The sequence below is a fragment of the Castanea sativa genome, chromosome 2 (genome assembly GCF_040712315.1).
Source record: "Castanea sativa cultivar Marrone di Chiusa Pesio chromosome 2, ASM4071231v1".
NCBI lineage: Eukaryota > Viridiplantae > Streptophyta > Magnoliopsida > Fagales > Fagaceae > Castanea > Castanea sativa.
Window position 1 is genome coordinate 2,629,692 of NC_134014.1, and position 60,948 is coordinate 2,690,639.

General features: G+C 34.4%; 4 protein-coding genes and 1 long non-coding RNA gene across 11 annotated transcripts in view; 4 read left to right on the forward strand and 1 right to left on the reverse strand.

Moving 5' to 3' along the window:
• LOC142624387 (uncharacterized) overlaps nt 1-750 on the forward strand; it is a 7,399-nt gene extending 6,649 nt beyond the window's left edge. Inside the window, exon 5 of the long non-coding RNA XR_012842325.1 lies at nt 528-750. This is a non-coding gene — a long non-coding RNA (uncharacterized LOC142624387). The remainder of the gene's footprint in view (nt 1-527) is intronic.
• A 1,682-nt stretch (nt 751-2,432) lies between these two features.
• On the forward strand, nt 2,433-16,218 carry LOC142623495 (uncharacterized). Of its 6 annotated transcripts, none has more exons than XM_075796927.1 (4): nt 2,433-5,694; nt 6,426-6,480; nt 6,685-6,778; nt 15,890-16,218. In XM_075796927.1, exon 1 carries the CDS (start codon nt 2,801-2,803, stop codon nt 4,301-4,303), a length of 1,503 nt encoding a protein of 500 aa, XP_075653042.1. In that variant the 5' UTR covers nt 2,433-2,800; the 3' UTR covers nt 4,304-5,694; nt 6,426-6,480; nt 6,685-6,778; nt 15,890-16,218. The 6 variants fall into 6 exon arrangements, 5 of the variants coding, with proteins under 5 accessions (XP_075653042.1, XP_075653041.1, XP_075653043.1 ...); XM_075796926.1 differs by lacking the exon at nt 15,890-16,218 and adding an exon at nt 11,975-12,371; XM_075796928.1 differs by lacking the exon at nt 15,890-16,218 and adding an exon at nt 11,282-11,920.
• A 6,483-nt stretch (nt 16,219-22,701) lies between these two features.
• Nucleotides 22,702-23,697, forward strand: LOC142624308 (putative carboxylesterase 18; the record flags this gene model as incomplete). The annotated part of the gene is made up of 1 exon (XM_075797848.1): nt 22,702-23,697. A coding segment is annotated over exon 1 (927 nt), but the record flags the coding sequence as incomplete, so codon positions are not given.
• Nucleotides 23,698-27,463: 3,766 nt separating this feature from the next.
• LOC142624385 (uncharacterized) lies at nt 27,464-34,854 on the reverse strand. 2 transcript variants are annotated; one of them, XM_075797951.1, is made up of 2 exons: nt 33,733-34,854; nt 27,464-27,761 (listed from the first exon to the last, which is right to left on the reverse strand). In XM_075797951.1, the coding sequence occupies exons 1-2, from the start codon at nt 34,704-34,706 to the stop codon at nt 27,683-27,685; spliced, it is 1,053 nt and encodes a 350-aa protein (XP_075654066.1). In that variant the 5' UTR covers nt 34,707-34,854; the 3' UTR covers nt 27,464-27,682. The 2 variants fall into 2 exon arrangements, with proteins under 2 accessions (XP_075654066.1, XP_075654067.1); XM_075797952.1 differs by having other exon boundaries at nt 27,464-32,418.
• A 13,218-nt stretch (nt 34,855-48,072) lies between these two features.
• On the forward strand, nt 48,073-60,530 carry LOC142624309 (uncharacterized). The gene is made up of 3 exons (XM_075797849.1): nt 48,073-48,176; nt 49,400-49,580; nt 56,265-60,530. The coding sequence occupies exon 3, from the start codon at nt 58,785-58,787 to the stop codon at nt 60,528-60,530; it is 1,746 nt and encodes a 581-aa protein (XP_075653964.1). The 5' UTR covers nt 48,073-48,176; nt 49,400-49,580; nt 56,265-58,784.
• The last annotated feature ends 418 nt before the right edge of the window (nt 60,531-60,948 follow it).

The window sequence follows — 60,948 nt, forward strand, 5'->3', positions numbered from 1 at the left end:
CAAAGCTACATCTTGAATTTAGTGAATGCATTCATTCAGTATTCTATTTTTTATTGCCATTATCAATGATTTAACAGGGGAGAAGGGGACATGGACTCTAAATAGAGCTTAATGGAAATATTGGATCAATGTAGCCAGCAAAGTTACTTTGGATAATGGCTTTGTTGAGTTCTGTTGTATTTTCTAATTCTCATTAACCTATCTCAGCATCTTTTCTCTCAAAAAAGTTATTTGACATTGTCTGTTGTTTGGTATATTGCAATCGGATCCTTTGGTACTTTTAATTTTAGGAAACTTGGTTATTTAGTAATTGAAGCTTTAAAATGTTCCTACCAGAGTGAATTCTTCGATGCCTTACTTTGAATGATTTATCCTCCTGAGACCCAAGCCCGTCTATAGGGTTAACTAAGGATGCTAATCAAACCTAAGGATTACAATGTGCTGCTTTGGATTTGATATTGTAAGCTGTTGCACTATTAAATTACTCTAGTATAACTCGATCCATGTGGGTGATTTGATTTTTGTAGGTATGGCAAGATTTTTGGATTACTAGAGATGTTGATGGGTGAGGTGAACTGGTATCAAATCCAAATGGTCCCCTGGATCATAATCCAAATTAGTAACAGTAATTTCAAAAGTTAAATTTTGAGTAAATTCCACTCAAAAGTTATCTTTTTTTTTTTTTTTTTTTTTTTTTGATAATATCAAAAGTTATCATTTAAATGTAACATGAGATAAAATTTCATTTGTGTATAATCTAGAAAGAGATGCATAAATAAATCTTATAAATGAATGAGAAAATTAAATGTTAGTATGGATATGTTTGGAAACACAAAAGCAAAAGAAAAACAGAAAAAGAAAAAAAAGAAAAAAGAAATAGGAAATGTTAATATGAAGTATTGAAGTCTAAGTTGGCAAGTAAGCATATGCCTTGCTTACTTGCCTACTTGCTTCCTCTATTCTTTCTTTCTCTCTCTCTTTCTTTCTTTTGTTTTCTTTGTTTTGGAGCAAGAATTTATCCTTTGACACAATAACATGAAAATCCTCTAAGTTGGACAAGGTATACCTTCTTAGGCACAATGGCATGATAATTCTATATATAGTGAATGTTATAGAGGGGTTTCATATGAAGTTAGCTTTTAAAAAAAATTGAAACTAAGGATAATTTGGAAGCTTCACTAAGTGTGCTTTGAAGCCAAAATTGGATTTTTATTGCTGTAAGTATTGATAGTTGACTTTGTAAATTTGTTCATATGCATGTGTGTTTTTTTATTGGTATTTATAAACAATAAGTTACTTTGCTTTAAATTTGTCATATAAATGTTAAATGTAGTAAGATTTTATTACACTTGCCACTATATTTTTGTGAGATATATTATTGCTAGATGGTTTTGTAACATCTAGATGGTTTGGTTTATGTTACATTTAATGCAATTTGGATAAATGGTATAATTTTAATGTCTAATCACCTTGATATTTAGAAAGAATAATAGATCACCTAAATATTTAATAAGCATGATAGTTGGAGGAAAGAAATTTAGTTCAATAATGGGATTACAAACCATTATTATGGAAAAATGGAATTGAGGAATATAACTTCTATAGAAGTTAAATATCCAAAAAAAGAAAAAAAAATCAGTAATAGTTACTCAAAAGTCAAACTTGCACGTGCCTTATCAAATGTTCATTTTATCCCATATTAATAGTAAGATAGTTTACATTCATTTTCCAACATTATCAAAAAAAAATTTACTTCTTATTTGTCACATGTGGGGAAGAGAGAATTTCAACCCAAATTAAAAAAAAGAAAAAAAAAATAAAAAGAGAGAAGAAGTGATAGACTCAACATTACAAAAAATGTTTTTATTAATAAAAGAATTTTTCTATTGCATTTCTCGTTGTAAAAATGGATTAACATTAAACCAAGCTTGCTTGAGTTTATGTGCTCTTTCATTTTGAATCCCCAAACCACAAGTACGAGTGAACTTCTTTCAGAGGTTTTGTTGGATTAGCTTTGTTGTTTAGACTTTTGAGTTGTATTGGCTAAATTGGGGTAAGGAAGAACTTGCATAAAGAATTGATCATATCAATATAAATGCAAACTTAGTTGCACTCTTTATTTATATATTGAATAAAGGCAAACTTAGACTTTGTGTTAAATTATTTTAAATAAATGATAACGATTGACATGAACAAAAGAAAAAAAAAAGTAAAAAAAAAATTGTATTTTTCTAATCACAAGAATGGAAGATCAATTAAAAACATATTTTGATTTTTTGTTGCAACAAAAAATCAAATATGTTTTTAATTGATCAAAACATATATTCACAAGAATGGAATCAAAACATATATTCATAACTATTTAGGTGCATTCCCTTTCGCTAAAAAAATTACGTTCATTATTAATGAAAATAAATAGAAGATTTTACGCCTTCCACAGTTTTACATTAAAAAATTGAAAATTCCCACAGGCCACACCCAACCCAAGCAAGCCCTTTAAAGCTAAAACATTCACATCTAATATTCATTAACTCCAACGGCCTCCGTTACTTAACAGAACAGGCCTGGGTTTGAATGAATGAATATTTGTTAAAGTAAAACCACACTTTCTTCCAAATCCCTCTTTTTTTACTTTCGCTTTTTACAATTCTAAAATTCAACTCTAAAACCCACCAATTCTCTCTCACTCTCACGCACTCTCTCTTTCTCTCTATTTTTTTTTTTTAAATTTCTCTCTCTAAACAAATTTGATGTTGTCTGTGATTGTCACTGTTACTTTGCATGTGATAGAAAGAAGAAGATGGAGCAGCAGCAGCAGCAGCAGCTTCTACATTTTTGCGATTCAAAGCATCCCTTGGTCTTCGTTCCAAACTTCGTATTTGTACAGACTTGTTGTGGATGTCAAGAATCAATTGATGGTCCTGGCTACTGTTGTAAAGAATCAAGATGCCCTTTGTACATGCATCATAAATCATGTGCGGAAGTACCCCTTGGGTTGCACCATCCCTTGCACCCAATCCATCCTCTTATTCTCTCTCCCTATGAGATAGATTATGGCAAAGACATTCAATTTAGCAATTGCCTACTCTGCAATGAATCTCGCAACCAATACACTTATCGCTGTTTCCGCTGCGACTTCAACCTTCACCTCACATGCGCTTCTTTACCGTTCCCCACCATGGAGGCTGAATTCCACGACCACCCATGGACCCCCATTTTGAAGTCGTGCACATTCACTTGCGACCTTTGTGGCAGAGAAGGCAAAGGTATGCCCTACCTGTGTCATCTATGCAATTTCTGGGTTCATGGAAGATGTGCTTCTTTCCCACGCATGGTCAAAGTTGTGCGTCACAAGCACCTCCTTCATCTCACCCATTCTTCTCTTAAATTCCATCAACCCAACACCCGATTTTGCCAAATCTGTGTTCAAAAGGTGGACGCACGCTATGGGCTTTACTATTGCTCCAGTTGTAATTTCGTTGCCCACCTCAATTGTGCTATCGACAGAAGAAACAAGGAGAACATAAATTTGAAGGAATTTAAAGATGTGGATGAAGTTCCAGAGCTGAATGAATCGGCTGACTCAACAACTTACAAAGTCAAAAAATCCAATATGAAGGACGGAACTCAAATAGTCGAAGAAATTAAACACACCAGTCACGAGCATGACTTAAAGCTCACGAATGCGGTTCCAAACAACCAAATATGTGATGGGTGCGTAAGAGCCATTCTCACTCCGTATTATAGTTGTGTAAAGTGTAGATTCTTTCTTCATGAATCTTGTGCTAAATTACCCCCCAAAAAAAGACATCCACTTCATCAACACCCACTTATCCTCCTCCCAAAATGTAAGTTTTTTCAGTGTAATGCCTGTTCTCGGTATTGCAATGGCTTCACCTATAAGTGTGAGGAATGTGATTTTTATCTAGATGTTCAATGTAGTTTGATCTCAGACATCCTCACCCACAAAGGTCATGAGCATCCACTTATCCTCTCCTACACCACACACAAACAGAAATGCAGTTGCTGTAGTAATGAAGGCGAGCAAGTATTCCGTTGTAGCACTTGTGAATTTGCACTAGACTATAAATGCGCTACACTACCACATTCAGCAAGGTACAACCAACATGAGCATCCCTTCACTTTATGTTATAGACGTGAAGATGACTCTGGTGAATATTATTGTGATATCTGTGAAGAAGAACGAGACTCAAAACAGTGGTTCTACTACTGTGAAGATTGTAGTTATCTTGCTCATTCTAAATGTATTCTTGGTAGATACCCAAATTATAAGGAGAGGTGATTAAACATTTGACTATCACTCACACCCCCTTATTTTCATTGAGGAAGCTAAAGACCACCCTAAATGTGACAAATGTGGTTATCTTTGCGAGGGGTTTATCTATCAATGTGCCCGATGTAATTTCAATAGGCACTGTTACTGTGTATAGAAAGGAAAATTGTGGCTTTCAATTTTTCTTTTCTATACTAGACTTTCCAAATAATTTTCGGTGCATGAAGTTTGTTTAATGATAGTGCAGTAATTCTTTTTAATTCTCATTCATGTCATCATGGTTCAGATGGGACATCAATACATCGAATCAACTCATGGTTGTTTGTGTTTGGTTGTACCCTGCCTTGTCCACATATGTTAGAAACTTGTAGATAATATGATTTTTTTAGTTCTTAATGTTTTATGGTACTTTTTTTTAGCAATGGAAGGCACTAAGTGTGAAACATTGAGTTCAGGGATGATGAACATATATTGGAACTAAAAGGCAAACTGCAGCTATTTCTTATTTGTTATGTATACTTGTTTTTCCTCTCTTTTCCGTTTTTATGCTTTTGCTAAAAAAAGCATGCTTTTGTTTCTTTTCCCTGAATAAATTTTTATGCATTCTACTTTTGTCCAATTGTGTTATTATTATTATTTTTAAACAATGCTGTGGGCATATTATGATCATCCAACTGTGTCCTCTTTTTCCACTACCCGATTCTTATGTAATTTGTTTCAGTCTCCTGATAATTGTGCAATAAACATAGCCAACATTATTTTACCACCATGAGACACAGTACTTGGCATCTCTTCAGCTTCTCTATATCCCTCTTGTTATGGTTAAATGATTAATATTCATTTTTCAAAAGTCCTTCATTGACAGTTATAATTGGTAGCAATCCTTTTCAAACTTGCCAGATACCACTTTCAAGGTACCATTTTCTCCCCTCAAATTTAAACTTAGGTTAGGTTCTTGTTACTTAGGAGTTCTTCTTTAGCACATAGGCTTCTGCATTCCGCTCAAACGAGTTCCCAGCTTCATTCAGAAAATCCACCCTAACATTTTCATTGGTCATCTTTTGCCCACACACTTCCAAAGATTTTGTTGTTAGTAGGATCTAATGGCTTCCTTGGCCATAGCCTTGTGGAATACCCATGGTGTTGAAATCAATCTAAGGGGGGCAGAACCTGCAAGAAATACAGAATGGCAGAGTAAACAGAATGGAATGAAATCAATCAAGGGATTTGTAAATAATATTGACAGCCCAAAAACGGAGACTTGGCTTGAGGTCGTGAATAATAGAGAGCTTAAGAATGGAGGCTCAACTCAAGCTTGTCAAGACTCAAGACTAACAAAGAAGGCCTGAAAATGGAGATTCATTTTGAAAATGAAAGTGTGAGCTTGATTAGATTTAGGGGTTTGTTCCTTTTTGTTTTAAATGGTTTGTTGGATATCAAAGATGAAGTTCTTGAGCTTATTAGTATTGATTGGCTTAATATTAGGTAAAATTTTAAAATTGAATGAAATGGGTATATATATTTTTGTTATTATTAAGCACTTTCGAAAATGATACTACAGTTGTTTGAGACATATAATAGTTGAAATTTTATGCTATTTTGACCCACTTTCAAAATTTTATACTATTGTTGTTAGCACAAGAATGCTATTTGCACACATTTTTGTCACTTGTTTTTCTCACCTGGCCTTTAAACCTTCACTTCAAATCAAAACAGATATAAGATTTTTTCAAAAATGCTATAGTTTTTCCCGTGTTGTTCAAGGTCTGTAATTGAGGCAAGTTGAAGAGCCTTTCATGTTAGCTCCTTTTGTAATGATTTAGACTATATCATAATCCAGCACACATGCTATAAGATGCTACCTTTTCTTCCTCCCTTTTGTTTTCTTCCTAATTGTTTGTATTTACTTGAAGTTCTTCATGTAATGGCTTCCTATGCCATGTCATCTTGTAGGTCACTACTCTGGACATTAGTAGACACAGACTTATCATTATCCATGGCAATTCTAATTTTGGATTTAGTGTTAGTTTGATCTGACTTTGAGTCATAAGTGAATTTTTATGAAATTAATGTTTTTTTTCCTGTGCTGTATCTTTTGAGCCTTTATTTGTTCTTGTGCCATTGTTCATAGTCTTTGAGAGATGAGGAGAGGTTAAGGAACCAATTGGCATTTATTGGAACTCCAGGTATTGGATATGATTATACCACAAACTTTCATTTGCTCATACCTAAGTTACCAAGCTTTAAGGGGTGGTTTTTGAGTGATGCATTTGTAAAAATTTTGAATTTCATTCTACCTCTTTATTGTAATTCACTTTTGGTCATATTCGAATAAAATTTTCCTCTATTTGAGCTACACTCTTCTTTTTTACTCTGATGTGCAAATGCAGATAGTCTTCCATTCTCCAGTGGGGTTCATTAACAGTATTTGAATATAATGGGTGGAAATTTAGAGAAGCAACGTTTTCAACCTCTTATTCTCAGGTATCTTCATTCTTACCCTCCTATGTTCTCTTTAGGAAGCCTTCTTTTTCTTTTATTTATTTATTTATGAATTTTTGGGGGGTTTTCACTTTTGGAGTTAAATGAATCTCTATATTGTGTTATTCAGTTATTGTTTGTTCATTTTCTTGCTTATACACAACCAATACAAGTTCAACTTTTAATGTCATTGTTATAACTTAGGCATAGAGCAGTCATTACAAAATATAATAAGGTCATATTTGTTTTTAATAAATACCCCTCTCTCCCCCTTTAGAAGATCAAATACTCAATTGCTATGATGATCAGTATCATGGTTTGGATCAACCTGTTTGATGAAATGGCTGTCTTCTTTAATATTACTTTGGTCGCACTTAAGATTGTAATCTATTAAAATGTTATTTTGTTTAGAATAATGAAAAATGTGACAAGTGCAGCCTTGTCATTTTGCCTCTGTTTTATAATTTTGCGAAGTGTAGCTTCTTTCTTCCTAAATCATTTGATTTGTTAAATTACCTAGTAAAAAGCCACACTCACTCACTCACCTCCCAAAGACACACTATACAAGACTGATTGTAATAACTGCACTCTGCCTGCAAAGGATAAGTATTAAAATGTCCAGGCAATTTTTCTTCCAAAATCTTGTTATTTTCTCAATTAGGGGCCTGCAATCATGATAGCTCAGCTTACAGGGACTGGAGCCATACCCAGATATCTAACTAGGAGACTACCTTCCTTAGATTGACAAAGCATCCAAAATCTGGTTCTTTAGATCAGTAGATACACCTGCACAATATACTTTATGTTTAGAGCATTAATCACCCAGCCAGAAATCACTTTAAACTCTTCTAAAAAATTTTCACTAAATGGACTGGGAGTAGATCAGCTCTTCTGAAATTTATTCAGTCATTTGCAAAACAAAGATTAATAAGCTTCATATTCTTATGTCTGAGATGGAATTTGAAGTCCTTGCAACCAAGAAATCTCTTCTCTAGCATCTGAGCTAGGAACTCCATTGCTAGCACAAACAAATAAGGGGACAATGGATTCCTTTGTCTCAACTCTGTAGCTTCTCGAAAGTAACCAGCTAGTTCTCAATTTACATCCACAAAGTACTTAGGAGTGGTAATGTACTCTCCCTCACACAATTGACATATTTTGTGGGAAAACCCACAACCTGAAGGCACTGAATAGTAAACCACCATTCCACTGAATCATAAGCTTTCCTAATTTCCACCTTGATGGTACACCTGCCTTGGACATTTTCATGAATTAATAGCACACTCTCCAGGAACAAAGGCAGTTTGATTGGGGCTAATAATATCATTCAACGATGCTTTAAATTTATTAGCCAAGATCTTTGTGATGCACTTATAAATGAAAATTGCAACAAAAAATGGTCTATGATCCCCTATGCTTGAAGGATTGTTTACTTTAGGGACAAGAGTAGTAATGTTGCATTCACATCTCCAAGTAGCCTACCTGAATTGAATTGTGATTGGATAGAATGGACTACATCTGATTGGATTACAGGCCAAGCTTTTTTGAAGACACATAATCTAGTGGATATCCAAACTTAAAACTGGCCTCTGTAATGTTTCTATGTGATCTGCTGCAATATTTTAGTCTTGAACCTGATGAAAATCTCCCCACATTTCTTGAGGCAGATGCCCCTTAAAGGTGCCTAACAGATTCTAATAGTACCCCACGGCTAATTGTTTTACCTTTTGAGGATCCTATTCCCAGGAGACTGCAAAATACACTTCTGCACAACATATAATTTCATTTTAGCATACTCCACTTGTTTATCCAAATTCCCATATATTTATATATTTTTACTCCTTAATACCTGCTTCACAGCGTTTGGCTTAATACAACCTAAACATAGGGACCCCATAAACATCCATTCTCCAAGGCTCCAAGCTTTCTTAATCCAATCTAAGAAATTCTGATTTTTTTCCCAAAAGTTAAAAAAATGTAAAGGCTTTAGGACCAAAATTTCTCCTCTCCCTCAGTTGCCAGCCTACTCTGTTCTGCTCGAAAAAAGCATTCTCCAATCTTGAATTGCAGCATCACAATACTGTTCTCTTTGGGTCCACCTAGTGTAGAGGGCCCTACAATGTCCAGCCCATTCTTTCCCAGTCTAAATCCTGCTCAAAATTGACGATTATGCCGCTCTCACCCACATTCCTAACAACTTTACCTGCCAAATAACTCATCCGTACTCTCCTCACCTAGCACGTGTGCTGCACTATCCATCTTCCTTGCAGAATACCTAGCCATTGATGAACCAGAGAAACTCACATCTTCATACACCATTGACAAGCCAAGTAAATTTACTTCTTCTGTAGCTTTTCCATTCTGAGTCTCAGCCACAACATCAGCACGATTATGAATTGTACTGAGTTTACAATCCTCTAATAACTTGGATAGTTGACTTATCTAGTCTAATTGAATGCACTCTTGGATAATCTTTAAAATTCCAACTTCATTTTTCTGGTAAAATTGCTTATTATTTTGTTGCAACCATAATTATTAGTTATACCTAAATTAAAAATTCTTTGAAGGAATATGAAATTTATTTGAAGTTATTGTAGGTAAAAATGTAAAGCTGGACTTTTCTTCTAAAAGGTGTTTACTATTTTGCTTAATACCCAATATATCAACATTGTAAACTTTGTTGCGTTCTAAGTATGGAGAAATCTTCTTGATTGAAAGGGAAAGTTGTGATGACCAAAATAGCCAATGAAGGCAACCATGCAATCTTAAAGAAGATAAGAATTGAGACAAGCGGACAGTGAAACCACCAAAAACGGAAACTCTGGTTTTCATCTGAATAGATCAATTTCATGACTTGCTTTAATTTTTTTCCCAATGTGATTCATTTTAGAAAAAAGTGTGCATCTTTTGAGTTTGGTAGTGGACCCACTGGAACATTGGAGACATAATGTGACCATCCAGGTAGAAATAGGCTAGCTCCTTCACCCATCTGTTGACTTGAGTAACTTTGTAAGAGTTTCAATATAATTCAAATTCTGAAAATATTCATAAGTTCAGGCCATTTCCTTTAATATGGTGTATACATCTGAAACAAGTGAGATTTATGAATATTCTACTGCATGTCAGTCACTTATGACAAGAATGTACTATTATTCATTTGCATTGCATACAATTTTTATGACAAGAATGTGAAAGCAGCTATTTTCTTTAACCTGAGATGGGGTAAAAAGTTGTGAACAATTCTATAATGGTGAAATTTCCTTATTACCTTTAATAATAGTTTGTTACTTAACTTTCTCAGCATTTCTTTTATTGTTGCAAATGATGATAGCATGTATTTGTGTAATCTTTTAGTTCTCTACTTCAAAATTGGTTAGTGAGCTCCAAAGATGCGAAAGCTGATTAAAGTTGAAATAATAGTGCAGCTCAAGGATTCATTTTATAACCCTGTTATGTGTAACAATCAAGGTTGAATTTTGACAGTTCTTCAATCAACAACTCTGGTTTTCAAGTCGGATGTTTGTGGATAACAGATTCTAATAGTACCCCCATAGCTAATTGTTTTACCTGTTGAGGATCCTATTCCTAGGGAGACTGCAACATACACTTCTGCACAATATATAATTTCAATTTAGCACGCTCCACTTTTTAGCCAAATTCCATTTATATATCTATATTTTTACTCCTCAATGCCTGCTTCACAGCCTTGGCTTAATACAATCTAAACATAAGACCCCATAAACATCCATACTCCAAGGCTCCAAGCTTTCTTAATCCAATCTATGAATTCTGATTTTCTTCCCAATTTTTTTATAAAAAAAAAAAAAAAAAGCAAAGGCTTTAGTACCAAAATTTCTCCTCTCCCCCAATTGCCAGCCTACTCTGCTCCTCTAGAAAAAAGCATTCCTAACAACTTTACCTGTCGACAACTCATCCCTACACTCCTCACTTAATGCGTGTGCTGCACTGTCCATCCCCCTTGCAGAAAACCTAGCCATTGATGAACCAGAGAAAGTCGCATCTTCACACACCATTGACAATCCAAGTAAATTTACATCTTCTTTATCCTTTCCATTAGGAGTCTCAGCCACAACCTCAGCACAATTGTGAATTGTACCGAGTGTGCTATCCTCTAATAACTTGGCTGGTTGATGGTTGAGTTATCTAGTCTAATTGAATGTACTCTTGGATAATCTTTAAAACCTTGCTAGGTGAAGAGACTACTTCAAATCCTGTTTGATAAGTTCAAGGCTTAATTAGAAAGTGTCATTGTTACATGGCACTTCAAAATTTACAGGGTAAAAAACATTATCAGTGACTTAGTTGGGTACTTGTGTTCAAAAAACCATGCTTGAGTTTCTATTCCCCGAAGTAATTTTTATGCGTTCTAGTACTTTCCAATTGTGTTATTAATATATTTGTTCTTGAAAACAAATGTTAGCATATCCTGTGGCTTATAGCAGATAAAAATGAAATAAAATTGACATTTTTGTCTCTATATATTAGACTACAAAACGTGGATCATGGTCGTTGAGAAGCAATTTTGACCATCATATGGTGGAAGCATTCCTACTAAATATTGTATTAAGAAAACCGCTCCTTAAAAGGACCAATTAGAAAATGAGTGATCCTCTTCTCTTGGTTTTATATCAGAGTTGTGGACATGGAGATTTATTGATTGATACAATATCGACTGTGTGAAACATATTGTGTTTTTTTTCGTCCTAGCAATTTTATTTAATGGTGGATGAGGTATCAATATTTGAAATCGTGTGAAACTTTATAGTTTATAGTATCACTTTAGATTTCAAAAGAACATACCTAAAAAAAAAGGTTAAGAGTCTTATGATTCAGTGATAGTGTTTGGTTCTCATCATAAGGAGACTTTGGTTTTGAATATCTCTACTCCCACTTATTGTAAGAAAGAAAAAAATACAACTAAATGAGCCATTAGCAATTTGTTGGTGGGAGACTTTCTAATGCCTAAGTCAAAAGCGATTCTCAAAAAGCTAATTGGGAATGCGCGTATTTCTTGATCTGGGTTAAGTATTTGTTCATGCTTTCTTCTTGATATTGTTTGATTAACATTACAAGCCTACAAAGAGACTTTGGTTTCGAATATCTTTACTCCCATTTATTGTAAGAAAAAAAAAAAACCTGATCTCTATCATACTCAAAAGTTACTCACTTTTTGATTAGGTGGTTGCATTGGCTTTGTGGTCTGTACCTATATATTGCAAACGGGTAAGAGAAAATGCATTGTCAACTTACTCACCAACAGCCATGGCACTAATCTTATGTTGGAACTTTTGCTTTCTGATTGGAGGCACCTTCTTGATCAACTTCCACACAAACACAATCAACCATGTCTTCCGTGAAATAAACCAGTGTGCCTGCCGATGCATTGGTTGGGCACTTCATAAGTTGTCAAGTATATTTTGTACACCTACCTACCTCCTATCCTGTGGTAGTTAATTTGCTAGCCCTTGACTTTGATAAAGCTTAGCTCTATTGTAATAGAACTTCTTTTGTTTAAAAATGTAATTTCCCTTGACTTTGATAAGGCTTAGATCTAATCGGTTTTTTACTGGTTTTTATGGCATATTTGGTGTAATAGAATTACTAAACAAAAAATCGAATCAATTTTTGACAAATTTCTAACAAAATCCATTGAATTTATCGGTTTTACTATCTTTATGAAAATCCAATCAATTTTGATATACATTTCTAGCAACGAGAATTACCAGTTCAATTATCAGCTTTAGAAGTGAAAATATTAGTAGAAAGCTGATAATTTTGACAGGTGAATAATTTAAGTTTTGAAAATGATTCACTATTTCCATTTATCTCCAGTTGCACAACTTAAATTGGGTTCACATAATTGTTTTAATGGGTAATTAATTAATTCATAAATCCACTAAATAATAAACTTTGTGATCTAAACCAGTACTCTCCATCTTAACGGCAACATTGAACATCCTAAAAAATTATTGGGGCTAAATTAATACTATATATGGTTCAACAAATCCAACTGAAATTTATAATTAAAACAAAAGCAATCAAAGTGAACCTTGACGCATAACTTAGAAACATGTCCAAAAAGAGTGGTCTTAAAAAACTTGAAACGATACGTTTAAAGGGTCTATGAATTTGGGGAAGAGAGGGGGCGATATTTCAAGCGCCGAAGCGCGCGAAAACGGAATTATGTCGCTTGAGATGACGTTGTTTTGAAAATACAATATTGGTTCAACACATTAATAAATTGCCAAATTGGTTCATTTCATTTCCCCCAACATTTTCTCTACCACTCTACGGAGTCTTTATGGTCCATTTTTTTCCCAAGAAAATACAATAGTAGGAAAAATTGAAACCAAAACTCAGAAATCTCACAACAACAGCTTGGACTTGAGATCAGATCTGTAAGATCTCTATTCCTCTCCTCTTTCCTTTCTATTTTACACTCCCATTCCTTCCTTTTGTATATGTTAACACTTTTTGATGAATTCGGGTTTGAATCGCTTCATGTTATATTAAATCTAAATTCATACATGTTTATGCTATGTTCCGTCTAATATTATTTGAAATTTACTCTTTTGTGTTGTTTATTATCATTATTGTAATAGAAACAGATACTGTAAGAACATTGTTGTAATAGTTTTGAAAAAAAAAAACAAGGGGGAGATTTGATTGAATATAAACTCAAATTAGGTTTCTATGCTTAATTTGTTACTATGAAAAGATATTGGCATCATGCTAGGGAAAACTGAATATAGAAATCTTTTTTTTTCCCCACTTAAATGAAAATGAGTGATGGATCCTCGGCAAAATTTTTTAAATAACTATAAAAATCAAACTATATCATTAGTTAGCCAAAGTTTGAAACAAATTTGGTATATAACAAATCGAGTCCTTTAGACTCGATTTTGGAATGCTAAATTGAGTGCACTGATCTCGATTTCAACCTCATTCGTAGCTAATGTGGACACCTGGTCCACGTCGGCATAGAAATCGAGTCCTATGGATTCAAGTTCTGTCAAATAGAAATCGAGTCCATAGGACTCGATTTCGTATCACCTAAACCCAGAAATCAAAACGCTGAAGAAGAAAACGCTGAAGAACCAGAGATGAAAACCCAGGCAAAACCTAGAGATCAAAACGCCGAAGAAGAAATCCAGAGAACAAAACATCGAAGCAAAACCTAGAGATCAAAACCCAGAGATCAAAACGCCGAAGCAAAACCCAGAGATCAAAAAGCAGAGATCAACAACCAAAGATAAACAACGAAGAAGAAAGAAGCAACGATGCAAAACCTAGCAACCCAGGCGCCGATTCAGGTGATGGAAATCGGATTGAGCATGTGGTTTCTCCCCACCGCTCCAGTGGAGGAGAAGAACATGTACCCAGCAACTCAGGCGTCGATTCTGACCAAACCCAGGCAACGAAAACTTCAGGCGATGGAAATCAGATCATGGTTTCTCACCGCCGCTCCAATGGAGGAGAAGAACACCGAGTGGAGAGTGGGTTTGATTTGTTTGGATTTGATTAGTTCACGAGTTTTTGGGGCTTGGAAGTGGAGAGTTGCTGAAACAACGCTCGGTTTTTGGGGCTTGGCTTGGAAGAACACCGAGTTGGTTTTTGGAACAACGCTCAGTTGCTGAAATAGAACTTAAATTTCTCAAACAAAATGAAATCGAGTCCTAAGGACTCGATTTCTATTTGACAGAACTCGAGTCCTCTGGACTCGAGTTTTATGCCGACGTGGACTCCTTGTCCACATCAGCTACAAACGACCTTGAAATCGAGTTTATTACACTCGATTTAGCATTCCAAAATCGAGTCCAAATGACTCGAATTGTTAAATACCAAATTTGTTTCAAACTTTGGCTAACTAATGATATAGTTTGATTTTTATAGTTATTTAAAAAATTTTGCCTGGATCCTCCATATACTATTAGATTGACTGAGAAGAGTCATATGATATTGAATGTTTAGGTGATGATTATGTTTAGTGGCTAATTGAAGAAAAATGAGCATTTTGAGTGAGCATGATAAAGAATTTAACAAATTAGTAATCTATTTTCATCTAATTTCAGCTTTATTAGTGTATGTTAAATTATGCCATTAAATATATTGTTTAACTCAAAAAACACATGTGGGTAAAGTGTTGTTTTTTCTAAATTACAAGTAGATAAAATATCATTTTTCTAAACACAACTGGTAAAAGACATCAATTTTTTTCAAAGCATGTGATCTATATGCATAAGTTTTGATGACAAGTTCTAACAGTGTCCACTTGGGTGCCATAGCTTATTTGCATAGTATTTATCAAAAATATTGTGACTGCAATAAATGAAGACCAGTATTGACCCCATTGATAAGAGCAATATATGCAATTTGATGGTGAGTTTATAACAAAGAGGAAAAGTGTAGGAACAAATTTTGGTATCTTGGAAACAACTGGCTTTGCCCCTCAATAAAAGTGAGTCTTTCGGGTTTGTTCCATTTGAGCTCATTTACTCTAATGTACATGGAGCATCTCTAATTCCTACTGTAGTGGGATTTTGTCAGTTTTCTTGATGACTTTATACATTACACTTGGATATTTTTTATGAATAATTATTTTGAGTTACTTAGTTACATGACTAAAATCTATTGACATGACCATGCTCTTGAGTACAAACTACATGACTTCCATAGTGTTCTAAAATTATATGGCATCACTTCTTATACATAATGATATAGAACTTCACAATAGATGATTGAGTCTAACGTAGACGTCAATACATTTTGTTCATGCTCTCATTCTTTTTGTATTTGCTACTGCATTTTTCTAGGGCAAAGCTACGCTTGCTGTCGTCCATATAGGACAAGAAATTTTTTGTTTTAATAATACAGCAGCTTTATTGGATGGTGTTAAGGACATTTAATATATATATATATATATATATATAGAATAAGAAGAAGAAAGGCAGAGGTTGCGAGTTTGGCATTTTTATTCAAAAAAAGGTCGCCAGTTTGGTAGTTCCAATAGTATATTATAACTACTCTGAACATGAATCTGATTCTATGATATTAAGTAAATTTCAGCTTTAAAACATCTGTGCATATGATTAGGTCATGGTGAAGATTACTAAGTTCAGCTAGCTGTAGTTCAGTGCCCAAGAAGTTGTATCTATTACGTTACACCTTCACAGATAATTATCTCAGAGGAGTTACTAGACAGGTAGGTAGAATTATCTCATACCCGGAAATCACTGTTAATGGAACCACTTCCCTGTAACCACAGTTGTGAAATAAATGAAGCTGTCATATTTTCTTGATTCAGGCATGTATTGCCTGCATTCTATCTTCTACAGCCAAAAGCCCAGGACAAACATACACTGATTTGTGCTATTTATAACCGTCATGTTGTCACATACCATTGACACATATACCATGTTACTATTTTGGGATATATCTTATGAATTTTAACCATGTTTTCTATTTCTGGTTGATTTTGATATCTTGGCATTTTGAACACACCTTATGATTCATCAGCAGAGGTAGAAATGCTTTATTCTTCTATAGTTAAAGCCATGTTTGAGAACAATCGGTAACCCAAAACTTCAACCAAACATGTTGATTGGATTTAAGTTTTAACATTTGGATGGTGATGTTTGTATGCTGCTTTATTGAAGAATATGGAAGATGATACTGCTTATAGATGCCTCCAATCATCTATGTGAATAATGAATGTTGGTGATGTCAATTCAACACATCATTGATCTAACTCGCTGCATGGAGGTCCCTTCTTGTGAAGTGTACACTGAAGAAAAAAAAAGGGATGGAGGTGGTGGGGTGATTGGATTTATGTCAATGGCATGTGCATGTAGTTAGTAGTTAAAAAAAATAAAAATAAAAAAAAACCTAATCTACCATATTTTTCAAAGTTTGGTAAATACTTAAAATTGCTGTGATGGCAATAGACTATGGTCTTATGCTCTATTAAATAGTTCTGTGCTTGCTAAACCTATCTTAATTGCAAGGATCTGGTTGGCCAACTTAATGACAAAACTTGTCCTTTATTAGGAGAAGCATAGTTCAAATTCTCATTCTTTATTATTTTAATTATCGTAATTATAAAAAGAAGAAGATATTATTCAATTTTGAAATTTGGGAGACAATTAACCCTTTAAATATTTAACTATAAGTTGCTAATATATATATATATATATATATATATATATATATATATATATATATATATATATATATATATATATATATATCCTAGTTTTCATGTACAAACTTAGATTTTATCTCTTTGGGTCCACCTAGTGCTGAAGGCCCCACAATGTTAAGCCCATTCTTGCCCAGTCTAAATCCATCTCAAAATTGATGGTTACTCACCCACATTCCTAACAACTTTACCCGCCAACAAATCAGTTCTACTTTCCTCACCTAGCGCATGTGCTACACTGTCCATTTTCCTTGTAGAAAACCTAGCCGTTAATGAACCAGAGAAACTCGCATGTTTAGACACCATTGACGAGCCAAGTAAATTTACATCTTCTTTAGCCTTTCCATTTAGAGTATCAGCCACAACCTTGGCACGATTGTGAATTGTACCAAGTGTACTATCCTCTAATAACTTGGATGGTTGAGTTATCTAGTCTAATTGAATATACTCCTGGATAATCTTTAAAACCTTTATAGGTGAAGAGACTAATTCAGATCTTGTTTGATAAGTTCAAGGATAAATTAGAAAATGTTAGTCAGTGTCATTGTTACATAGCACTTCTAAAAATTTTGGGGTAAAAAACATCTTTTGTGACTTAGCTAGGCACTTGTGTTCAAAAAATCATGCTTCAGTTTCTATTCCCTGGAGTAATTTTTAAGCGTTCTAGTACTATCCAATTGTGTTATTAATATATAAATATATATTTTTAATAATGCTATATGGATATGCCTATACCGATCATCAAATTCTATCCCCTTTGTTTCTTACCCAATTCTTATGTTCAGAGTTTTTTCAGTCTATTGATTACTATGCAATTACCATACCAAGCATTTTTTTTTTCCATCATAAGACAGAGTGCTTGGCATTTTTTGGTTCTCTACATGCCTCTTGCAGTTGTTAAATGGCTTATATTCATTTTTCAAATATCCTTTAATGACAGTTATAATTGACAGGAATCCTATTGTGATTTGTTTGATATCATTTTCAAGGTACTATCTTCTCCCCTTGCATTTTAAGTTAGGTTAGGTTCTTCTCCCAACATATATTTAGGTTCAATCTACTTCATGTGTGATGGCATTGCTTAAATAGTAATCAACTTGACAAGAGCTAAGTACTACTATTATTATCCAACCAGATAATAAGACATGCTTTTAATTATAATTGTCAAAAATAAAAATATGCTTAAAATATTTTCCTTGGGTTTATTTTAAAAACATCTTCAAATTTATCTTAATTTTTCCAGCAAATTGGATTGGTAGAAATGCCAGAGTTGGCCTCTGATCTGCTAAATTTATTAAGATGTGAGGCACAATTATGATTGGACATATAGTTGACCAATGACTTGATTGTAGATTCAAATAAATGGGCTCTTGCTCTTGCTATACTTGTATAAAGCTTCAGTTACTAGATTTGGAAACTTAGTACTGTTGAAAAACCAAGCATGAAAGCAGCCAAAGATGTAAGAATTGAGCTAACTTCAAAGTCCTCTATTGCATACGAATGTAATGCATGATTTTTGGAGGAAGCTTCTAGTTACTTGGCCCTATTCCCATGGCATAATTAGGGCCGTCTCAACAACTTTGGGGTCTTAGGAAAAAATTTAAGTAGGGTCTTTTTATATTTAAATATTAATTAAATGATATTTATTGAATTTTTTTTATTATTTAAAATCTTTTTTTTTTGTTTGCTTTTTGAGATGCAAAATTACTAATTGGTGTGATAATTTATAATAATTGATAAAGTAAGAGTTTGCTTTAAAAAAAAAGATGTGATAAATCATTAATTAGTGTGTGGTGGGGCCAGCTGTGATGTGTTGTGGCCTGTGGGTAGACTGTGCAGTGTTGTGTGCATTGTGCAGTCTTGTCCACACTGGATTGAGATTTGATGCAATAGCTAGGGGCTAGGGCTATTGCACCATGCAATACTTTCTGGATGGTTCATATTAAAAGTTAAAAAGTTAACTTTTGATACCAACCATTGGATCAAGGAAGTTAAAAAGGTAAAAAAGTTGAAAGTTTAAAAAAAATTAAAAATTTTGAAAAAGTGAAAATGATGTGAGAGATATTGCATGGTGCAATAGCCCTAGCTATTGCACCGGATCCCAATCCGTCCACATTGCCCACAACTTGTGTGCAGTGTGTACTGTCACTGTGCAGTGTTGTGGGCTGTGCAACTTGTGCAAGACATGTTGTCCTATCAATCAAGCAATGAAGTAGGTTAAAAAAAATATAATTTAAAATATTTAAATTGAATAAAATCAAAATCCTAAATCTTATTTGGAAAGATAGAGAGGGAGAGAAGGTTACCTTTGCTATGCCCACAGCTCACGATGCTCCTCTTCAATTTTGAATTTACTGTGGCCTGAAGGGAATGAACAAAGAATGATTTCAAGCTAGACTGAGCTTGTAGAAAAAAATCAAGAATCAAGATGAAGAAAAGAAAGGTAAGAATATAGATGGAGAAGCAGAGACATAGAGAGATGAGAGATTTTTTCTTTTGTTTTAGAAATTTATAATCTCTATTTTAGCATATTTCAAGACAATTATGTTGTATTATTAATGAATTTGTCTAGTATTAATTTTGATTTTAGTATATTTCAAGAATGATTTAATGAATTTGTTTCCTAAAATTTAATTTTGTTAGCTAAAATTTGACTATTTTTGTTTTTTCCATTTTTAATCTTCTGCATTTTAGGATACAATAGGGTATTTTTAATGTATTTTATTGACCAATAAAAGTACTTAAATTTTTTTTTTGTAATTAAAATATATATATATATTAGTGGGGGCCTTAAGCGATTGTATCAATTGTATCAACAATTCAGCTGGCTCTGGGCATAATACTTGGTTTTGGAAAGTGAATAGTTGCTGAATGGGTACAAGTGAGATAGTAATGAGTTCTTACCTGTATATACCATTATGGTATTTTGAGTATGTGAATCCATTTTTGAGTTGGTCTCTTGCCTTATCTTTTTTCTCTTTTCTGATTTCAGTTTGCTGCGGAATTTGTCTTGTGATTAGAGTTTCTCACCTATGTTTTGTTAAGCATTTACATTAAACCAAATTTTGAAATGCTTCTTGCTAACAAGTCCTATTAAACAAAATATGGACGGGGGATTGAAATTTCCACTAGTGGAGATGCATGTGGTTTGGTATCATGCTAATAGAGATGATACACAAAAGCAGCCCACTAGAGAATTATTTCAGGATGGGCTTGATCTGAGGAAATGGGTGGCTTCTACATTTCCAAAACATGGTATATATGGATGTTCTAAATGCCTTGTTAAAACAGGGGGCAGATACATGGGCCTCAAGTTGTGCTTTACAAACGCTTGGGCAGTGCTGGATTTAAATAGTTGATGCAGTGTAGATTAGAAAAATGAGAATCCATGAAAGGACCATCTAAGTCTTTGGTAATGCTGAAGAATGCTTCGATGGAACAAAGATATTAAAGACCAAGCATGGAAAAGAAGATATATGGATCGTAATGTCAGTGAATCTTAGGATGTTGAAACTCGACTTCCAATTTTCTGTAGCAATTTTTTTTTCCCACTTTAGCTTCTGTAAATCATTTTGGAAAAGAGGGTCAAATAAGAGAACTTTCAAGAGATTAGAAGCAGACACAAGTGTGTTTTTCAATTTGAAATCTAATTGGATTTTCTCTTAGTTTTACCTATTATTATATATATAGATTAACCCATTTTCACTCCTAAATCTCTATTATTTCTCCTTTTTTATTTATTTATTTGGTGACTTTAAATGACATCATTAATTGGAACCTATTGAGTTAGTTGGAATCTATTGAGTTGGTTAATTAACAGGAAACCAATTATTAATTATCAGCTAAGTTGGCTTAATTTGGGTTAATTTAAACAATGCTAAATCAAAACTCAAGGATAATAGCACAGCTCGGAGAATAATTTAAGCAGCACAAGCTATCTCTTAGAAACTTATCCCGAATTTGAGGATATGCTGAAATTATAAATTTGTCATCAGACTCGGGGCACTAATCACTACATGATTCATCAGCTAACCAGTTCACATAAAAGCTTTTGAGGATAGATTGTTGCATTTCCAATATTTTTAGTTCTAAACACTTGGGAGAACGAGAGAAAAGTATTACTGAGAACAGAAAAGTCTACTAAAAATGAGTAGTTTAATTTTTTTTCATGGGGATATCAGTGACCACCTTCACACTGTTCTTTATTCCTCCCTCCACAATAAAAAAGTAGCTGCCATTTTATCACCAAGGCTGAATAAATCCTAGCATGTAGCAATGACAATTCTCCTTATACAGTCATCAATGTTGCACAAATGTGAAAAATCTCAGGCATCAGTAAACATATGCCACGCCTCATCTGCTACTGTACATACTACATGCACCATTAATCAAGAAGAATGAATAAGTAAAATGCAAAATGCATTGTCAACTTTAACTATTATATGAAATTATGAATAATTAATACCATCACACATAAAAGCTAATGCCATACACAATGTCAAACAAGTTTACATGCTTATAAATGCTTCATTATATCAAAAGCTTCTAGGAGGCTAAACACTCATAGGTAACCTCATAAAACGAAGAAGAGTGAAAACAAGGAGAAGGGTAGCTGAACAGGCAGAGTCGTCATTAACTAAGACTTCGTGCTCATCCATCCAAATTACAACGTGGCCAAGGAGATTTGACTAATGCAGAAAACATTATATATATATATATATATATATATCTGTTGGAACATTACAAATGCTGTGGGTCTTGAACCAAAGACCTCACCATCCACATAGAATTTGTAAGGGGATGAGGTAACAGATGATCTAGAACTCATTGGCTAATTCAACATAAAAATTGAGACAAACTTTCAATCTTAAGGAAGCCAAAGCTCACAACAACATGATGGGTAACAGATAATGTAAAGTTGGAAAAGAAAGAAAAGAAAATAGAGCATACCTGATCTTCTTCAAACGCTCAAGATCATCCCTGAGTTTCATGTCCAAACGCTCAAGCATTGGAGACAAAATGTTTTGTTTTTATGAATAAATTAGATCTTTTAATAGAACGTAATTAAAAATTTTACTAATTTGATGACAGGAGTAAAAATATAGTAGCTAAATTGAATTTAACCAAAAAAATCTAATTAGTAATAATAAATTGGTAAATCAGTAAATTGACTATATATTTTGATAGTTTTTTTTTTCTTCTTAAATTTTTCACAAGCTTATCAAACCACTCATTGATCTGACAGCAAAAATGGATCGGTTGGATGCATTGTGCACGTTAGAATTATGAAGGATTAATGACCAATTGGCACTAATATATTTGATAAGTAATTAAGTATCCGTTTGGATATTGCTGAAGCACAATGTCTTTACATTTCAGTTTTTTTTTTCATTGAGAAACGCGTTTCAATGCTATTCAGTGGATCCGTATACTGTTCTCAGAATTTACCAACCTTTTTTTCAACAATTTATTTTATAAAAAATAAATTTTACCATACTGTTTACACTTTTAAAAATTATTTTACTACGTAATTTTCAAGACAATTCAAACCGACACTGACCCATGTATCCCCATTAATACGTGCACCACGAAACGCAAACAACGACTTTATTATTGGTCAATAGACTCGATACTTCTATCCAAGAAAAAAAAAAGATTCATTACTAGTACAACTACGGAACTACCTCCCTAAAGTCCATCCCTTCTTTCAACTTGGTAGCACGTAGCGCACACAGGTAAACAAACCGCACTTTTTTCTTCTGCAACTCAACTCAAAATGAGTGCTAATAATAAACAGCACTCAGATTCTCATTCCTTGGTCCTCCCATGGAAGACGCGGATCTCTGTCTCCGCCCTCTCCGCTGTCACCGACTTTTTCCGCCGATCTGACGGCACCGTCAACCGCCGTATCCTCTCTCTCCTCGACGTCAAAGCAAGCCCAAATCCCAACCCCGTGAAAGGCGTCAAATCTTCAGACATCATGGTCGACGCTTCTCGCAACCTCTGGTTCCGCCTCTTCGTTCCCACGGCGGACACCGCTTCCACTTCCACTTCCACTTCCCTCCCCGTCGTGATCTTCTTCCACGGCGGCGGCTTCACTTTCCGCTCCCCTTCCTCCTTCGCATACGACGCCGTCTGTCGCCGTTTCGCTCGTACGCTCCCCGCCGTCGTTATCTCCGTCAACTACCGCCTCTCCCCGGAACACCGCTACCCATCTCAATACGACGACGGATTTGACGTCATTCAATACCTTAATCATCGCAGCAGCAGCGAACTCAAACAACTCCCGGATTTTGCGGACTTGTCGAAATGCTTCTTAGCTGGCGACAGTGCAGGTGCCAACCTGGCGCACCACGTGGCAGTCCGGGCAAGTCGGGAAGGGACCCAGCTCCAGGTCGTTAAGATTATCGGGTTGATTTCGATCCAACCGTTTTTCGGAGGAGAGGAGAGAACGGATTCGGAGCTCCGGTTGCGGAAAGGTCCGATCGTTTCGTTGGAACGAACTGATTGGCTTTGGAAGGTGTTTTTGCCTCAAGGGTCGGATAAGGATCACAAGGCAGTCAATGTGAGTGGGCCCAACGCGGTTGATATTTCGGGTTTGGAGTATCTGGAAACGGTTGTGTTTGTTGGGGGATTCGACCCGTTACAGGATCGGCAGAGGAGTTACTATGAGTGGTTGAAGAAATCTGGGAAACAGGTTCGCTTAAATCAATAGAAGGTCCTTATTATTACATGCTCATGGCAACATTTTTGGAACAGGCTACGTAGAATTCAACACATAATTCGCATGAAAGGAGAGTCATCTAAGTCTATGACAATTGGGGAGATGGCTAAGGAATTTAGGTATGTCTTCTTTTGTTGTAGTTTATGTATTTATTTTTAAAAATTCTCATAGAAGGCCACTCATATGCTTCTCTATCCCTAATAAAAGTTGTACACTATAATCTCTCTGTCATGAGAAAAGATTCTTGTAGAAATTGATACTTTGTTTTCAAAACTCAATTACATCATTTTAGTAAATCTAACATGATGATTTGAACCAAAGACAAAGCAAATGGAATATTTTTCTCTTAATAATTAAAATTTATCTTATATAAAAAAGAAAAAGTGATATTCTGTTAAAAAGATAAGTAAATTTTACCCAAAGTATGTATTTAAGAATCAATCAAAATTACTTATCAAAAAAAGAAATTGACACTTTGTTTTGCTTTGATTTTTTGGCTAGACTTGGTAGTAATGTTTGGTTTAAACAGATCTTGTGTTCTAATGGGCATCATATGAGTATGCCTTTCCAATTTGAGTAGATTTGATTTATAAAAAATAAATGGTTTAGTATTATAACCCATGAGATTCTGTTTGATTCTTAAAGAGAGACAATTAATGTAACAATTTGCCAACACGAGGGATTGAGCTTATCTTGTGTATGTAGTGCTTATATATTCTCACCCATTTTCCTGTTTTTTTTTTTTTTTTTTTCCATGTAAACATATTTATTTGGATCTCAGGGATTTTAGAGATCTGTGGAATGACTTGGCTGAACCTCTGGGAGGGAATGTGAAGACAAAGTAGCAACATTCACTACTTGGATTACTTTGGTAGATAGTATCAAACTTAAATGGTCTAAATCATCTAGTAAATGTTTGTGAATGTCCATTGAATTATGACATAATTCTAAGTAAAAACCTACGAGTATTATTTTAATCAACCCTTTTTCACTCCTAAATCTCTATTATTTCTCCTTTTTTATTTATTTATTTGGTGACTTTAAATGACATCATTAATTGGAACCTATTGAGTTAGTTGGAATCTATTAAGTTAGTTGGTTAATTAACAAGAAACCAATAATTAATTATCAGCTAAGTTTGCTTAATTTGGGTTAATTTAAACAATGCTAAATCAAAACTCGAGGATAATAGCACAACTTGGCGGATAATTTAAGCAGCATAAGCTAATCTCTTGAAAATATGCTGAAATTTCAAATTTGTCATCAGACTCGAAGCACTAATCACTACATGATTCATCAGCTAACCAGTTCACATAAAAGCTTTTGAGGATAGATTGTTGCATTTCCAATATTTTTTACCATTAAAAACCGTTATTTTGGTTCTTCATCCGAGATTTATAAGTTAGTACTATTAGTTCCAAACATATGGGCGAAAGAGAGAAAAGTATTACTGAGAATAGAAAAGTCTACTAAAAAATGAGTGGTTAAATTAAATGATCAAAACCAAGCACAAACTCAAGTAGATGCTAAGCAACATTTGGAGAGAGTGGAGTTGGTGGACAATAGGATTGAAGCTGGAAGTAAAGAATACCTACAAAGACTGAAAAGGGGCAAACTATAATTGAAGTAAAGAAAAAGATAATAGGATTGAAGCTGGAACAATCAAATATCAATTTCTAGGCACAAAGATCTGAAGAAAAATTCAAATATGATATTTCATAAAATTGAAGACTACCTACAAAGACTGAAAAGGGGCAAACTATAATAGCCTTTAGTAAACCAAAAATCTTTGCAATTAAATTATAACCATCCAAAAATCACATGTTAGTCACACAGCTTGTTAATTTACTCGACATAATAATAGATAAAACATGACATAAAAATAAAAGACAATGGACTAACAGAAACCCACACCCCCCCCCCCCTCCTTTTTTTTCTTTTCTTTTCTTTTGGGCTTAAATTTTCCTACATACAATTTGAGGAACAAAAAGAAAATGAGGTAAAGGGGTCAAGGGGAGCCTGTAAGGAAGATCATCTGATCTTACTAGGAACCAACATACTAGCAACCATGAAAGGAGCTGCAATTGTTTGCTCTAATATCCTCTATTATGTGAGATGAACTCATGAATCATGATCTAGATGCTTAGATCCCAGTTTTTAGTCTGAGACTCTTAATTGCAAAGGAAGAGAAGCTGATGAGCTCTAACTCAACCAATGCCTCGTCTACCCCATAAGAAAGAGTGGAAAATAGCATCATGGTTTCAAAACATGCTGGGTGCATTTAAACTCACCAATCAAAAATATTGCATAGGAACAGTTGCATGGGCTGTGGGAAAGACTAACACTAGATTCCAACAAGCTTAAAACTGGCAACTTTCTAAGATGGATGCAAAACTCAGTTAACTCTTTCATCCATATTTAGAAATAAGCGGGTCAGGAAAATATGGAAATAAATCAATAGTCCAACTATAGGTAGGGTGGTAACTAAGTGCTTCAAGAACAGATAAGAAAGAGAAACAATATGAGAGAAAACACTCACAAGTACATTATCAATAACAATCTTAACCCTGACAACAATTATTAGGCTTAAATCATAAATAAAGAATGAGCCTTCTTGTATAGCAGTAAATCCTTGTCCGCCAATGCCATCTGCTTTAATATGGGGCCTCACATAATGTGAAGTTAACAAAAATCTAACCCATAATCACCTCCAACCATAGCTTAACAACTGTTTAGTTCAGTGACCAACCATGAGGCCCCAACCCACTTCTTCTAATCACAGCACTAGACATTCCTACAAAGAATTGTACACCCAACACCACCCTCCACCAGTGAAAGTGTTTGGACTGTGGCACCAAGTGAAATCATCTATTGGAATGAAATCCTGATATCGCTCTTCTTTTAACTTGGATCTCAACCTATGAACCTTCCAAAAGATTAATATGGTTTCCAAAGCACCAAGTAAAAATTGGGCATGCACCTCAGGATGCTTTTCCAAAGAAAGGAATCCTTGTGACATCTTTGCTAATTTTAAAAATGAGATTGTTAACAAAAAAAAAAAAAAAAAAAAAAAAAAAAAAAAAAAAGATAAGAGAGAGAGAGAGATTCTTGTTCCCAAACACTGGAACTTTAAATGGAGAGTCAGACATTGCTTAATATTGCATTACCAACTTTTATAATAACTCAAAGCCAAAATATGGTTGGTAGTGGCTACAGGATTGCTTTCAACCAACCAATCTGACCAAGTTGAAGCCCTAGCTTAAAAGAGATCTTAGTCATGTAAAACAAGTATACTTCGTACCGTGGGAATAATAACCCCCTAAAATTAAACTTCAGATTGCCTCCAACTAACCAACCTAACCAAGTAGAAGCCCTCACTTGAAAAATATCTTAGTCGTGTGAAACAAGTATAGTTCACAATGTGAGCATAATAAAGATTCAGATTCTGAAAGGGTAAGTACCTTATCAAGGCCAAAGCCAAAAGGAGGCCACAACCAACATGTAAACCAGGATGTGAAAGTAATAAAAGTTGCATCCCAAAAGAAAAGAAATTATGATGGTTGGATGAGAAGGTCAAATTTCGTAAACAAAGAATACATTTCGAAATTATGTATACAAGATTATTTAACCACTAGAACATTTCAAATGAGTTTAGTTCTCTCACATGGAAAGATCCATTTTGATATCAATACACAACTTTCTGGAATGAATCTCACCTGATATGATGGGATTGTACCTCCAAATTATAATAGTAATATAAGATGAAATTTTTTTCAATTATAAAAATAAAAATATAAAAATGAATTTTTTTACAAACTAGAGTCCTCCAAATGCACTCCAATTAAAACGAACAATCAAGTTCACTGACCTCTCAACCTAAAAGCATGGCAACATTAGCCTTGATACTAAAACAGAGTATCAGTACATATATAACATAACTTCAGGAAAACATATATCAGCATTCTTATAGACAGCACGTTAATAATTCAGCATCACACCACCCATTAGTTTCCAGTATCTGAGTGAATGCGACACAAGCAGCCCTGAAAAACTTGTGTACATTAAATAGCATCATTTCGATTCAAATATTGGGTGATGGCACTAATTTCTGTAATAATCTCATCTAAAAAAATGGTTTTGTGCCTTCAAATTATAATAATAACAGAAGTGGGAAAAAAAATCACTAACTAGGGACCTGAAAATGCACAAATAAGATTTGCCAACATTTCAACCTTAAAGTATGGCACCCCTAAGATAAGCATGCATACATATCTAACCTAAGACAAACATATATAATCATTCTTATAGACAGCACATTGTTTCCATTTCAAAAATTAAAAGCATCATGCCATCCATAAGCTACCAGTATCTGAGAGAATGTGACATATATAGATCTGATGAACTTACGCACCTTCACTAATGCCAACTAAAATATTGAATACATCAGCATCAAAAAAAAATCCTTAAATGAAGGTGCAGTATGTTTTGAGACTCAGCACCATGTATGAAATTAGCATGATGGTTCTCTATGGAAATGTTCCAGATCATAGGAATCAATTAAAAATGATTCAGAACAGTTGATAATTTTTCAAAAATTGAATCAGTTTAAGGCCTGTTTTTCATCTGATACAGGCCTTTCTTTCTGTCAATTTAAACAACAAGGGCAATCAACTTTAAAACATCAGTGCATAATGGCAGGAAAATTAAAAGAAGAACAATCAGGGTGATTGAAACTATGTTAGCCAAGACAGCAATCAGAAGCCCCACGAGTCAAACTTTAAAAGAAGAAAATCTTAAAAGCCGTCTTTTTTTCTTAATTAAAACAGATTTGACCGTTTAATGGATTGATACCATCTTTATATGATATTCCACATCTTATGATCTACTATTACAACCTCTAGCTTCCCCTAAATGCTTCTTTCTCATTCTCTACACTTTGGTTGCCAGCTGTTCATCTTAACATCCTCATTACACTCATCTTTTAAGCACAAGGATGCCATAAAATGACTAACATAAAGCAATTTCAATGCCAGGAAATAACAAAACCAAGCACAGAAACAGAAACAGAAACAGAAACACACACACAGAAACAGAAACCTTGCACACTTATGATTTAACTCCAGAAACGCGAAACTGAGTAGTGCATAACATTGGAGCCAAAGCTAATTGCAATAAGAGTTAACTTATTGATTACGCCCGTCCAGCATGCACCCAAATTACACTGCATTAACAGCAATGCATAATATAAGACACACACACACACACATATATATTGATTGGTAAATAAAATGTTTTATTGAGTAATCAAATGAAACAGGATCCCCTTGTACACAGGTGGTGTACCAGGGGTCAACAAATTTAACGAAAAGTACATAAGAAATTATTCCAAGGAGGAAAGAGTGGCCACTTGAGGCAGCCATCCACTCACATAGAGATCATAATAACAATTATATATATATACACACACACACATATAATGCTACTACCAAATAAAGCATGAAGACCAACCATTTAAATGGATTGCGTCACAAATCTCCACCAATAAGACAACTGGCTATGAATTGGAGATTTTTAGTAATAGAATATATAGTTTGTAGCCCCTAAATATGCATCTAATCTGTTAAAGTTAGGAAAAAGATAGAACACAAATAAATGCAACGTTAAAATTACAAATCAAAGAAGAAAAGTAGCAACTGTGTAGTTTGGGAACTAATTAATAATCAGAAAGGACATAAATGGATGCAATTAAAGACTGATAGGCCACAGTTCCATCCCATGTACTAAGTTATGCAGTACGGCAAAGAATCTTAACATGGAAGTAAAAGATAATGCCATCCAGACAGCATGACTACAATGCATCAGAACAAAAAAAAAAAAAGGATAATTGGATACAGTCGGTGATTAAAACCCATAGATTTATAATATTTTCATACAGACTCATCCTGCACTGCCAAGCATAAAATATGATAAACTAACCTACTAATGAGTGACTTTCAAGATATTAGCTCTCCCAATCTGCCTTTTACAAAAGCACCAAACGGTGGCACTCAAGGTTCTCTTAATGCTAACCCACATCACAGGTTCCCAAAAAAAAAAATGAAAGGCATACATTTCAAAAAGTAAAATGCAGTGAAAGAAATTATGCCAAAGACAACAGCAGCATAAAAACAGAGACCATCACTTTTGTTGAAAAAAAAAACAAGTTGGCTAGCACTATACTGATTACAGACTTGAAATATAACACAAAACCTCATTCACTAATAAATACATATTCATACATTCTATCAAATCTAGTCCCCAAAAATTAAGTCATAGTCATTAAAGCACTATTCTGGCAAGGCATAGAAAAACCACACCTAGCAAATCCCATAGAGTAAAGACAAGACTTAATTAATAATTACTAAAGAAAACAAAAGTGTATACCATATACACATGGAAACTGTAATGCACATGCAATGAAGTAACTAGCCAATACATCATCCAAACTAGACTCTAACTCTCTAAGCCAGTGCTATATGTCTGGACTTCTAAGTAAGTAGTTACAGCTGCATCACAATTTTAACCATCTATAAGTAGATTAGAATAGCAAGATCTGTGCTCCAAGGTGTAGCAACTGGCAAAAAGCACATACAAAATAAATTGAACAAGTTATATCAAACTTTTGCAGCCTACAACTATAGGAACGCATGAAAGAAGCAATAACATATTTACATCAATCTTAGCATTACAGAAATATGATAATGCTTCTTGCTCCTTCAATCCAACAATTCTTTCTTAAAATTAGATAAAATCCAAAATTTATTGTTTTCCTCTTTGTTTGCATTACATCCCGAACTATTTGACATAGAATGTGAGGGATCTAAAATAAGTAAAGATAACATAATTGAAGCAGATTTCCCCAAGTCTCCCAGATGTCCATAACTACATTAAAAACTAAAAATAAATACCTAACTTTTAATCAAACAACTGAAGGTGACCACTAGCAATATAAAAATTCAACTCAAAAAAGAAATAATACATATTAAATAGATAGATGGTGCGGTTTTGGCTAGATAGATGGTGTGGATCATCTCCTCTTGCTGACTGCTATCCTGATTTATATAGGATTTGTTGAAACAAAGAGACGAGTGTGGCTGATCTAATGAGGTACTCCAATGGAGTCCTTCACTGGGAGATGCGTTTTTGTAGGGATGTTCATAATCGGGAATTGGAAGCTTTCTAGAGCTTCATTAATACCATTTATAGCACTCCCATAAGGGCGACTGGGGAGGACGAGATGTTGGCTACCTTGTAAGAGTAAGAGGTTTACGGTTAGTGCGTACTACCATCTTCTAGTTGGCCACGGTGATCAGTTTTTCCCTTGAAAAAGCATTTGGAAGCAAAAGATTCTCTCTAGAGTGGCTTTCTTTGCTTGGACCGCTGCCTTGGAGAAATGTCTGACAATTGACAATTAAAGGAAAAGAAATGTTTGCATTTTGGATTGGTGTTATATGTGCAAGTGTAACAGTGAAACCGTTGACCATCTATTCCTTCATTGTCCGGTTGCTCTGGAGTTGTGGGATATGGTTTTTGGTTTATTTGGAGTTTGTTGGGTTATGCCAATGTCTGTTGTTGAGCTTTTTGATTGCTGGCAAGGTTGTTTTGGTCGCCATCGCAATGGAGATATTTGGATGGTTGTTCCTCATGGTTTGATGTGGTGTATTTGGAAGGAAAGAAATAGTAGGTGTTTTGAAGACTATGAGCGTTCTATGCCTAATCTCAAGCTTCTTTTTTTCAGAACCTTATTGGACTGGTTCTCAGTGTGGAGAAACCATCCTTTTTCTTCTTTTTTGGATTTTCTTGATTTATGTAATTTTTGTATTTGATTTGTACTCCCCTGTATACTTCCCATGTACTTGGGTGTCTCTCTTTTTTTGTTATCAATAAATCCTTATTACTTATCAAAAAATAATAATTAAATAGGTACTATAACCAGATATTTCAATAGCATACATAGGCCATGTCAAGATACAAGAGATGAGAAACTTTCTTGCAGAAGCACTATAACTAGCTGACACACAAGAACAAAATGCTGTCCACACACTGAAGCAACAAGCAGAGCACCATACACCTATATTCAACTCTCATATAGGTGTATGGTGTTCTGCTTGTTAAAGATAGGTAACACCTATATTCAACTCTCACTTTTTTTTTTTTGTTGATAAATAATAGTCAACTCTCATATTGGCCAAACAATAGTTTCAAATGTACCTAATAGTTATATCCAGGATGCAACCAATAAGAAATAAAAGAATTCCTCAACAAAGTTGATCTTGGATAAATATGAGATAAGGAAATAAAGGCTACCTTAACAAGCTCATCTTTGAGAAATACAAATAAATCTTTTCCTTTATGACAAAACAACCAAGAGAAAGAGAGACTTGTCTTCATGAAAAAGCAACAAGTGAGATAAACCATTGAATTCTAAGTGCCCACACACATCTTAAGCATTGAATGAAAAGCATCTCTCAGTAATTAGAGATAATTCCTTCATGACAAAGCAACACCAGTCTTCATATCAAAGCAAAAGAGTGAGATACACCATTGAATTCTAAGTTGGCAAGTACACACACAAACATCTTAAGCATTGGATGAAATGCACCTCTCAGCAATTAGAGAGAGATTGTTCCTTCATGAAAAAAGCAAGTAAACAAGACCAATCTACATGAAAAGCAAAAAAGTGATATAAACAATTGAATTATAAGTGCGCAAAAACACATACAGCCCTTAATAATTGCATGAAAAGCACCTCTCAGCAATAATAGATCCTTCCTTCATTACAGAGCAACTAAGCAAGACTGGTCTTCAAGACAAAGGAAAAAAAAATTGATATACACCGTTGAATTCTAAGTGCACCACGCACATGCACACATCCATCTTAAGCATTGGATGAAAAGTTCCTCTGTATCCTTCCATCATGAAAAAGCATTAACGTAAGATATACCATTAAATTCCAAGTGTACAAGGCATGCCGTGCACACACATCCATCTTAGGCTGTAGGCAATGATCAATTTTAACCATCGAATGTAAAATTTGGTTGTCAAAGTACTTACAAAATCCTAATAATGCCAGGATCAGTTCCTCCAAAGCCCTCTCTTTGACATAACATTACAAGGGTACTAATAATTAACAAACTTGCCACTACACAATTTCACGTTGTGGCTGGATTGGTAAGTAATGTATGCACTCAATGGATCTTGAAACCAATACCCGCCATCTGTCTTGAACTTACAAGAGGAGGATGTGCCCTCATTGGCGAAAATTCCCATTGTAACTGGACTGGCTATGATCAAACAGCTCAGTAACAGATACTAATCCCTAAATCAAACTAAACACTCAACGTTTCTAAATAGTTGCAGATAGCTAAAACACAAAATTATCACTGTACCACATCTCCCACACAAGTCCCAAATCACCTCCCTTTGACAATCTCATATCCAAAAAATAAAAACCTTGTCTTGACAATTCACCTCCATAGTAAGAAATATTAGAAGTAAAATAACTAGCGCCAACAAATACAACAACAAACAAATCACACCTATATCAGACATAATGAACACCTCATTAGCTCTACATATCTCTCAGCAATCCCCAATACATAGACCTATGCTGAATGAATTTAAACTCTCTTTTCTTTCTTTCCTTTTTGCTAACTGGGAGTCTAGGGCTTTCCGAACATCTGACTATTCCCCCACGTGTGTACCTGACTATCTATTCCCCCCACCCTCATCTCCTAGGTAATTAAAAGGAGGAATCCCAACTTTCCAACAATGTGTAAAAACACATTATCAAAATTTGCTAAAACACACACTATTTCGAATCCTAACCTTCCAACAATGTATATGACGAGCTATGTTAAAACACACACACACACACTATAAGATATGTGCCCAAATAACCTAAGAAAACAATAGCAACATTGATTATCAAGACAAGCACCCAAAAAATAAAACAAAGAAAGCATGATCATCAACCTGCCGCAAGCAAGACACGGATGGCGGCCGAGTTTGCCATCCTCCAAGTAAGTCTTTTTCTGATTGGAAAGCTCATCAAGCAACTTAGCGAATTGAAGAAACGCCTTGTTCAAGGCGCTCTGATCGACTTGTAGATGCTTATGAAGCACATTATTTTCATTACCACCACCACCACTACCACCACCGAGTCTAATATACTTTGAAGCTCTATTGTTACTATATTCATCACCACCACCACTACGCCCAAACGGACCACTGTTTCCCGCCAAAAACTCGTTCCCAATTGGAAACCCATTGCCAATTCCAAACTGTTGCCTGTGTTTCTCTTCTTCTTCGTTCATATACTTCCTCTTCAATGATGATGGGCCTTCCATGCTAGGCCCACCAGGCCCAGGCCCACGTCCATCGAGCCCTAGCGAGTTCCAGTAATCCTGCTGGTGCCGATTAAACCCTCCTCCTCCTCCGGGACTCCCCGGAAGCCGATGCGGTGGCAGCATCGGCATTGGCGGGGGCATCGGATTGAAGTCTTGGTAATCGGGAGGGAGAGCGAAGTAGGATCGGACGGTACCGTCGGCGAGAACGAAGGTTCGCCGTTCGAGCATGTGGAACCCATAAGCCGGCGGAGGCGGTGGGCCTAGGGCGGAGAGGTCCGGGAATTGGATTGGGCCTGGGCCGGAGTGGGGAGGAGTAGGGTGAGCTTGGTGGTGGTGGTGTTGGTGTTGGTGGTGGCGCTGATTCGCCGGGCTTGGAGTCGGGGCGGGTTTTGGAGACGGGTTAGGTTTTGAGTCTCCGGGTTTTGGTGAAGGGTTTGGCTTTGAGGGTGTAGTAGTGTTGGCGGTGGCGGAGGGGTTGTTCTCCCAGCGGGATTTGCGGTGAGAGGAAGAGGAGGCGGCGGCGGCAGCTGCGGCGGCGGCGGCGGAGGACGATGAAGAGGGCTTATGCGGTGCGTTTTTGTTAGGGTTAACTCCGGCCATTTACACGGACCGGGTCGGGTCAGGTCGGGGTCGGGAGAATTGTGATGGGGTTTCCGAGTGACGAGAGAGAGAGAGAAGAAGAACAACAACAAGAAGAAGGTCGTCTTTTGTTGTTGTTTGAAGTGAAGAGAATGAGATGCTATAGAGCGTGAGTGAGTTTTTGGAGTGTGGGGCCAAATCTTTATGTTTTTTCAGCTGTTTTGGAATAAACAATGATGTAGATTAGATCTTGGAGTGTGGAATCAGTGGATTGAAGTTCATCTCAACCGTTCATTCATTACCAAATAAGTCTAAGCTCAAACTTAGATTTATGCTTGATTATAATACGAGTCAAACTCAAATATTATATGTATCTATTAAAATGAAAAATGGATTAAATTATAAATAGCTTTATATAATATTTAATTATTATTTGTAGTTTATTAATTATATTCCATTCGTTTCTAACAATTTATAAATTTCTAAATGGGTAAAATATTGTGTCTGTGGTTTTATTTTATGCAGGAAAAAATAAATTAATTAATTAATCAAGTATCTCACAAACAAGCTCAAACTTGCGTGACAAAGAAAATGAACAAATGCTTGAATATATAATCTTGTTTAGTAATGTACTCAAACACGCCGTGTTCAAAATAAAATTAAATAAACAACCTGAACTTTATATAACTCGACTTGGCTCTTCTCAATTACAGCCTTAGCTCTACTCTCTTCAAGAATGGAGCCAAGACTTGTAGTTAGAGGGTGAGTTTGTTGTTGGTTGTGCCACTAAGGTGTTTTTTTTTTTTTGTGACTTTGATGCATGTTGTTGGGTAAGGACAATTATTTTGTTTGAAATTTTTTTTAAAGTCAGGTTGTTTATTTTGGGTAAAATTGGTGTGGGGGGTAAAAGGACCCAAGTGGGCATATGGGCCTTTGGACTGTAGCATGGAGGGCCGACCTGCTCCAGAATTAAACTCTATGAATTGGCCCATACGCCGAGGACCCGAGGGTACAGCCGAGAACGAGCTTCTCTTCGGACAAATCTAAGAGAACTCAAAACTTCATTATGAAGGTCAGGGCATAACTCTGGAAAGACTAATGGTTAAAATGGGACACCCTGAACCTTCTAGATGCACCAGCGTTAAAGAAAATATCAAGTGCAAAGGCTGCCACCTCCGCATTAAAGGCTCTGCACCTACCTCCCTGACCGCATTAATGGGGAAGTGACCCCTGAACAGTAAGACTGAAGCTTCTAGTCACTGTCCCAAATGTATCAGGGAATGAAGTATTTAAGGGGGGTGGAGGTTAGAGAAAGGGAGATCAGAAAAAAAGAAAGAAACTAAGAATTGTAACTTCTAAGGAAGAAAGAGAAATAATAAAAAAGTAGTCATCGGCTCAAGTCCGAGGAGATCCATATGCAATTATCGTTCGTTATTTACCGGTATTTGTTTATGAAAGCCTGTTATCAAGCTCCCAGCACTTCTAACTTAGGTTTCAAGCCCACACTCTACAAATTTTATTGTTTAAGGCTCATTGGGCCTGAGCCCGTGATTGTCTTTGGGTCCAGGTGCAATTGTGCACTTACAATTGGTTAATTAGACTATTTTTTTTATAAAAAAAAAAACTTCACCGTTGGTAATTTTTGTTGTTGGGTTAACTTTTTTGAGCTTGTATATTTTTTTAAATTTAAATTTATATATTTTTTATGGTCTTTAAAAAGAAGAAAATGCTAGAGCTACAATTTTTTTTTACAAATTACTGATACGATGAGTGGTCATTGGTAAATAAAAAAGTTGTGTAAGTGGTGGGCTTAAATGCGAACCAATAAAAATTTACTACCTCAATAGTTTGTAAAAATATTATAAAAAAATTTGTGGCAATAATATCACTCTTAAAAAGAATTAATGATATTATTAAGGGGCAAAGTGTAATTTTATAGAACAAAATTACTAAAATTAATACCTAATGTATATTCTAATATTAAAAAAAAGAAAAAAATTTGGGGGCAACGTCAAAGGCTACGTAAGTTCGTCCCTAACTCTCTTATTATGAATTAGGAGACTTGAGTTTCAACAAAATGTATTCTAACAACTAATTAGTGTCTTTTTTTAATAGGATAAAACTTAAGTACAATACTTTAAGTGTTGTTCTTTAGGTTCCCGTTTAAATTTTAGCCAAGTGTCCAACTAATTAAATCAGCAAACACCGTTAAACCCATCCGTTAGACTGACACCTTCTTCTTCTTCTTCTTCTTTTTGAGAAAGGACTAACAACTTCTAGTTTGGCCATAAAAACCACCCCTGCTTATTGTGTTCTTGTTGTAGCTCACCGATCTTTTTTCAGATTGCCCAAAAAACACCACCGCTTAGGGGCACTTGGTTTTAAATCCAATTAAAACAAGAGGTATTTGATAGACAAAATAGATCTAGCAAATGATATCATTGGGAACACCATCTCGACAAATAATTTCAAAACTAAAGGATAGGATTTAGAGGTAATGTTCACTGGAACAAATCCAGGTTAGATTTGGAAGATGGCCAGCAAGGATTTCCTTGTACCTATATTTTAAGCACATCATTCGCGACTGGCCTCTTCTCCCATTCTTATGGGTTTGGAAAGAAAACTCAAATGCATCGACCTCGCCACCAGTTCACTTCAGGAGCCACCGCCAGTTGTGGCGGTGGCAGATCTGAATCGATCTTGGAGTTTAGGATTATTTAGATCGAGACAGATAGAGAGTGATGGAGAGAGAGAAAAAGGGAGAGAAGGGAGAAGAGAGGTTGAGATAAAGCTAGGGCACTACCTTTGGCAGCGATGAGTGGTGAACGGCAAAGCTCGGAGCTCTCAGCCATGGTCTTCAATAGATGAGAGGAGACTGAGAACAAGAGTTTTTTTTTTTTTTTTTTTGGGAAACGAAAACGAGAGAATTGAAGTTTTTTTTTTTCCCTCTCCTTTGACGTTAAAGTGTTTTACACTGTTTGTGCTAATTTAATTAATTGGATAGTGGCTAAAATTTAAGCGAGTAACCTAAGGAATATCACCTGAGTTGCTGCACCTAAGTTTTGCCTTTTTTAATAATATACATCAATCATCATAAAGTTGATGTTGTGTGTTTCAAATCATATTTTATATATATATAACCGTGGAATTGGATGAGTTGAGATGGTTTTGATTAGATGCAAATTGGATTAGTTTGGATAATGGATTTATTTAACATGTCCCTCTTGTAGTTGACCTTAACAAGGCATACCTTATTACACTAGCTTTTGTAATTCATGTATTTTAGTACGACAGTGAGTTTGGGCCATTGGACTCTAGTACCTCTAATAGAACAAATGCCTAATAAATCTACTAGTCTTATCACACGCGTTTCACGCGTGCGATAAGATTTTTTTTAGTGGTCCTATTTTGTATAAAAAAAAATTATTTTTTATTTTATATATATATATATATCATTTTTATTTTGAAAATATAATTTATAAGTAGATAAAGCAATTTAAAAATTAACTAGAGAATTCTTATCCCCCTTCTCCTATATGTATGTGTGTGTGTGTTTCTCAAAAAAAGAAAATTAATTAGAGAGTGGTCATTTTTTAGGCAATATTTTAGTGAGAGTTAGAGTTGCATTTTTACCGAATTATCTTTTAATTTTGTCTCTACTTAAACATAGGGGTGTAGGGGCATTTTTGAACTAAAAAATGAAGAATCCAAACAAGAAAAGTCCCTTAAATAATAGTATAAATACACAAACAAACAACAATAAAGATTTATTTGATTTAGATCTTGAGCCTACAATCTCAATCTCTCTTGTACTTACAAGGAGATGAGATTTTATTAAGGTTTTATTTGATTTAGAGCTTATTGGCCATGTTGTTATTGGAATTGTACAAAGTACCAGCACTTGTCATTGTTTTTAAATGAATCCTTAATTGTTTTTAAGGATTAAGTTAACTAGAACAACCAATTGGATGTTTATCAAAAAGACCAATCAACTGGATTAGTAGGCTTCTTGGATACTAAATAGAGTGGAAGTGACTTAGAAAGATGATTAGAATGCTAGAATACGTTGGAGATTCATGGTAGAATAGGATATTTGTGGTAGTAATTTAGGCAAAAGTAACCAATTTATTCCAATGACTAATTATGGAATATCCATTTTTCTTCAAGGAGGAGAAATCAGAAGTTGGTAAAAAGTTAATTTTACTTGGGTCACAGTCCATTGCGAAAATTCCCTCTTTCTATATCACACCTATTCCATCTAAACTTAAACATCCTCCTTTCTAAAATTTTTGTTTTGCAAAGTGAACGATGTAAAAAAATTTGTTTTGCAGAGTGTATAATGTAAGATAGAGGTAGTCAAACCCAAAACCAACACACATGGAAACACCAAGCACTACAAAATAGGTTGAGATTGAAGCGATAGATCCTAGGTTAAAACAATTTTATTACATGATAAAAAAAAAATGAAAACCTTATATGATCATATTCATATATACCAATTTTTCAAGCAGTCACACCGATAGTTTTAGCTGCCATTACCATTATTGAATTCCGAGTGATTGATTGATCAATGCACTAGTGTTATGTTTGGAGTTCTTGTTTGGTTAAACTACGTATTGGGTCTTTGTCCTTTACACCATATTTTAAATTGGTTTATAACTTTTCAATTGTGTCAATTTGGTCCCTAACATTTTAATGCCATGTCAATTTAGTATATATTGTTATCTCTTAATGGAAATTGCTAACGTGGCAAACAGCAAAAAAAAATTAGTTTATTACCACATCAATGGAAGTTAATTCGATATGACACTAAAATATTAGAGACAAAATTGACACAACTGAAATGTTATGACTAAATTGAAATATAGCTTAAAGTATAGGCACCAAATACGTAGTTTAATTAAATAAAAACAAAGTATAAGCACCAAATACGTAGTTTAACCAAAGTATAGGCACCAAATACATAGTTTAACCAAAGTACAGACACCAGATACTTGGATACTAAATAAAGTAGAAGTGACTTAGGAAGATGATTAGAATGCTAGAATACAATAGAGTGTTAAATATTACAAGCTAAACAAGAAGATACAAATCAAGGAAAACCTTTCACGAAAACTCCAAGAAAGCTCGAGAAACAGAGAGAGAATTTCAAAGTGAGAAAGAAAATTTCATTACTGAATTTCTATGATTACAAGAACTTGCTGATTTACATTGCATTGCTCTACATTTATACTACTAAATACAGTTCTGACAAGAAAGCAAAAGAGCGGGAAAATGTAACTAACTTCTAACAACTTTCCTAAAAACACTCTACCAATAATAATTAGCCACTTGTCACTTAATAACTAACTAACAGCTAACTTCGTCACATGCCTTTCACATGTCTTGCTTTATTTTCTAAAACTACAAGTAGTTTCTTCAAAAAAACAAAAATGCTTCTGTCGTTTTGGTCAGCAAGGTTCCTTTGCACTTTAGCTCTCTTTACTTCAGTCTTGCTTCCTTTCTTCAATGCTACTTCACTCATTTTCGTCTGAGCAGATTTCTTAACAGATTCATGACTAACATGCTTGATCATGGCTTATTCTTGTTAATCATAGAAAGAGCTAACTGGTTGTCTAATTACATTAATTTATGAATGGTATTATTCATTTCCCTCCTCTAATTAATATACTCATAATAAGAGTAACAAAAAGAGAGGGTTCATGGTCATTACTGCTTATTTTATCGATCACACTTGAACGTTGCAAAGCCGCGTTTTAAGGAAATTCTTTGAGTTATGAATGTTAAATTTATTAAACCATATAAATCGTACCATATGTCATTGATCATAGTGTTTATTGAGTTATGTTATAATTATTCCTATTATTTTTCTAGGATTATTTATGTTCCTTCTCTACATGAAAGATGTTCTTACTAATGTCCTTGTTGATTGTTTTTTAGAGTAGAAAATTGATAAGAAGTTGTCCACAATAACGGTCGATAATTATAGCACTAATGATGCCATGATAAGACTTCTCTTGAACAAGTTTGATACTAGTTCTCTTATGTTGAGTGGGTCTGTGTTGCATATAAGGTGTGCTGCACATATTTTGAATTTGATTGTTCAAGATAAGTTGTCTCTTATAAGTGATGGTATTGAAAGGATTCATGATAGTGTGATTTATTGGACTGGATCACCAAAAAGGAGACTGAAATTTGATGAAAATGCATGTTAATTATGTGTTCAATGCACAAAATAGTTGGTCTTAGATTGTAAGACACGTTGAAATTCAACTTACTTGCTTTCTACTGCATTGATTTATAAAGATGTTTTATCTCGTTTGGCTAAACGTGAAGCATTTTATACTTGTTTACCACATGATTATGATTAAGAGGTAGCCAAAGATATTTGTGGGAGGTTGGAGTTGTTTTATAGTATGACTAAGTTATTCTCTAGTCGTAAGTACCCCACAACTAATATGTATTTTACTTTGGTCTGTGAGTTGAAAATAGTATTGAATGAATGAAGTTTGTCTTCAAATGAGATGATAAGTAGGATGGTAGAAAGCATGCTTGCTAAATTTAATTTTTATTGGGTTAATGTTAAGTTGTTATAGTTGTTGCTGCCATCTTGGATCCAAGATATAAGATGAAGTTATTGGAGTTTTATTATCCTAACATTTATGGTAATAATTCTGATTTGGAGATTAAAAAAATTAATAATCTTTATTATGAATTGCTTGATGAGTATGAAGATGTATATGAGTCCCTTGTAGATTATGAAGGAAGTTCTCATGTTCTTGCAAGTACTTCAAATGAAGTGGTACAAATTAAACGTAGGTTGAGTGGAGCAATGTCATATTTTGATTTGTTTGTTAACAATAGTTCAAGTATTTCAAAGAAACAAGGGAGTACTAGAATGAAATTTGATCATTTCATTGATGAGGGAGTGTTGAAAAGGAATGAGGACTTTGATATTTTGGCATGGTGGAAAAGTAATGGTCTCAAATATTCTACTTTACAAAGGATTGCAAGGAAAATTTTAGCTATTTCTGTCACAACTGTTACTTCAGAATTTGCCTTTAGCACTAGTGGGAGACTATTAAGTCCACACCGTAGTCAGCTTCATCCCAACACTGTAGAGGCAATGATGTGTACTCAAAATTAGTTATGGAGTGAAATCAAAGATTAGCAATTGTATAATTTGTATTTATAAAATAAAATTAAAATTGTATTTTTATATTTGCTAGTTATAATTTGATAAAGTTTATTCTATTTTTTAATTCATTGTTGTTGTAAGTTCTTCAACTATGTCAGGAGATTGTACACTTTAATCAATTCTTGATGATGAGGAGCCTAATGAAAACGATGGGAGTTGTGTCACAGCTGTGGAGGATTATACTTGTTATATTAATTTAGTAGCTTTTTAATTTATTGGACTTGTTGGATTAACTTCTTGGTTTGTAACTAACCTAAACTTATGGGATTTATTTTGTAGCTTTTTAATTTCTTGGACTTGTTGGATTAACTTCTTGGACTTGTTGGAATTATTTCTTAGACTTGTTGGATTTATTTTATTTTTATGTTTAGCAGGTAATCTTGGCTATGATTTATTGATTTATGATTAAATGGTGATCTTGGCTATGATTTGCTGATTTATAGATTTATAATTAACAAGTGATTTATTGATTTATGATCAATAGGTTTTTAATGTTCCTATGATTTGGATTGATTTGGCATTGGTCACTTTATATGAACTTGAATCTGGACATTATAAGGCCTGAATTTGCCATCTGGGCAAAAATGATTTTTTTTTTTTTCCTGTTTGGGCCACGGTATAGGCTTCAATTCAATTTTTTTATTGGGCCACAATTTGGGCTGCAGATTAGGCCCAAATATGATAGGATGGGTTTGGGCAGGCATAAAAAAACCCATTTATTAAACGGACTAGGTTCGGGTAATGGGTACCGGCCCGCAGGGCGGGTTCGGGTATAAAGAAACCCGTCCTGTTGCCATTCCTAGCATCATAGGTCATTGATCTTCATGTTTCTGACTTTTATTATCAAAACTTTGCTTCCACATGGTGCTAATTTCTTTTATTATCAAGGGCTTTTTTTATCCTTGTCAACTTACTCTAGTCTGCTTCCCCTCTTGTCTGGACGTTCTAGTCGTTAGGTCCCAAATGCCGTCTACTAGGAGTCGACGGGCTAAGATCAAAGCCGTCGGCTTTGAGTGCATAGACGTTGCCTTCTCCATTAAATGTAAAGTATGGCCGACGAGTTCATTGAGCCCGACGGTTTTATTTATTGTGAACTAGTTTATTATTCCTTATATTTCGTACTCTTTCTTTAGTCTTTTAGAAAATATTAAGATTCATTAGAATTTGTCTTAAATTGCTGATTTGCTTTCCTTTATGTTCTCATAAAATATATGTAGATTTTGATTAAGCTTTCTTTTCATTACTTGGTTTCTTACTTTTTAATCTTGTTTATATAGTGGGTTCCAGTTAGCTCAACTGGTAAAGTCTCTGATAGTTGTATAAGAGACCTGGGGTTCAATCTCCACCTACACTAAAAACTGATTGGTGTCTTGGTTTGATGATAAAGAGCTATTATCAGGAGCGGACGCCATAAGTTGAAAACTCTCAAAAAAAAAATCTTGTTTATATAATGTATCATATTAATAAATTATATATACTGTGACATGTATATAAACTACATGTATTGCATTGATTTGAGTTTATGATCTCATATATTTTTTATATTCGGCCTTTAGTTTGATATTCATGCTTAAATGTTGAGTTTGCTTAAACTTTTGGTTTATTATCCTATGTCTAAGTTTCATTTTCCTCCAATATGCTTAAACTCTTGTTTGCTATCACATGCTTGATTTTCATTTTCTTCTAACATGTTTAAAATTTTGTTTTCTGTTACATAGTTGATTTTCTTTTTTCCTCTAACATGCTTTGATGTTAGTTCTTCATCACATGCTAAATACTCGAATTCCTTTTGCATGCCAATCCTTGATCTTTCATCTATATGTTGAATTTGTTCTCATAACACATGTTTTTTAACAAATATAGATATTGAATTGTTTCTTGTAATACAATGCGTTTTCACATGAAAGTAATGTAATAACATTTCCTAATCCCATAACACATGACATTCAAATTTTCTAAAGTTTCAGTGATACACTTGGATGAACACGTCTAGATATCTCATTGATGTTCCTTTTACATGCTTAGATGAACACTTTTAGGCTAATGAGCAACTTTCACTTGAAAGCTTATATGAACATGTCTAGGTAGTTGTTTTACTCTTTTTTTTTAAATGCTTAGACGAACATGTCTAAATATTTTGATTTTCTCTAGATGAACATGTCTAAGGGATTTTTCTTTACTTTTTTTTCATAATTGCTTGGATGACAAAATATGCTTAAACGTTTTGTTTTTTCTTTGCAATTGTGTGGATGACAAATAACATGACAATTCTCTGTTTTCCTTCATGAGCTTAGATGAACACTTCTAAATTATTATTTACTTTTCATAATATGATTGGATGAACATATCTAATTTTCTGATCTATTAAACATGTTTGGATGAACATGTCTAAGCTAGGAATTCTTTGTTTTACATTAACCTCTTGGATGAACATGACATTACTTTCATGCTTTCTTTACATTTACATTGTTATCTAACAGATTTTATTTTTTGTTTCTCTTTACATTAAATTCCCCAACACATGTTTGTTTACAATTCTGGCAAATTAATATGTTTACGTTATATAATATTTGCATTTGTTTAACATGAGATGATATTGGCCATCTTAACCTAGGAGACCGATTTTATCGGGCGAAATGGGTGCTTAATCCATTCTCATCTCATAAATTAGCCTCCAAACCAAGATTAAGGGTTCTAGACTGAGCTCTTATATATGTAATTTTACATTTTTTAGAATGTAACTAGGAAACATATTAATGTAATTTACTTTCTTAGATTGTATCTAGGACCAAAAAAGCATTGTAAGTTTTGTTACAAAATTAATACAAATTGTCATATATATTAATACAACAAAAACATTTTTTATAGAGAAGGTTTTCTTATTTTTCCATTTAAATTAAAAAAAGTGGCGACTCCATGTAAAACCCTCGATCTAGGGGGGAGTGCATTTTATAGTGAATTCGACATTTGAAGTATCACGATTCCACCCGTTTGTGCGGTTTAGGCCGAGTTTGAGAAAAATTGGTGGGTCGGGGTCGCGATCGCTCACAGTTTATGATTGTGACTTTGCATGTGATAGAAATGAGAAGATGGAGCCGTAGTAGATTCAGCATTTTTGCCGTCCAGAGCATCCCTTGGTCTTCAATCCAAACGAGAGAGGAGGATATTACTGTTTCGGGTGTCGGGAACAAGTATATGGTCCTAGCTACAGTTGTAAAGAATGCAATGATTACTACCATCATAAATCATGTGCAGAACTACCCCTAGTGTTGCACCATCCCTTGCACTCAACTCGTCCTTTTATTCTCTTTGATAAAGCCAGCAAATGCGAAATCTACAAAGAATATCGTAACGAATACACTTATCGGTGTTCCCACTGCAACTTCAACCTTCACATCACATGCTCTTCTTTAGCGCCCACCATTGAGGAGCCTAAATTACATCACCACCCATTGACCCCCATTTGGAAGTGGATCACATTCGCTTGCGACCTTTGCGGAAAAAAAGATGAAGGTATGCCTTCTTTGTGTCATCCATGTGATTTCTTGATTCATGGAGGATGTACTATTTTCTCTCGCAGAGTCAAAGTTATGTGTCACAAGTACCTCCTCCACCTCACCCCTTCTTCTCTTGAATTCCATCAATCTGACTCTTGATTTTGCCAACTTTGTGTTCAAAAACTGGACACACATTGTGGGCTTTACTATTGCTTCAGATGTGATTTTGTTGCCTATCTTGATTGTGCTATAGCCAAGAAAAACAAGGAGAATATAAATTTGTTAGAAATTGAAGATGAGGATTCAGAGGTTGATGAGTCCATTGACTCAGCACCTTATGAAGTCAAAAAATTCAATGTAGGGGGGATGAAAGTCAAATAGCTATAGAAATTGCACACTTTAGTCACGAGCATGATTTAAATCTTACCGGTGGTCCTAATATGACATATTAAGTTAGGAGATTAAAGTCAAGAGGCATCACACTGAAGAAAAAAAAAAAAAAAAAAAGGCAAATCCAAAACAAAATTACCAAAAAAATAAAAGGACAAACTACACTTTTGATCCTCCAATAATTTCAATTTCATTATTATCAATTATGATATATTTTAAGATTCCTAACTTCCACTACAAAATTAAATTTTATTTGTTGAAAAAAAAAGTATTTAATAAAATATTAAGTGAAATTTAAGTAGTTCGGTTTGGGGGTAAGTGTTAACAAAACACTTGGGATGTGTTCACAAAGATTTTGTTATCTTGTAAAAACAATTCAACGGATGCTCAGGGTCTGTTCGAGATAAGCTTATTTTGCTGAAACTGAAAACTTTTTGCTGAAAGTATTGTAGTTAAAGTAAAAGTTAGCTTAAATTTTACAGTGAGACCCATGAATAATACCAAAAAGTGCAGTGAAACCTATGAATAATAACAAAAATAAGCTGAATAGTAAAATAAGGGTTTGTTTGGATAGAACTTATTGCTGAAAACTAAAAACAGAAAACACTGTACAAAAATAATTTTTTAATGTGTAAAAATTACTGTTCATTCTAAAAAGTACTGTTCATTGGCCTAAAATCACTGTTCATGGCCAAGGAACAGTGACAAATGCGCGTGGAAAAAAAAAAAAAAAAAAGGGGGCTGGACGTGGACGTGGACGTGCTATCCAAACGTCCTCTAAGTTGGCAAAAATAATCTTGCCAAACAGGCACTCAGGGTCTATTTGAGATCCGCTTATTTTGCTGAAAATGAAATTTTTTTACTGAAAGTATTGTAAATAAAGGTAAAAATTAGTTAAAATAGTATAGTGGACCCATGAATAGTACCAAATAGTGCCCTAACACCCATGAATAGTAGCAAAAATAAGAGCATTTGCATCCCATATCTACAAAAATTTTTGTTTTACCATCTTAAAAGTTACTTTATCATTTATATCATATCATTTTACAACACATCTAATATCCCATCTTTTATTTTACCATACTACACATTAAAATAATATAAAATAATATTTTAATATTTTTCACTTCTCTCTCTAATTTTGTTTCTCTTACTCTCTCTTAACCTCTCAACCACTCACCACCACCACCGCCGTCCAGCTTCCCAGTCACCACCCACCTTTGCTAAGCAACATTCACACCACCCACCACCAAGAATCATTTTATATCAACCACCATGCCACCACCACACAACCACCGTGCCAAACTAAACCAAACCAACCAATTCATGCTAAACCCAAACCCCATCGGAATCCAAAGTCCAAAAAACAAAAATCCATAGCAAAAAATCCAACCATCCAAATCCATAAAACAAAAATTCATAGCAAAAAATCAAAATCCAAACACCATAAGAGCCTGAATCCATCCCAAACCCCATCTGAACCCACCCATCAAAACCCATTCACCTCTGCCGTGAGTCCGTGACCCACCTCCACGCCGCCATACCCACGACCCAGCTCACGTTGCCATACCCATGCCCACACCATCACCTGACCCACGTTGGAGCCCACACCAGAATATACCCACATCGGAACCCATCCTTCACTAGAGAGAGAGCGATTAGACAGAGAGGGAGGAGAGAGAGCAGGATTCAGAGAAGTGGAAAGAGAAAAGAAGAGAGTAGGGAGAGAAAGGAGATGAGAGGCTGAGGAGAGAGAAAGAAGAAGATATTTTAGGAAAAATAAATAAAAAATTAATATTTTGGTTTTGCAAGTTACTACAGTAGGATTTTAAAGAAAGAAGAAGATATTTTAGGAAAAATAAATAAAAAATTAATATTTTGGTTTTGCAAGTTACTACAGTAGGATTTTAAAGGTAGAATACTATTGTAATTCAATTGTATTTTTTTTTTTTACAATTGGCATGTTGGGTGTTGAGACGTTTTTGTGTTTTGATGGTAAAATATACCTATATTTGGCATATAGCAGTCTAAATATGAATGTTTTAAGCTAAATAATAAATAAATTGACAAAAAATAAACTATCTAAACCCAACCTCAACGTAGAAATTTCCTCTCTGCGTTAAATTTTGAATAAATTTAAGTTAATTTACACTTTTTAACTCAATGACGGTTTTTAACTCTGCAAAAGACAATTCACATTATCAAAAAAAGAAAAGAAAAAAGACACAATCCACGTGGTCCGGCCCCATTTTGTGAAATACCAAAAATACCCTATACACCTTTCCCTTCTCTCTAAACACACCGACAAATCCAAAGACTAAACACACTGAGAACTCTCTCTCTTTCTCTCTCTCTCAGAGCATTTTGTGTATGGGTGCGGTCTAGGTCTCAAATGTGTGTATTCGAGTAAGTAAATTATGGGTTTAATTTGTTAAACTTATTCTAGTCTTTTTAATTTTTGAAATGTGAAGCCTTGCATGTTGCTGTACGATTAGAAAAAAATCAGATGATATTTAGAAATTGAATGAGCTTCAGTTTAAGAAATATGAGCTTCAGATTTTATAAAGTAAGCTGGTATGCTATTCATTGACATGAAATATGATCTTTGAGATTTTATACTTCTTGAAATGATTTTCATGCCAATTTTAAGAAATTTTAAGATTTTCCTGTGTCTTTTCCTGTCAACCTATTTTCTTGTAATTTGTTAGTACTTGGGTAGTTGGTCACTGTTTTTGGGTCAGATTTTTGGGTCAAATTTTTTATTTTTCTGGAAATTGCCAATGCCATTTGGGCCGAATGGCATCTCCAACACCCATACAATTATGGGTGGTGACTGTTGAATGAGGTTGGGGATTCAAATCCCCTTGGGTGCATGAGTAAATACCAAGAAAAGAAAAGTAATAGAAAATAAATAATAAATAAATTCTGGAAATTTTTATCTGGTTTTCACGTTTCAAATTATGTTGAAATTTATCAAACTTGTCTTGAAGCTGGCTGTTCCTGAGCCTTGGTACTTTTTGTGGAATCAATTATGCTGTAGAAGTATATTTAAATGGGCACAAAAAGGTAATGCCAAGAGGGATGTTTCAGGGGCATTCACTTGATGTCACCGATATTCGGCATCCTGATGGTCAAAATTTGCGTGCTGTTCTTGTTTACCCACCTGATCATCCTGCGAGAATTCCTCCCAAGGGGGACAAGGTGGTGGCCATGAGGTTTATAAATAAATCAAAACCTGTCCAATTTATATATTATTTTGTTTTAGGATTACATTTATGATTTTGGGATTCCATGCAAGTGGCATGATGGAGTAAAAAACTACTGGGTGAATAGAGATGACTTACTAGTTAGGAATTTTAAGGGACGCAAAAGCTTGTTGACTAAAGTTTGACCTGGAAGAACAAAATATAGACATAAAATATACAGAGGATTCATCAAATTTAGATAAGGTTTTGTCCTTTAAAGCTTATTACTTGCTTATCACTTATTTATATATGTAAAAAAGAAGAAAAGGTTTTTTTGTTCAAAAATCCATGCATTTTTCCATTTCTTAGATCCTTATATGAGAGGATATCAACTTCAGGACAGTTTTCCATTTCTCATTTTGGCTCTCAATACTTCTGTTGTAGGTGATATGGTATGAATTTGCAGCGTTTCTTTGACAAGCCTGACTTGTGGTGGCTGAATGGTATGGGTAATCCTTGTACAAAGTTCATGTTGCTGTTGATGTAAGGGGATATGGAGAATGTGATGCTTGGAGCCATCTATTTGGCTTCCAAATAATTGAGAGCCGTATTGATGGTGCCACAGGTAGAAAGTATTGCTTTATATGCCTTCTAGAATTGATATTGTAGTCTATAAATTTTTGTTTTACAGTTTGTTCAAGGTCAAAATACAGCCTATTTATATCTGTGGTGGTAATTGGATATTGTCAGATGGGTTACTATGTCTTTCAAAGGAATGTTGTAAAACAGACATCAAGTTTCATGCTAATATGAATTTGAATATGATCCGCCGCTGGGGTGGTGGATTGGTTGAGAGGCCAAAATTTTATCATTGTTGTGATATTTATGGACTTCTGGTGATCTCTCTCTCTCCCCCCTCTCTTTGTGTGTGTGTGTGATGTGAGTGTAATCAATTTTATGGAGTGTTCATGAAAAGTAGAACAAGCAACAGCACAGGGAACATAGAGACCTCACATGGTTCAGCTTTAGACATATGTCCATGGGTGGCATTGAGGATAAAATTTCACTAACAAAGGTGCTGCAATAGTGACCCAAAACAATCACAAAACCCAACCCCAAATTCACCCAAAGAGCTCTTTCTCACAAATAACAAAGATTAGAGCTGCAAATAGGACTAGGCAGTATTGTTGGCTATTGTAACCTATCCATATGTTCTCTTGCCAGTTGAATGAACCATATATTTATAGAATATATCAAAGAAAAATAATTTTGTTTCTAAGTACTTGACATTTGTACGATTACAGGGAAAGGAACACTGGCATATGGGTTGAGGTGTCTGTATCAATAACTGGGGTGAGCTGTATTGCAGAACTTCCTTCCATGACAATAGATTTGTGATAAACTATCATGTTAATGATATTTGTAACTCCTAAAATGAAAGCACTTGTGTAAACATTAGTAGCATCCTCATAAGCTGTAAATATGCATGGTTATGAAACATGTAGTGTAGATTTCTTCTGCTGTTCCTTATTAACTTTTATTCGTGGTCATGCCATTTTTTTTCTGAATTAGAATTTCAATATTTAATGGTGCTTTTGTTCCGTTGGGAGAATTGTTCTTTCCTTATTGTAATCAGATAATTCAGATAGGATGCTTTATTATTTGATGCAGCCAGTAAGAATAATTGATCCCTACTTGGTTTCATCAATTTTTTAAGATTACAAGAGGGTATATATGTATGCTACAACATAGTTAGAAAATAGAAGTGCCTGGGTTGCTGAGTGTTCTTTGAATATCCAATTAACAACGGGAGATGGTGGGAAACATTTGTTTAGTAGAGCATCTTCAGAGTCAACACTTGTCAATCCCTGCTGCATTGCAATATAAATTTCCCGAGGTCAGTGATAGCATTCATTATTATGTGAATTTTTGAAGAATTGTCTTCTTTCAGCTTGTCTCTTTTTTAAGCCATTCAAAATTTAAGATAGTCTATTTTACTAAGTAGTTATCAACCATTATGAGCAAACTTGTTTTATTCGTAGTATCTTTAGCACAATTTTAAGTCTATGCCCTATTGGATTGCCCCACATGGAAAATCAAAAATCAAGATTAGACAGGCTTGGAGTTAACGTTTAGGAACTAGGCTATGTGAGCTGTCTACATCCTTCTTCCCAATTGAGGTGAAGAAGACTTGTCGACTTACATCTTATGCAACCTGCAATACTTATCATGGAAGTCTGTTTATTAATAGAGATTAAAATAAGGATGTGGTGTAAAAGCCCACGTTTACACCCTCCAATGCCAATACGTCACATAAGATATTTATGAATAAAAGATTAGGTCCAAACACACAGAATCATTCTCCCTTTAAACACTGTGACACAGAAAATTAAAAACCCCAAACTTCTTCTAGTACACACAGGTGAGCCAAGAAGTTGCCGCTGGAGATGTTGTGCCGAGAAGCATCTGGTGAAGCCACCAGTGACTATAAAAGACATCGGTGTCAAAACTCAAAATCCCTCTGCATCAACCTTGAAGTTGAAGATATTTCATATGAACCTAAAGACATTCTGTGAAGGAAACTACTAAGAGGGCGTTTGGATAGCACTTCTGTGCGTCCACGTCCGCGTTTGCTTCTTTTTTTTTTTTAACCCAGCCGCAAGGTTGGACTTTTCAACCATGAACAGTGCACAAATGCACTGTTCATGGGTCCCACAAATTTTGCTTTTTAACAACTTTTTCATTAAAAATGGGTCCCACGGTACTATTCACACATTTAAAAATTATTTTGCTACAGTGTTTTCAGTTTTCAGTTTCAGCAAAATAAGTTCTATCCAAACAGACCCTTAAATATTTATTGCTGTAACCATAGCTAAACACCTTTTCTTTGGATCCCATCAATTTTATACCCTTAAAAGGCGTCGACAAAGTGGAAAATATGAACTCAAATTAAGAGAACATCTATATTAGCTGAAGTTTTGAACGACCATAGTGTTGATAGTAGTGGGGGCTGGAGTCACCACGTCTTCTTTGGCTTCTCTTTGTCACTGGCAGAATCTCCAGCAACTTCTTCATTTTAAATAGTTCTGGGTTTTGCATGGCTGGGTTTTAAGTTTCTTATTAATCAGATTTTTTTTTTTTTAGTTCTTGGTAATGCTGAGGTATTGATCGGGTGTGGTAGTACTTCACCTTTTATTTGCAAAAGTCTGATGTGGCACACTGTCATTGGAGGGTGTAAAACTAACCTTTTACACCACATTCTTATTGAATTCAATCTCTTATTATAACCCTGGCTCTTTTGGTGTTAATGCATTCCTCCTCATACTTAACACTTGGTACACCCTCTCTTTTTTACTCTAGTTCCCCGTTTTTCTTTTGTCAACTTAAAGGATTGCTTTTGTTTCTGGCTATTTGAGGTATAGAATTTACTGTAGTGATAGTGGTTCACCTTGTTGTATAGCTTAACCCTGTCCTAAAGCTTAACCATTGTTGGCCTCTGCGGTTTTCCATGTTAGTCCGTGTGTCTGTTTTTGATACTCATTCCTTCTGCTTATGATTCGGTAAAATGGAATTTGATTTTTCATCGTTTTTATTTTCTTGTCAATATCTTACAAAATCATAGCATGATTTTGTAAATTTAGGCAATGAACTTCCTTCTTGATTCACTTCATTGATATTGTACATTACCATTGAAGAGATGTGAAAGAATTAAAGAACCCCACGTCGCCCAAGTTAAAAAAATTGCATACTGTGCCCGAATAATGGAACGGATATAGCCTTCATTACTTATCCGTGCCTTGAATCATTGTAATTTTTTCCATCTTTGAGCATTTGGACCGATTATTATGGATTCTAATATGTTGCATTTTTATCTAGTTTTAGGCTCTCAATACTTCTGTTGTAGGTTATAATGATATGCATTTGTAGCTTTTCTTCTGCAAAGCTTGACTTATGGTGGCCAAACGGTATGGGAAAACAATCATTGTACAATGTTCATATTACTGTTGATGTAAAGGGATATGGAGAGTCTGATGCTTGGAGCCATCTATTTGGCTTCTGAAAAATTGAGAGCCATATTGATAGGGCCACAGGGGGAAGGTATTGCTTTATATGCCTTCTAGGACATATTACATAGGCTTTTATTTTGATACTAGCCACAGGCCCACGTGATGCGTGGGAATATATATATATATATAAAATAGGTTGTAATATATAAAAAGTAACACTTACTTCAAGTATTGTCATTTTTTTAAATGATTTCTATAAGTATTTTTTTTTTAATCTTTTTATTTTTACAAATATATCATTCTATCATTTTTTGTATGTTTGATTAATATTTTTTTTAAAGTGAACCATATCTTTCTAACTTTTGTTGTAGTGTGTTATATTAACCTAATATACAACTAAACTTTATAAGTTTCAACTCTCTTAAGGAGATATCATGTAATCAAAACTCATCACAAAATTACAAATTTATCTTCACCAAAATTAAAATGAAACTAAAGAAATAAAATATGACTTCATCATAATTTATTGTTCAAACAATTGGTAAGCATATTCTAATTCATAGCCATGTAGATAGGGATGGCAAATTATGTTCGCGTGTCGGGTTTTTGTCGTGCCAACTCTTAAGTATACGACTATATAGGTCAACATTAACTCGACATGTTTATTAAACGGGTCAAGATTTCTTAACCCTAACACGATCCATTTATTGAACGGGTTAGTTGTGTCAACCTGTTTATCTAAATGAAAAAAATATATTTATGAAAAAACAAACAAATAAATATTTTTAATATAAAATTTAGAACTAATAAGTAATTACATCACAAATGATCATTCAAAACTAAAGCATATCTAAATATCACAAATAATCAATCACAATATGTCAAAAAAAATAAACTACAAAAACTAACAAGTCTATGTTCCTTGGGTTTGATAGGTATATTAGTAAAATGTCATTTAATTAAACGGGTAAAACGAGTTCTATATGTTGAACACTAACCTAACCCATTTATTAAACGCGTTAGTAATGTCAACCCGAATATGACACGAACCCATTAAGTCTTAACTCATAACCTACTAATTTTGTGTCGTGTCGGGTTTGCGGGTCGTGTCGAATTTTGCCACCCCCTACATGTAGATTGTGTTTTGATATAAACTCAAATTCCTATTTCCCAAAAAAATAACTATTAATTTGAACCAAAATTCAACCAATGATATAAAAGGGAGAGAGAAAACTTTGTAGCGAGAAATTAAAAAAAATAACACACAAAATCCTGATACATATATTTAAAAAAAAAAAACCATCAATCTTAATTAGAGTTATAAAAAAGAATAAAAATTCACAGAGAGAGAGAGAGAGTACTCAGTTTTTTTTTTTTTTTTTTGTGGTAAAAATCTAGATTGAAATGGGAGAAATGATATCAAATTTATACAAATAAAATGGGAAAAAGAAGAGTCAAGTCATAGAAAAGATAAAATGACGAAGGAAGTGTAACAGTGAAGTAGAGAGTAGCGGGAGAGGTAAAGAGGCAAAGAAAGAAGAGAAAATTTGGAGGAAGTGTAACCGTAGACGTGTACTAATAAAATGGGAAGAAGAAGAGTTAAGTTATGAAAAATGATGAAGTATAACGGTGAAGTAGAGAGGCAAAGAGGCAAAGAGGGAAGGGAAAGGTTGGAGGAAGTGTAACTGTAGGTGTGGACTAATAGGGAGAAGAAGAAATTTTTGTTTATGTTTTTTTAGAGAGTAGTGAGAAGAAAAGTCTAAAAAATAAATGAAGAGAAAAAATAAGTGGATGATGTGGCTTAATGATTGAGTAGCAAATTGTATTGTGTGTGTGTGTGTTTGTGTGTGTGTGTGTGTGTGTAAGGATAGGATGGAAAGAAAATAACACTCAATATTGAAATGAGCTTTCAATATAGACAATAAACAATTAGAATTTACGATGGTGTGTAGTGTATTACATATGGCCACAAAGAATTAATATTACAAAAAACAATTAATGAAGATGGAAAACCAAAAAAATAAAATAAAATGGTGATGTAGTCGCTGATGTGACTCAACAGGAGTGTAGTAACAATAAATGCTACGCTTTAGCTTTTAAATATATATAGATTAGGATATGTAGTCTATAAGTTTTTGCTTAACAAGTTGTTTAAGGTCAACAGACAGCCTATTTTAATCCGTGGTGGTAATTGGATATTGTCAGATGGATTACTTTGTCTTTCAAAGAAATGTTATGAAATAGACATTAAATTTCATGCTGATATGAATTTTAATATGATATGTTGTTGGGGTGGTGGATTGGTTGAGGCCAGAATTTTATGATTATTGTGATATTATGGACTTTTCTCTCTCTCTCTCTCTCTCTCTCTCTCTCTCTCTTGTGAGTGTGATCAATTATGGAGGATGGTTCAGCTTTAGACAGACGTCCACTGGTGGCATTGAGGAGAAGATTTCACTAACAAAGGTGACTACAATAGTGGCACAAAACATTTGCAAAACCCAACCCCAAATACACCCTAAGAGCTCTTTTCAATAAAAAAACAAAGATTACGTCTACAGAGTCGGTTTGGTGGCTTCTTGTGGAGACTAGCCAACTCGTACACAACAAGAGGAGGGATAACTAACCAAATCAAAGTCAGCAACTGTTCTTAGTACATCTGTGAGGGTTGAGTTCCACATTGAGAGAAAAAGTAATGAAATAAAGAACTGCTTACTAGTTAGCTTAGTGGTCTTTGCTTACATAATTAAAAACTGTCTTAAACAAATTTTCTATATATTTTCCTCAAAGCTACGTCTTGAATTTAGTAAATGCATTCATTCAGTATTCTATTTTTTTATTGCCATTATCAATGATTTAACAGGGGAGTAGGGGGCATGGACTCTAAATTGAGCTTAATGGAAATATTGGATCAATGTAGCCGGCTAAGTTACTTTGGATAATGGCTTTGTTGAGTTCTGTTGTATTTTCTAATTTCCATTAACCTATCTCAGCATCTTTTCTCTCAAAAAAGTTATTTGACATTGTCTGCTGTTTGGTATATTGCAGTCGGATCCTTTGGTACTTTTAATTTTAGGAAACTTGGTTATTTAGTAATTGAAGCTCTAAAATGTTCCTACCAGAGTGAATTCTTCAATGCCTTACTTTGAACGATTTATCCTCCTGAGACCCAAGCCCGTCTACAGGGTTAACTAAGGCTTGATGCTAACCAAACCTAAGCATTACAATGTGCTGCTTTGGATTTTGCACTATTAAATTACTCTAGTATAACTTGATCCATGTGGGTGATTTGATTTTTGTAGGTGTGGCAAGATTTTTGGATTACTAGAGATGTTGATGGGTGAGGTGAACTGGTATCAAATCCAAATGGTCCCCTGGGTCATAATCCAAATTAGTAATAGTAGTTTCAAAAGTTAAATTTTGAGTAAATTCCACTCAAAAGTTATTCTTCTTTTTTTTTTTCTTCTTCTTTTTTGATAATATCAAAAGTTATCACTTAAATGTAACATGAGATAAAATTTCATGGGTATAATCTAGAAAGAGATGCATAAATAAATCTTATAAGTGAATGAGAAAATTAAATGTTAGTATGGATATGTTTGGAAACACAAAAGGAAAAGAAAAAAAAGAAAAAGAAAAAAAAAAGAAATAGGAAATGTTAATATGAAGTATTGAAGTCTATGTTGGCAAGTAAGCATATGCCTTGCTTACTTTTGATTTTTGTAGGTGTGGCAAGATTTTTGGATTACTAGAGATGTTGATGGGTGAGGTGAACTAGTATCAAATCCAAATGGTCCCCTGGGTCATAATCCAAATTAGTAATAGTAGTTTCAAAAGTTAAATTTTGAGTAAATTCCACTCAAAAGTTATTCTTCTTCTTCTTCTTCTTTTTTTTTTTTTTTTTGATAATATCAAAAGTTATCACTTAAATGTAACATGAGATAAAATTTCATGTGTATAATCTAGAAAGAGATGCATAAATAAATCTTATAAGTGAATGAGAAAATTAAATGTTAGTACGGATATGTTTGGAAACACAAAAGGAAAAGAAAAAAAGAAAAAGAAAAAAGAAATAGGAAATGTTAATATGAAGTATTGAAGTCTATGTTGGCAAGTAAGCATATGCCTTGCTTACTTGCCTACTTGCTTCCTTTATTCTTTCTTTCTTTCTTTCTTTCTTTCTTTTGTTTTCTTTGTTTTGGAGCAAGAATTTATCCTTTGACACAATAACATGAAAATCCTCTAAGTTGGACAAGGTATAACTTCTTTGGCACAATGGCATGATAATTCTATATATAGTGAATGTTATAGAGGGGTTTCATATGAAGTTAGCCTTTAAAAAAAATTGAAACTAAGGATAATTTGGAAGCTTCCCTAAGTGTGCTTTGAAGCCAAAATTGGATTTTTATTGCTGTAAGTATTGATAGTTGACTTTGTAAATTTGTTCATATGCATGTGTGTTTTTCTATTGGTATTTATAAACAATAAGTTACTTTGCTTTAAATTTGTCATATAAATGTTAAATGTAGTAAGATTTTATTACACTTGCCACTATATTTTTGTGAGATATATTATTGCTAGATGGTTTTGTAACATCTAGATGGTTTGGTTTATGTTACATTTAATGCAATTTGGATAAATGATATAATTTTAATGTCTAATCACCTTGATATTTAGAAAGAATAATAGATCACCTAAATATTTAATAAGCATGATAGTTGGAGGAAAGAAATTTAGTTCAATAATGGGATTACAAACCATTATTATGGAAAAATGGAATTGAGGAATATAACTTCTATAGAAGTTAAATATCCAAAAAAGGAAAAAAAAATCAGTAATAGTTACCCAAAAGTCAAACTTGCACGTGCCTTATTAAATGTTCATTTTATCCCATATTAATAGTAAGATAGTTTACATTCATTTTTCAACATTATCAGATCTTTTTTTTTTCTTCTTATTTGTCACATGTGGGGAAGAGAGAATTTCAACCCAAATTAAAAAAAAAAAAGAAAAAAAAAGAAAAAAAGAGAGAGGAAGTGATAGACTCAACATTAAAAAAAATGTTTTTATTAATAAAATAATTTTTCTATTGCATTTCTCATTGTAAAAATGGATTAACATTAAACCAAGCTTGCTTGAGTTTATGTGAAACTCTAAAAGACTTTGCTCTTTCATTTTGAATCCCCAAACCACAGGTACTAGTGAACTTCTTTTAGAGGTTTTGTTGGATTAGCTTTGTTGTTTTGACTTTTGAGTTGTATTGGCTAAATTGGGGTAAGGAAGAACTTGCATAAAGAATTGATCATATCAATATAAAGGCAAACTTAGTTGCACTCTTCATTTATATATTGAATCAAGGCAAACTTAGACTTGTGTTAAATGATTTTAAATAAATGATAACGATTGACATAAACAAAAGAAAAAAAAAAGTAAAAAAAAAAATTGTATTTTTCTAATCACAAGAATGGAAGATCAATTAAAAACATATTTTGATTTTTTGTTGCAACAAAAAATCAAAATATGTTTTTAATTGATCAAAACATATATTCACAAGAATGGAATCAAAACATATATTCATAACTATTTAGGTGCATTCCCTTTCAATAAAAAAATTACGTTCATTATTAATGAAAATAAATTTTAAAAAAATTCCATTCCATACAATAGAAGATTTTACGCCTTCCACAGTTTTACATCAAAAAATTGAAAATTCCCATAGGCCACACCCAACCCAAGCAAGCCCTTTAAAGCTAAAACATTCACATCTAATATTCATTAACTCCAACGGCCTCCGTTACTTAACAGAACAGGCCTGGGTTTGAATGAATGAATATTTGTTAAGTAAAACCACACCTTTCTTCCAAATCCCTCTTTTTTTACTTTCGCTTTTTACAATTCTAAAATTCAACTCTAAAACCCACCAATTCTCTCTCACTCTCACGCACTCTCTCTTTCTCTCTATTTTTTTTTTTTTTAAATTTCTCTCTCTAAACAAATTTGATTTTGTCTGTGATTGTCACTGTTACTTTGCATGTGATAGAAAGAAGAAGATGAAGCAGGAGCAGCAGCGGCTTCTACATTTTTGCGATTCAAAGCATCCCTTAGTCTTCCTTTCAGACTTCCGATTTGGATTCACTTGTTGTGGGTGTCAAGAATCAATTGATGGTCCTGGCTACTATTGTGAAGAATCAGGATGCTGGGATAAAAATGGCCGCGTTCATCATAAATCATGTGCGGAAGTACCCCTTGGGTTGCACCATCCCTTGCACCCAATCCATCCTCTTATTCTCTCTCCCTATCAGATAGATTATGGCAAACACATTCAATTCAGCAATTGCGTACTCTGCAAAGAATCTCGCAACCAATACACTTATCGGTGTTTTCGCTGCAACTTCAACCTTCACATCAAATGCACTTCTTTACCACTCCCCATCATGGAAGCTGAATTCCACAACCACCCATTGACCCCCATTTTGAAGTTGTGCACATTCACTTGCGACATTTGCGGCAAAGAAGGCAAAGGTACGCCCTACCAGTGTAATCTATGCAGTTACTGGGTTCATGAAAGATGTGCTTCTTTCCCACGCAGAGTCAAAGTTGTGCGTCACAAGCACCTCCTCCACCTCACCCATTCTTCTCTTAAATTCCATCAACCCGACACCCGATTTTGCCAACTCTGTGTTCGAAAGGTGGACACACGCTATGGGCTTTACTATTGCTCCAGATGCGATTTCGTTGCCCACCTCAATTGTGCTATCGACAGCAGAAACAAGGAGAACATAAATTTGAAGGAATTTAAAGATGTGGATGAAGTTCCAGAGCTGAATGAATCGGCTGACTCAGCAACTTACGAAGTCAAGAAATCCAATATGAAGGAGGACGGAACTCAAATAGTCGAAGAAATTAAACACATCAGTCACAAGCATGACTTAAAGCTCACGAATGAGGTTCCAAATAACCAAATATGTGATGGGTGCGTAAGAGCCATTCTCCCTCCGTATTATAGTTGTGTAAAGTGTAGATTCTTTCTTCATGAATCTTGTGCTAAATTACCCCCCATAAAAAGACATCCACTTCATCAACACCCACTTATCCTCCTCCCAAAATTTGAGTTTTTTGAGTGTCGTGCCTGTAATCGGGATTGCAATGGCCTCGCATATAAGTGTAAGGAATGTGATTTTGATCTAGATGTTCACTGTAGTTTGATCTCAGACATCCTCACCCACAAAGGTCATGAGCATCCACTTATCCTCTCCTACACCACACACAAACAGAAATGCAGTTGCTGTAGTAATGAAAGCTACCAAGTATTCCGTTGTAGCACTTGTGAATTTGCACTAGACTATAAATGCGCTACACTACCACATTCAGCAAGGTACAACCAACATGAGCATCCCTTCACTTTATGTTATAGACCTGAAGATGACTCTGGTGAATATTATTGTGATATTTGTGAAGAAGAACGAGACTCAAAAGAGTGGTTCTACTATTGTGAAGATTGTAGTTATCCTGCTCATTCCAAATGTATTCTTGGTGAAGACCCAAATATCAAGTTTAGAGGTGCTTAAACATTTGACTATCACTCACACCCCCTTATTTTCATTGAGGAAGCTAAAGACCACTCTAAATGTGACAAATGTGGTTATCTTTGTGAAGGGTTTATCTATCAATGTGCCAGATGTAATTTCAATAGGCACTATGACTGTGTATAGAAAGGAAAAATGTGGCTTTAAAATTTTCTTTTCTTTACTAGACTTTCCAAATAATTTTTGGTGCATGAAGTTTGTTAAATGATAGCGTTTTAATTCTTTTTAATTCTCATTCATGTCATCATGGTTCAGATGGGACATCAATACATCGAATCAACTCATGGTTGTTTGCATTTGGTTGTACCCTGCCTTGTCCACATATGTTAGAAACTTGTAGATAATATGATTTTTTTTAGTTTTTAATGTTTTATGGTACTTTTTTTTAGCAATGGAAGGC

Excerpts from the sequence above, each read along its gene's own strand:
- LOC142624385 (XM_075797951.1), bottom strand. The coding sequence starts at position 34,706 with ATGGCCGGAGTTAACCCTAACAAAAACGCACCGCATAAGCCCTCTTCA. Across the intron at positions 27,762-33,732 it reads CCGTGTCTTGCTTGCGGCAG|GGCTGCTTGTGTCGCATTCA; the intron begins GTTGATGATCAT and ends CAAGTTTTTCAG.
- LOC142623495 (XM_075796927.1), top strand. The coding sequence starts at position 2,801 with ATGGAGCAGCAGCAGCAGCAGCAGCTTCTACATTTTTGCGATTCAAAG.
- LOC142624309 (XM_075797849.1), top strand. The coding sequence starts at position 58,785 with ATGAATGAATATTTGTTAAGTAAAACCACACCTTTCTTCCAAATCCCT.